Below are 52,260 nucleotides of genomic sequence, written 5' to 3'. Positions count from 1 at the left end.
CAAATTTTGGGACTAGATGAGGTTATCCAAGCAGCTTATAGATAGAGAATTGGGCTATGGGAATCTCCAACATTTCAAAGTTGTGCAGCAGAGGAAGAAGAACCAGCAAGAGATTGAGAAGGAATAACCTGTGAGGTAAGAAAGTGATGTCATAGTAATCAAGGGGAGAAAGTTTTACAATTGAACAAGAGTGGTTAACTATAACAAATGCTTCCCAAAAGTTAAGTAGCGAGGACACAGATGACACAGAAGTGACAATGAATTGGCAACATGGCCATCATTAGTTTCTGGCAAGAATAGTTTCAGAGGTATAGTGAGACAGAAAGACTGAAGTGTATGAAGAGCAAAAGATATACAAGTGGACAAGTCTTAAGGTTTTGTTTCTTTGGTTGGTTGGTTGGTTGGTTTTGTTTTTGTTTTTGGAGGGGAAGATGAAAGAAACAGGATGGTGGCTATAGTTGGTCAAATAGAGCAAGGGAAGTTTTTGGTTGTTATATTGGCTGGTAAGTGTTTATATTTTTTGTGGGAATGGTGTAGTTTAAAAACATTTGATGTTCAAGGAAAAGAAAATACCTACAGGAATCAACAATCAAGTCTAAGATGACTGTTAACATATCTAAGTGATAATGTCATTATAGAGGAGGATGAAGGAATGGCCCCAAACCATAAGGAGAGGGGATGGACCTTTGAAAAGAACCAAGATTCGCATCCTTTTAATAGGAGGGAAAGATAGAAGATTTAATTCAGAAACAACGGTTTGTGTTTGGGTGGGAGAGTAAGATGGCTCTGACCTGATTACGTCAATTTTCTTAGTAAAATGTGAGATGAGGTCTTCATCAAGAAGGGGATATTAGAGGTTAGAAGAGAGAGAAAGTCAGAGGTATCTTCTGAGAGTGAGAAGGTGTACTGTGGAAAGATGATGATACTGCCAGCAGGGTTTTATATTTGTGCAAAAGTTTATTTTATTTTATTTTTATGTTTGTGTCATAAATTTAAAGTGAGTTCAGACAGCATAGTTCAGTTCAGTTCAGTCACTCAGTCGTGTCCGACTCTTTGTGACCCCATGAACCACAGCACTCCAGGCCTCTCTGTCCATCACCAACTCCCAGAGTCCACCCAAACCCATGTCCATTGAGTCAGTGATGCCATCCAACTATATCATCCTCTGTCTTCCCCTTTTGCTGCCCTCAATCTTTCCCAACATCAGGGTCTTTTCAAATGAATCAGCTCTTCACATCAGGTGGCCAAAGTATTGGAGTTTCAGCTTCAACATCAGTCCTTCCAATGAACACCCAGGACTGATCTTCAGGATGGACTGGTTAGATCTCCTTGCAGTCCAAGGGACTCTCAAGAGTCTTCTCCAACACCACAGTTCAAAAGCATCAGTTCTTCGACAGCATTTCTCATGATGTACTTTGCATATAAGTTAAATAATCAGCCTTGACATACTCCTTTTCCTTTTTGGAACCAGTCTGTTGTTCCATGTCCAGTTCTAACTGTTGCTTCATGATCTGCATTCCAGCTTTCTTTATAGTCCAACTCTCACATCCATACATGACTACTGGAAAAACCATAGCCTTGACTAGATGGACCTTTGCTGACAAAGTAACATCTCTGCTTTTTAATATGCTGTCTAGGTTGGTCATAACTTTTTTCCCAAGGAGTAAGTGTCTTTTAATTTCATGGCTGCAATCACCATTTGAAGTGATTTTGGAGCCCCCAAAAATAAAGTCAGTCACTGTTTTCACTGTTTCCCCATCTATTTGCCATGACGTGATGGGACTGGATGCCATGATCTTAGTTTTCTGAATGTTGAGCGTTAAGTCAACTTTTTCACTCTCCTCTTTCACTTTCATCAAGAGGCTCTTTAGTTCCTCTTCACTTTCTCCCATAAGGGTAGTGTCATCTGCATATCTGAGGTTATTGCTATTTCCTCCAGCAATCTTGATTCCAGCTTGTGCTTCCTCCAGCCAAGCATTTCTCATGATGTACTCTGCATATAAGTTAAGTAAGCAGGGTGACAATATACAGCCTTGACATACTCCTTTTCCTATTTGGAACCAGTCTGTTGTTCCATGTCCATTCTAACTGTTGCTTCCTGACCTGCATACAGGCTTCTCAAGAGGCAGGTCAGGTGGTCTGGTATTCCCATCTTTTTCAGAATTTTCCACAGTTTATTGTGATCCACACAGTCAAAGGCTTTGGCATAGTCAATATAGCAGAAATAGATGTTTTTCTGAAACTCTCTTGCTTTTTTCGACAATCCAGCGGATGTTGGCAATTTGATCTCCGGTTCCTTTGCCTTTTCTAAAATCAGCTTAAACATCTGGAAGTCCATGGTTCATGTATTGCTGAAGCCTGGCTTGGGGAATTTGGAGCATTACTTTACTACAGCATAGCATTATGTTTATTTTCTCAAGTAAACTTCAGTCAAGAGAATGCAAATGTGGAAAAGTATAGTTGGATTTAAGTAAGGATGAGTATCACACAGAAAGGAGCAAGGTGTTTATGAGGAAATGATTGTAATGCTGCACAACTAAGTCTTTGGGAGGTGAAAGGGAAAGGTTTTAGGAAGATATCAGATTATGATAAATAGATTGATGGGCCAATCAGTCAATAGATAAATGAGAAGTGCTGGCAACAATGAACTGGAACTCTCTGTAGTGTAAGGGTTGGTATAATGGAGGTATAAGGTTGAGTTAGAAAGACAGAGATAGTATGTGGTGTGTGGAATGGTGAAAACTTGGATTTCAGACATAAGAGCATTCCAGAAGGTAATTAAATTTTCTAGAGGAAAAGTTGTGTTTTGGTGTGAAAAGACCAAATTATCCCCATTCCATACCCATGCTCAGGCTCAGTTATTTTCTCTAATCCAATTTCTCCTCCAATTTCATTATCTCCACCATAATTTGGCCCCAGGGAGGGAACACAGCCCCACCCATAAACAGAAAATTGGTTTGAAAGATTTACTGAGCCCTGCCCATCAGAACAAGATCCAGTTTCACCTCAGTCAGTCTCTCCCATTAGAAAGCACCATAAGCCTCTTATCCAAACAGAATGGATCTTTTGTTGGATAAGATCTTTTGGATCTTATCCAAAATGATCTCTGTTCATTTCCAAGGCAAACCATTCAATATCACAGTAATCCCAAGTCTATGCCCTGAGCAGTAATGCTGAAGAAGCTGAAGTTGAATGGTTCTATGAAGATCTATAAGACCTTTTAGAACTAACACGCAAAGTCCTTTTCGTTATAAAAGACTAAGATGTCCTTTTCATTTATAGGGGACTGGAATGCAAAAGTAGGAAGTCAAGAAACACCTGGAGTAACAGGCAAATTTGGCCTTAGAATACAGAATGAAGCAGGGCAAAGACTAAAAGAGTTTTGCCAAGAAAATGCACTGGTCATAGCAAACACCCTCTTCCAACAACACAAGAGAAGACTCTACACATGGACATCACCAGATGGTCAACACCAAAATCAGATTGATTATATTCTTTGCAGCCAAAGATGGAGAAGCTCTATACAGTCAACAAAAACAAGACCAGGAGCTGACTGTGGCTCAGATCATGAACTCCTTATTACCAAATTCAGACTTAAATTGAAGAAGGTAGGGAAAACCTTCTTCTAGACCATTCAGCACATAGGTGCAAGAAAGAAATGCAGAATCTCAGCCCCACCCCATATCTCCTGAATCAGAACCTACAGTGGACTGTAGGGATCCTGGGTGATTTGTGTAATGTTTGAGGCCTCACAATCACGGGTTTATAGCACAGGTTGTCAACCTTAGCTGCACATTAGAATCACCTAAGAAACCGTTAAAAATCTGGAAGCCCAGACCATTTACCTCAGTATTTCTAGGAGTAGGGTCTAAGCATCAGATTCTTTTAAAACTCCCTATTTGATCAGTGTGCAGCAAGGGTGAATAATCTCATTAGTGGGGTTCAAACTTCTTGGACACCAGGCAATCTGTGGTTAAGTTCCAAATGATTAAAGACAACTAGCATGGGGGAAAACCAGGCGCCCACCACTTAGGTAGATATTTAATATGAGTTGAGTAGAGTCTCTCACTCTGGGAAGAATGAAGAGCCCTGCATAGTTGTACAGTTGATGCAGAATAATTTCCCAGCACAACTTTCAAATAATTCTGTTCATCATATCTCTGTATGGAGGTACCTACTAATGGAAAAAAAGAAAAGGAAAAAAGAAAGAAAGAAATGCTTAGTGTATAAAAATGAAAAGTTATGGGAAGTTTTATCCTCTCCCCACTTGTTTTCTTGTGTACACTATTAAGCTGAGAAGTTGAGGCACTCTCCTAGAAACTCCTCAAAGATAAACATTGTAGGATGCTAATAAAACAGTTACAATTAACCTTCTAACAACACAGGTTTGAACTGTGTTGTTCAAATCCTGATATTAGTTAGCTCAGCTGGTAAAGAATCTGCCTGCAATGTGGGAGACCTGGGTTCGATCCCTGTTTGGGAAGATCCCCTGGAGGAAGGCATGGCAACCCACACCAGTATTCTTGCCTGGATAATTCCCATGGATAGAGGAGCCTGGCGGACTACAGTCCAGGGGGTTGAAAAGAGTCAGATAAGACTGAGTGATTATACATGCACAGTACTATAGGATCTGAAGTTGTCTTTTTTTTTTTAATATAAATTTATTTATTTTTTTAAATTTTATTTTATTTTTAAACTTTACATAATTGTATTAGTTTTGCCAAATATCAAAATGAATCCGCCACAGGTATACATGTGTTGCCCATCCTGAACCCTCCTCCCTCCTCCCTCCCCTGAAGTTGTCTTAATCCTCAGATGTGCTGTGTGCTGTGCTCAGATGTAGAACCATGATTATGTAGGAACTGTGGGTACAGAGGGCCTGCTGTAAAGAATTTTGGATTGCACAAAGGGTCAGCACCCCTAACCCTGTGTTGTTCAAAGGTCGACTGTATATAGCTTTTGAATATAAATAAAAACTGTCTCAGGGTAGTTGTTATGGACTGAATGTTTATGCCTCTCTCCCCTTCACATGTTGATACTGAAACCTAATCCCTCAAATTGGCGATATTAGGAGATGGGGCCTTTGGAAAGTGATTAGGCGATGAGGACAGAGCATCATGAGTGGGATTAGGGCTCTTACATAGAAAACCTCAGAGAGCTGCCTCACCTCTTTTGCCAGTGGGGCACAGAGCAATGGTCATAGATATAGATACTGTAGTTCTTGTCTGTGAACTAGGAAGCGTGTTCTCGCCAGACATTCCATCTGTCTGAATCTTGATCTTGGACTTTCCAAGCCTCCAGAGCTGTGAGAAATCAATGTTGTTTAAGCCACATAATCTATGATTTTTTTTTTATAGCAGCCTGAGTGGACTAAGAAATAGGTAAATGAAATAAGCCTACATGCTATAAAATAAAATCCTAGATATTCATTGTAAAATACACATAGGACAAAACATTTCGAGTTTCATGGGGAAAAAAATGTTTATTTCAAAAATAAAATTATAGGGAATTCCCTGGCAGTTCAGTGGTTAGAGTTTCATGGGGAAAAAAATGTTTATTTCAAAAATAAAATTATAGGGAATTCCCTGGCAGTTCAGTGGTTAGGATTCCACAATTTCACTGCCAAGAGCTAAGGGTCAGTCCCTGATCAGGGAACTAAGATCCTGCAAGCCGCATGATGCAGCCAAAAATAAATAAATAAAATCATAAATTATTTAAAAGTCAAAGAGCTGTTCATGAGTTGACTCTGAAACTGCCATAGAACAGAAAGGAAATTTTGAAACACACAAAGGTCCATGAATGAGCTGAAGTTAATTAGTAATTTGGGAGAGAAAAATAACTGCCTTGCAAAATCGTTATATACAGATTAAATAGGTTAGCCTCACACACATGCATCCATAGCATCTTGTATTCATTCTTGTATCACACTGTGTTATAATTGCTTGCTAATGTCAGTCTTCCTCATTAGACTTGTCTCTGTTATGATATGGACAAGGGTTGTCTTGAACATGCTCTCTCACACTGGGCTGACAGGGTGAGCATGGGCAAGTTACTTAACTTTTCTGGGATTTAGTTGCTTCATTTACACAATGACAATAGTAAGAGTATCTATTAATACTTCACAGAGTTGTTGCTCAGGTCAATGAACTAATAAATGTATTATATAGAACAGTGCCTGGCATAGTGTGTTAGTATTAGCCAGGATGACGACAATGGTGATGAAATTCCCTAGATAGTACTTGACATGTATTAAGTAGGTCAGTAAATATTTGTCAAAGGTTATTGAATTTGTCAAATAAATGAATGAATAGAATGGAATAAGTGCATAGAGGAAGGAGTTATTAATTCTGAATCAGAAAACTTTTTCCAGGGGGAATTGAAGTCCAAGCTGGGTTTTGAAAATTCGATAGAAGTTCCCCAGTGATGGGGGGAAGAAGAGGCATTCTCTTAGACTAAGAGGAGTGTTCAGGAAACTGTAAGTTGTTTGGTATTATTTCAGCACAAATAGAGAAAGATTGGTAGGAGAAAAGCTAAAGAGTAAACAGGAACCTCATCATGAGGTTTCTTGTGTGCTATTCTCAAAATATGGGCAATAGAGAGCTAGTAAAAAAAATGGGCAGGGGTGGGGAGAGAAATAAACGAGTTATATAAGATCACTTAGGAGAGAGTAGAAGATAAACTAAAGGAGGAAAAGGCTATAAGCAATGTGACCTTTTCAGTAAATGTTTAGAGAATGAGTGAGCGAGAGTGAAAACTTGAAATAGGCGATCTAAAATGGTCTTTTTATGGAAAAGTTTCAAAATGAATTTATTCCTACTTGAGGATTTATGCTGCACTCAAGCCCCTTCTATTTTGTTTGTGCTTATTCCTCTTTGAAAGATGTTGAAAGGAGATACACAGCTAGTTTGTTTATAAACTAAAAGTTTACAAGAAAGCAAAAGTAACAGCTCTGCTTTCATCACTGCTGATGTGACCACAAAAATGTTATTTCTAGTGTTGCCAAATGTGGTCTCCTTCACAGGAGAAAAGAGCTGAAGCAGTAATAACTGGGTCAGTGATTTTAGTGTGTGGATATAAGAACAAATTAGCCAGTGAAGAAGGCATCCCTTCTTGTGTAGCCATTTTGGAGGGAAGTGGTTAGTGAGCAGTGGAGCCCTGTAGGGAGAAGGGGTTGGAGAGGGGACAGCCTGAGCCCTGGGCACAGGAGGAAATTCCAAAGTATATTCTTCTTGTCTGGGTGTCCGATTGAAACTTGATCTGTCTTTTTTTTTTTTTTTTTTTTGCTTTTTGCTTTTCCCTGAAGATGAGCATTAGTAGCAGTCAAAGTAACAGTCCAGGAAAGGTCACTTACAAGGGACTTGCCTCCAGACACATCTCTCCTGTGAGAAAACACCTAAAACAAGAGAATATGCTGCTCTGGAGTTCGTGGTGGGAGAATATGAACAAGCAGAGCAGATACTCCCTGTATATAGGTGCTAGATCACAAAAAGGCTGACATGTGGTGGCTTTTTTTTTTTTTTGCTTGCTGTGGCTCAAATAAAAATTTGTTTTGAAAAACCTGGTGGATAGTTGAAAGAAAATTGGGATAAATGGTTCCAACACCCCCTCCCCCGACCTGCCGAACTCAGGGTCCAGCTCTAGTTGAGGTAGGTGGATAATGTTTAAGCTTAGTCTTAAACTGGAATGGTGAGAGAGAGAGAGAAGTTGCTCAGTCGTGTCCGACTCTTTGCGACCCCATGGACTGTAGCTGACTAGGCTCCTGCATCCATGGGATTTTCCAGACAAGAATACTGGAGTGGGTTGCCATTTCCTTCTCCAAGGGAGCTTCCTGATCCAGGGATCGAACCCAGGTCTCCCGCACTGCAGGCAGACTCTTTACCATCTGAGCCACCAGGGAAGCCTGAATGTTAAGAGAAATGGGTATTTATAGGTAAAACAACACAGTAGTGGCATCAAGGGATAAATTCTAGCAACTGAACGTGGGGTCTATCCTTTCATCCAGGCATCCTAAATAGAAATTAAGAAAGTTTAATAGCAATTCAATAAGAGAAAACCTCTAAGAATTCCCTTTCAATCTCATTTGATATATGTTTGAATTATTGGTGTAAGAGAAAGGCTATATTGGATAGGGGCTGTCACTAGGCACTCGATCAGGCCCTGTAGTAAGACCTGTATATGTGCTATCTCATTAATTCTTTAACTCCTGAAACTGTTTTTTTGGCCTAGGAAAATGAGCTTTAGAAAAGACTAAGTAAACTGCTGACAACAACCAGTTAGTAAGTAGCAGAGCTGGAATTTAAATCTAGGACTGTTTGATTACAAAGGTCTTGGTTTATGTTAGACCTCAACTATATTTAAAACAAAAAATTTTATTGTGGTAAAATACACATAACCTTAAGCATTTTAACCATTTTTAAGCATGCAATTTTTGCCTGGGAAATCCCATGGACAGACGAGCCTGGAGGGCTATAGCCTGTGGGGTCACAAAAGAGTTTGACACAGCTTAGCAACTAAAACAACAACAACAAACAAATTCAGTGGCATTAAGTCCATATCATTGTGCAGCATCACCACTGTCCATTTTCAGAACTCTTTTTTATCTTGCAAAATGGAAACTCTATAACCACCAAATAGTAACTTCCCATTCCTTGTTTCTCTTAACCCCTGGAAACCATCATTCTACTTTCTGTCTCTATGAATTTGACTACTCTAGGTACCATATGGAAGAGGAATCATACAGCATCAGTCTTTTTGTACCTGATATTTCACTAAGCCTAATATCCTTAATGTTCATCCATGTTGTAGAATACGTCAGAATTTCCTTCCTTTTGTGGATGAATAATATTCCATTGTAGGCATACCTTACATTTTGATTATCTATTAATTGATCAGTGGACACTGAAAATTTCCCCACATTTTAGCTATTGTAAATAATGCTGCTATAAACTTGGGTGTACAAATATGTTTTCAAGAACTTTTCATTTCCTTGGGATATTTACCCAGAAGAGAAATTGCTGGCTTATATGGCAATTCTATTTTTAATTATTTGAGTTTTTCATACAGTTTGCCACAGAAGCTGACTCAGGTTCAATCCCTCGGTCAGGATGATCCCCTGGAGGAGGGCATGGTAGCCCACACCAGTATTCTTGCCTGGAGAATCCCATGGACCAAAGAGCCTGGCAGGCTACAGTCTATAGGGTTGCAAAGAGTCTGGTATGACTGAAGCAACTGAGCATGCACATACCATTTTACAATCCCATCAATAGTGCTTCAGTTCAGTTCAGTTGCTCAGTTATGTCTGACTCTTTGTGACCCATGGACTGCAGCACACCAGGCCTCCCTGTCCATCACCAACTCCTGGAGTTTGCTCAAACTCATGTCCATTGAGTTGGTGATGCCATCCAAACATCTCATCCTCTGTAATCCCCTTCTCCTCCTGCCTTCAATCTTTCCCAGCATCAGGATCTTTTCCAATGAGTAAACTCTTCGCATCAGGTGGCCACAGTATTGGAGTTTCAGCTTCAGCATCAGTCCATCCAATGAATATTCAGGACTGATTTCCTTTAGAATGGACTAGTTGGATCTCCTTGCAGTCCCAGGGACTCTCAAGAGTCTTCTCCAACACCACAGCTCAAAAACATCAATTCTTCAGCACTCAGCTTTCTTTATGGTCCAACTCTCACATCCATACATGACCACTGGAAAAACCATAGCCTTGACTAGATGGACCTTTGTTGGCAAAGTAATGTCTCTGCTTCTTAATATGCTGTCTAGGTTGGTCATAGCTTTTCTTCCAAAGAGCAAGCATCTTTCAATTTCATGGCTGCAGTCACCATCTGCAGTGATTTTAGAGCCCCCCCAAAATAGTCTGTCACCGTTTCCCCATCTATTTGCCATGAAGTGATGGGACCAAATTTCATGATCTTAGTTTTCTGAATGTTGAATTTTAAGCCAACTTTTTCACTCTCCTCTTTCACTTTCATTAAGAGGCTCTTTAGTTCTTCTTTGCTTTCTGCCATAAGGGTGGTGTCATCTGCATATCTGAAGTTATTGATATTTCTCCCAGGAATCTTGATTCCAGCTGGTGCTTCATCCAGCCCAATGTTTCTCATGATGTACTCTGCATAGAAGTTAAATAAGCAGGGTGACAATATACAGTGTTGACATTCTCCTTTCCCAATTTGGAACCAGTCTGTTGTTCCATGTCCATTCTAACTGTTGCTTCTTGACCAGCATACAGATTTCTCAGGAGGCAGGTAAGGTGGTCTGGTATTCCCATCTCTTTCAGAATTTTCCACAGTTTGCTGTGATCCACAAGTCAAAGGCTTTGGCATAGTCAATAAAGCAGAAGTAGATGTTTTTCTGGAACTCTCTTGCTTTTTCAATGATCCAGCGGTGTTGGCAATTTGATCTCTGGTTCCTCTGCCTTTTCTAAATCCAGCTTGAACATCTGGAAATTCACAGTTCATGTACTGTTGAAGCCTGGCTTGGAGAATTTTACAGTAAGGTAGTAAATTCCTGCCCCTTCCCCAAAGACTAAAATACAATTTAAATGGAAGCATAGGCACAGTTCACTCTGAAACTTTAAGCACAATGATAAACTCTAACTCTCATAAGTTATATTGGAACATCAATGATCTTGGGCCAAATCTAGCTTGCTGCCTGTTTTTTGTACACATAGCAAGCTAAAATGAATTTCACATTTGAAAATTATTAAAAAAAATTTTTTTAAAGAATACTATTTTGTGACATAGGAAAGTTATACAAAAACCAAATTTCAATGCCATAAAGTTCTTTGGGCCATGGCCATGCTCATTTGTTTATGTAATGTCCGTGGCTGTTTTTGCTCTACAATGGCAGGGTTGAATATTTGCCACAAAGATGTGTGGCCCACAAAGTCTAAAATATTTACTATCTGGCTCTTTATGGAAAATGTTTGTCAACTTCTAGAGCATCACAAAAGAAGCTTGCATTTTGGCATGAACTTACAAATTAAACAAATGCCACTAAAGCATGCAGAGGAAATTTTTACCATACAGTAAGTCAACTATTTAATATGGAAAAAGAAAAGACACTCTAGTATTTATTGATTAAAATAGTTAAGAATTGTGATTAGTACTTTCTAATTGTAGTTTCTTTTTGTACTTTCTAATTGTGATTAGTACTTTCTGATTGTAGTTTCTTTTCCTTGATAAGAGTGTCCCTAATCACCCTCTCCATGTTAAAAAAAAAATAGAGAAGGCAGAGTGGAAGAAATATTGCATAAATCCATAGCTGGAAGTCTTTGCTAACAATGTGACTCTGGATGGACAAAAACTTTGGTATTTAATTCTGATATGAGGAGAGAGTAGCTAGCAAATACTCAGCGCCTTTTTGAAGTGAAGGCAAAGATCCACTGAACCTTTCCTTCCTGACTTGTATAGCTAGTGATGGGTTGTGATAAAGCCATAAAATTATTTCAGCGTTCTCAATAGCAATGATTCTAATCTTTCTTAACAGTTTAAGTCACACTTATGCTGTTACTAACGTTCTAATACATTCTTTCTCTCTATCCATGTGAAAAAGAGAGAGTAGCATGTGTCTTAAAATTTGGAGCAAATTACAAGTTATGCTCAGCTTCCCAGGTGGCACTAGTGGTAAAGAACCTGCCTGCCAGTGTAAGAGATAAGGGTTCGAACCCTGGGTTGGGAAGATCCCCTGGGTGAGGGCATGGCAACCCACTCCCGTATTCCTGCCTGGAGAATCCCATGGACAGAGGAGCCTGGTGGGCTACAGTCCATAGGGTTGCAAAGAGTCAGACATGACAAACGATTTAGCAGCAGCAGCGTAAGTTACACCATAAATTTTTTTGGAGAATTTTTATAGCACCTCTTTAGAAACCTGAAACTTTCTCAAAAAAGGGTAACTCTAATCTCAGAATATGTTGGAGGGATCTAAAGAGGATCCCTTACCTAGTTCTTACCTACATCCACTTGGATGGAGTGAGCTATCAACTTTAAGAAGGTATAGCCACCATCTCCTCAAGCCATCAAGTAGCTAAGAAAGTGGCTGAGAGTGGCAACCAAAATATAATGGAGAAAGGAAAAAGAGACCCAGAAATGAAAATGCTCAGTGCCTCCTTTCATGTGACACACACATAAAGCATAATAGCAGTCTTACCAAAAATGATAACATTTTAAAAATTCTGTTTTTAGATTCTATAAGATAGACAATTGATTATATAAACACTCATCATAAGAAATCACATCTCCTTAATCTGTGCTCAGCTCTGGGATCTCAATAATTCTGGTCAGATGAAGCACATCTGGAACTTGTCAAAGCAAGTTAACTTTACAGGATAGTTCCTTGTAGCAAGACCCCTGGCCAATGCATTCTTTCCACCACATTTCCACTGCAGTTTACCCATGGATAGTCATCATGAATATTAAAAATGAAGGATAGGTTCCTGTAACTTTACACTTTGCTTGAACAAAGTGAACACTTTATTATAAAATTGGTTTAACAGCCAGCACCTCAAATTTTCCTGTCTTTTTTCTTATTTTTTTAAGTTAATCTTGAGTAGGCAGTTGTAGAAACTAATGCATTCATGGAATATGCCTACTTCTCTCTTCCATGCTTTTCTGTGGTCATCAGTTTACATTTTCTCTTTTTAAACATTTTCTCTTCCTAAACAATTAGGAAGTCCTATGACAAAATTAAGAAAAGAACTAACCGCTCCTCTTAAGGCACTTGAAAAGCACTGGATTCCGTTAGCACCCAGGATTTTTGCATTAAGCAGCTTAGTCCCAGCACTGATAATAATAACTCTTCAAATACTCCAGACGTTAATTTATGGAAAATAACAATCGCTAAAACCTAGACATATAAGACGGTGTCTTTGTGTGGGTTCCCCTTAAGGCCAGTAACATTTATTAAACTGTGTGATTCCAGGAAACAGGCAGAAAAGATAGGAAGGAGGAGAAGCCAAGACAAGGATGTGTTAAGGGTCTGGCCACCCCTGTGGATGATCTTGCAGAATTCTTTGAGTGGGCTTGTGAAATGTGCTGTGGAAATTTTCACCCAGATTTAAGAGAAGCCACAAGTATTTATCCACTGTTTTCTGTTCCCCATTGTTTTCTGTTCTCCCTCTTCCATTGCAGGTTGCACATGCCAGAGTGGTCACAAGCAATCTGCTCAAACTTTTCTCTGGTGAAAGACATGATCTTTATTTTACTGGTCAACAAATAAATCTGCCCTCTTCTCCAGAGAGAAATACTATTTCAGTCCTCCAAAGCTTTGCTTTGTGAAGTGAAAGTGTTAGTTGCTCAGTCATGTCTGATTCTTGGTGACCTCACGGACTGTAGTCCACCAGGCTCCTCTGTCCATGGGATTCTCCAGGCAAGAATACTGGAGTGGGTAGCCATTCTCTTCTCCAGGGGATCTTCCCTACCCAGGGATCGAACTCGGGTATCCTGCATTGTAGGTGAATTATTGACCATCTGCCACCAGGGATAGATATCCTTAAAAACTCTACAGTTTTAACTATCAGTGATTCTATCAAAGGATGTGCAAAAAAATGAATAGAAATAGAAAATTATCTTCTGACACGTGTGAGAGGTGTTCAATACAAATGCAGTTTAACAGGTTTAAGTAACAGAAATGTTGAGAGTCTTCTGAGACTGGTCACCTAGTGACCAGTGATCTCTTAAATGAGATCATCTCTGATAAACCTCTTGTTCCTGGGTTGGGAAAATTCACATAGTGAGTTGAGCTAAACTATGAAAAAACTTAGAAGTTGTATGGGTCTCCTTTGACCCTTACCCATTCCCACCTGTTATTGTCATGACCAGTAACTACATGTACTCATGTCATATTGACAACTTGTTCCATGCATACTGTATAAAACTGAGCTTATGTAAATTTATCTTTCACATCGAGGTGGCAAATCTTCATTGTTTCAGTTCAGTTCAGTTCAGTCGTGTCCAACTCTATGCGACCCCATGAATCGCAGCACGACAGGCCTCCCTGTCCATCACCAACTCCCAGAGTTCACTCAGACTCACGTCCATTGAGTCAGTGATGCCATCCAGCCATCTCATCCTCTGTTGTCCCCTTCTCCTCCTGCCCCCAATCCCTCCCAGCATCAGAGTCTTCTCCAATGAGTCAACTCTTCGCATTTGGTGGCCAAAGTACTGGAGTTTCAGCTTTAGCATCATTCCTTCCAAAGAAATCCCAGGGCTGATCTCCTTCAGAATGGACTGGTTGGATCTCCTTGCAGTCCAAGGGACTCTCAAAAGTCTTCTCCAACACCACAGTTCAAAGCATCAATTCTTCATTGTTTAAGTAGCAGTAAAGAGCCTAAGGTATGAAAATTTTAGTAGCATTACATTATTGATGGTTAAAGTATTTGAATAATCTATTTTATACAACTTATAAGCTGTAATTTTCCTTTTAGAGTAACTTAGACAGGAATTATATTTATTTTTAAATCACTATCACTTAGCACAATATCTGGCACATATGAATTATTAAATGAATAAATGAAAAACTAAGGTCACCTAAAAGAAAAGATGGAAGATTGGAAAGAAACATAAGAACCAATATTGAAGTACAGCACCGCTTGACATACTTAAGAGAGTATTTCATTTTATCTCTACTTTAACATTTTTGCCTGTTCAATTATCAAGAAGGTGGAAAATATTTATGAACACTTTTATGGTGAGACTACTTCATACGTTTATGGTTTAAAAAAAAAACAAAAAACACCTTTTGTTTTTTTTTTCTTTTTTTTTCAGTGTAACTGTCTCTTTTGATAACCATAATGTATTTGACAGGTAGCATGGGCTTCCCAGGTGGCGCTAGTGGTAAAGACCCCACCTGCCAATGCAGGAGACATAAGAGATGTGGGTTCAATCCCTGGGTTAGGAAGGTCCCCTGGAGGAGGGCATGGCAACCTACTCCAGTATTCTTGCCTAGAGAATCCCATGAACAGAGGAGCCTGGCAGGCTACAGTCTGTGGGGTTTCAAAGAGTTGGACATGACTGAAGAGAGTTAGTGTTTAGCATGGTACGATGGATAGTGTATGAGCTTCATGATCAGATGAAGTTAGATTTAATCTCACCTCATTATTCACTCGGAGAAGGCAATGGCACCCCACTCCAGTACTCTTGCCTGGAAAATCCCATGGACGGAGGAGCCTGGTAGGCTGCAGTCCATGGGGTCGCTAAGAGTAAGACACGACTAAGCATTATTCACTAGCTCTGTAACTGTGGATAAGTTACTTCATCTAAAAATAAGCATTGACTGTAATACTACCTGAGTGTGTTCTTCTGAGGACTAAACAGCACAATGTGTTGGAAGCTCCTATAGGAGTGCTAGCATTCAGTAGTTGCTAGTTCTTGTATCAGTTCCTTTGGCTGCTGTAATTAACAGAAATTATTCTCTTGCAGTTTTGGAGGCCAGACATCTGAAATCAAGGTGTCAGCAGAGCTGCCTTCTCTCTGAAGGCTCTAGACAGGGTCTTTCTTGCCTGGTGCAACTTCTGGGGGCTCAGGTATTCCTTGGTTTGTGGCAGCATAATTCCAATCTCTCCAGGCACCTTTACATGGCCTTGTTTTCTCTCCCTGTTTTTCCTTATATGTCTCATATAAAGCCACTTGTAAATGGATTAAAGCCCTACCCAGATTATCCAGAATGATCTCATCTTGAGATCCTTGGCTTAATTACATCTACAAAGACCCTTTTACTCCCCAGTAAGGTCACATTCACAGATGGGAGACATTTGGAGTTGGACAAATCTTTTGGGGGCACTATTCAACCCATTATAGTTACTTTCCCATTTTCCCTTCCTTCCTTAAATGTACACAGCATTTATCATAACTTAAATCAGAGTATGTCAAAAAGGATATTAGCAAATTATACCTGATTGAGTGGGAGCTGAAGTCTCAACAACAGAAAATGAACAAAGCAGTCAAGTAATTAAAAACAACCTATGACTGATGAAAAGAGGTTTTATGTGGATAGTGACATTGAGAGGGGCAGCAGGTAGTATGAAAAAGAAGAAAACTAACCGTGCCTATTTAAAAAAAATTATATATCTCTTTGTCTGTGCCGTGTTTTAGTTATGGCACATGGACTCTCCAACTGTGGAGTCCAGGTTCAGTACTTGCAGTATGAAAATTTAGTCACTTTGCAGCATGTGGGATCCTAGCTCCCAAATCAGAAATGGAAACCAAGTTCCCTGCATTGCAAGACAGACTTGTAATCCATAGATCACTAGGGAAGTCCCCCAACTTTGCTTATTATGAACCAGGCACTGTGCTGTTGGGTTTTTTTTTTTTTTTTTTCACATTAAATTTTTTAGTGCAATATTTCAATAATCCTGTTGGGCAGGTAGTAAACCAGGTTTTTATTTTTTTTTCAAACAGTGTGATGGTTAATCTTATATGTCAACTTGATTGGGCTAAGGGATGACCAGAGAGCTGGTAAAACATTTTTTTGGGGTGGGGTGGTGTGTCTGAGAAGGTGTTTCCAGATTAGCATTTGAGTCAGTAGAGTGAGTAAAGATTACCCTTACCAGTTCTGGAGGGTATGATCCAATCCATTGAACAAAAAGAGAGTAGGACAAGGACTTTCTCTTGTCCTTACACATGGGTTTTCCTAATCTCAGGTTTTCTGACTCAGATCAGGACTTCCACCATCACCCCTCCTCCCCTACCTCCCACCCCCAGATTCTCAAGCCTTCAGACTTGGAATGAATTTCACCACCTGTTTTCCCAGCTTGTAGACGGCAGACTGTGGGACTTTTGGCTTCCATAACTACATGAGCCAATTCCTGTAATAAATCCCCCCTCTCTTTCATTCTTTGTCTCCTATCAGTTCTGTTTCTCTGGAGAACCCTGGCTAAAACACACAAATTTACAAAAGTTCAGTTCAGAGAGGTTATGTGTCTTGCCAAGTTCATATAGCTTTCAAGAACAGTGCCAGAACTAAAAAAAAAAAAAAAATTGTACTCCATTAGCACAGATTTTAATTAAGTATAATTTTTGGTTTGTGGACATGCTGCTATCACTGGGCCTTGCATCATCTATTATTTATTTATTTATTTTTAATAGTATAATGAATACCTACAAACCTAAGAACTAAAACATTAACAAATTTATATCTGCCTATGTGTTCCCACTCTAGTTCACTCCCCCAAATTCCAAGAGTTTGCTCTTTTCATTACATGATAATATCTGACATATTGAAGGAAGTGCGAAAAGCCTTGGTTTGGAATTAGAAAACCCATGTTCACATCTCAAGTCAACCATGCAGGAGGGGTGGCTACATGTCAACACTTATCTGTGTCTGTTCCTTTCAACCTGCTTCAAGAATTAAAGACAAATTATCTGCAGGCTCAGACTCCTTCCCCATCAGTCAACTGAGAGCCCATCTCGGTAGCATATTTAACAATCACAGCACTGTTTATAATAGCCAGGACATGGAAACAACCTAGATGTCCGTCAGCAGATGAATGGATAAGACAGCTGTGGTACATATACACAATGGAATATTACTTAGCCATTAAAAAGAATACATTTGAATCAGTTCTAATGAGATGGATGAAGCTAGAGCCTATTATACAGAGTGAAGTAAGCCAAAAAGAAAAACACCAATACAGTATGCTCTGCTAAGTCACTTCAGTCGTGTCCGACTCTGTGCGACCCCACAGACGGCAGCCCACCAGGCTCCCCTGTCCCTGGGATTCTCCAGGCAAGAACACTGGAGTGGGTTGCCATTTCCTTCTCCAATGCATGAAAGTGAAAAAGTGAAAGTGAAGTCGCTTAGTTGTGTCCGACTCTTAGTGACCCCACGGACTGCAGCCTACCAGGCTCCTCCATCCATGGGATTTTCCAGGCAAGAGTAGTGGAGTGGGGTGCCATTGCCTTCTCCACCAATACAGTATACTAACGCATATATATGGAATTTAGAAAGATGGTAAGGATAACCCTGTATGCAAGACAGCAAAAGAGACACAGATGTATAGAACAGTCTTTTGGATTCTGTGGGAGAGGGCGAGGGTGGGATGCTTTGGGAAAATGGCATTGAAACATGTATATTATCATATGTGAAATGGATCGCCAGTCCATGTTCTATGCATGATACAGGGTGCTTGGGGCTGGTGCACTGGGATGACCCAGAGGGATGGGATGAGGAGGGAGGTGGGAGGGGGCTTCAGGATGGGGAACACATGTACACCCATGGCAGATTCATGTCAATGTATGGCAAAACCAATACAATATTGTAAAGTAATTAACCTCCAAAAAAAAAAAAAAATAAATACGTTTAAAAAAAAAAGAATTCAGTTCATTGCCAATTAAGCATGTCAGAAAGACATCAACTGTGTGAAACACAGAACTCAAGACTCCTGAAGCAATGCACAGAAAAGTATGCCTAATTCAGAGGTATTATCAAAGTTTCTGAAATAGGATTCCACCAATGTTATGTTCAATCACTAAAGTTTTAGTGAATTTCATTTTCAAGGAATTTAAATAAACATTATGTTGGACACGAAAAAAATAAAAAGAATATCCTACCTGATATCAGACCATTCCAGGTGGGCTGTTGTGATTTAATATAAACTGCTTAAAATATTTTCCTAATTTTGTTTAAAAATAAGTAATTATATAACCCTAGTGGCAGAAAGAATACTTTACATCTATATAGCTTCTTTTTTGAAAACAAACACAAACCCCTTTTGAATGCTAACATATTGGTTAGAGTTCTATGTCAGCCTGTAGAAACAAAATAATTAATCTTAAAGAGTAGGGCATAGAAAATAAAGGAACGCTATGATGCTCATGGATCAATGTTCTAGAATTCATTTTTGTAGTAACATACATCTATTGAATATAGTCTTGGAATGAAGAGTAAAAAAGATAGATGGGCCCTTCATTCTTTCTTTATCCTAAGTATAAGATTTTACATAGGAAAATTCAATATAGGCTTTTGTTTTTCTTGAGAAAGAATATTTAAGCATAAGTTATATATGTGTTAGTAATTTAAATTCAAGCTTCATTAATGCTCAGATTTTTACCACAAAAATGTGGTAATAATTTTACCACAAAAAAGTGGTAACCATATGCCTTAAAGTATATGGTCATTTTGTTACAGCTAAGATGACTATATACTTGATCCAAAACTGTTTGAGCTAGGATAATTTTGAGAGTGAAGAGGGGGAATCGTTAATAATTATGATGGGACAACAGACATAAACTGGCATTGTTCCTGGAAAACTGGAACAGATGATCACTCTAGTTATAGCTTGCTTAAACCACTGCTTCCTGGTGGCTTAGACGGTAAAGCGCCTGTCTACAATGCGGGAGACTTGGGTTTGACCCCTGGGTCGGGAAGATCCCCTGGAGAAGGAAATGGCAATCCACTCCGGTACTATTGCCTGGAAAATCCCATGGACAGAGGAGCCTGGTAGGCTACAGTCCATGGGGCTGCAAAGAGTCGGACACGACTGAGCACTTTCACTTTCAGTATTCTCAAAGTACATAATTTTAACATGTTTCACTGGTCCCCCAAAACTCTTTAAAACTATGAATAACTTTGTTTCCATTTTTATAATCTTCAATTAACCTCTAACATATGTATACAGCATCAATACTTGAGAAAAAAATTTGTTCATTCATTAAGTTCCATTAACTAAAGCAGTTAATACATAGCTTTGTGGCTGGTCAACACCAAATCAGATCCTCTACTAAAGTACTTGAAGTGCAGGGAGATTGGAAAAAAAAAAAAAGAAGTGCAGGGAGATTGGTAAATAAATATATTCTCTGGGATGAGTTTTTATGAAATGAATTATCATATTAATTATAATACATTTTAGAATAAATTTTAAGACATAGTAAATAATATTTATGTTTTATTGAAATCAGTCCTATGGACTAAGAATATGTGTGTGAATTGAGAGTTTTAAACTACAAGATGTATGTAGTATACTCTAATCCTATGCTATCCAAAATAGTAGCCACAAATAGCTATTGAGTACTCAAAATGTGGCTCAGCTGGTAAAGAATCCACCCACAATGCAGGAGACCTGGGTTCAGTTCCTGGGTTGGGAAGATCCCCTGGAAAGGGAAAGATTACCCACTCCAGTATTCTGGCCTGGAGAATTCCATGAACTGTATAGGGTCGCAAAGTGTCAGACACAACTGAGAAACTTTCACTCTCTCAAAATATGGCTAGTTTGAACTGAAGGTGTTCCATAAGGATAAACTACATACTTATTTTTAAAACTTGGTATAAAAAATGCAAAAAACCTCATTTTTTATATTGGTACATGTTTAACATTTTTGTATACTTGATTAAAATAGATTATTAAAATAAAATTCACTTATTTACTTTTTAAATGTGGCTGCTAGAACATTTAAAATTGTATGTGTGGCTCATGTTACATCTGCATCAGATTGTTCTGGTCTAATCTGTTTCAAAACATGGAACTGAAGATGGAACATAAAACAATATGGACACAAGTGACCACATAAGACAAATGAACCAGTTCTTAGTGATCTTAACGTACCATGTGTTTGGCTAATTCTTGTTCAGTCTACCTATGTAGGTTCCTAGAGCCTGGGAAATCCCATTCTACGCTATCCTGATATTTCTGGGTGTACTCAGGGATTCTCCTAAGATTCTCTTATGAATCTTAATTTGTAAGAATTATCAATCTTAATTACCATGTAATTCTTTTCCCCCTTCTGCTTCAGCCCCCCTCCCTTTAAGCATCACCGTGCTTGGTACCATGGGGCTATTTCCGTTGATCTTGCCACTCTGTGACTTCAGAGGAACCCTCGAGGTGCCAAAATATCACCTCATCGTAAATTAGGGAGAATACTGCTCTGAGCCTCTTGTGTTTCAGAGAGAAAGCAGAGATGTACTACTTGGGCTCAACTATCTTTTAGAAAGTTTTAAGTGCAACAGCTTGCTTCATTATTAGTTAATGTGCATGTTCCCTGAAACATTGAGGCAAGAGTCCATGGAGGGCTAAACTGAGAGAAAATTCTGAGCAAGTAAACATTAACCCTCTAGTTTATTATTCAGGTTCTGCTACTAGGCCAAGGTTGCCTGACATCCTTTTCCTCTGTGCAGCAGTTGAAAACTGGTAGGGGTGGAATTCAACCACAGTTTTTGTTTTTTTTTTTTTTAGGGAAAGCACAAGGTTGCTGCTTGAATGCTTGAAGGCAAGGCATGCATGCTCTAGTTCACCACAGTTCCCACTAGTTTCCAACATGACAAGTTTTATCCTCCTGCATCACACATCTGCTATCAGGATGGACCCTGAATTTGCACTCTCTTATAGCCTTGCTATTCAATACGTGCTCCAAAGACCAACAGCATCATCTGGGAACTGCTTAGAGAGTCAGGTTCTTGGCATCACCCCAGGTCTACTCAAATAGAATCCGTAGTTTTAAAAGATTTTACGTGATTTCCATGCACACTGAAGTTTGCAAAACCCTGCCTTACAGCATTTGGCTGTCTACCTGAAGCATAGCCCTCATTGGATAGGTTTTGGCCCAAGTGATTTGCCGATCAAGGTGGTCTTCAGAGGGACTCACTGTTTAGACTGTGCCCACTGCTGCTCCAAGAAAACATCATTTTAAAATAGATATCAAACCTTGGAAAGTAAAGGCATGAACCTGTTTTACAGTGGAAAGCAGTTGCTATCTTTCCTCGGTTGCTCTCCTATTTCCTAATATGATTTGTTTTCAGGTGGAATGTCCCATCTTTTTCTTTTAGTGGCACCTACCATGTGTTTACATTTTTTAAAGACAAATAGAGAGGACTGCTGTTTTATATTTGTATCCAGTTAGGAAACAAGAGAATGGGAAAGTCTGGATAGCTCTTCAAGAAAATTAGAGATACCAAGGGAACATTTTATGCATAGATGGGCACAATACAGGACAGAAATGGTATGAATCTAGCAGAAGCAGAAGATATCAAGAAGAAGTGGGAAGAATACACAGAAGAACTATACAAAAATGATCGTCACAACCCAGATAATCACAACGGTATGATCACTCACCTAGAGGCAGACATCCTGGAATGTGAAGTCAAGAGGGCCTTCGGAAGCATCACTACGAACAAAGCTAGTGGAGGTGATGGAATTCCAGTTGAGCTCTTCCAAATCCTAAAAGATGATGCTGTGAAAGTGCTGCACTCAATATGCCAGCAAATTTGGAAAACTCAGCAGTGGCCACAGGACTGGAAAAGGTCAGTTTTCATTCCAATTCCAAAGGCAATGCCAAAGAATGCTCAAACTACTGCTCATTGCACTCATCTCACTTGCTAGCAAAGAAATGCTCAAAATTCTCCAAGCCAGGCTTCAACAGTATGTGAATCGTGAACTTCCAAATGTTCAAGCTGGATTTAGAAAAGGCAGAGGAACCAGAGGTCAAATTGCCAGCATCCGTTGGATCATTGAAAGAGCAAGAGAGTTCCAGAAAAACATCTACTTCTGCTTTACTGACTATGCCAAAGCCTTTGACTATGTGGATCACAACAAACTGGAAAATTCTTCAAGAGATGGGAATGCCAGACCACCTTACCTGCCTCCTGAGAAATCTGTATGCAGGTCAGGAAGCAACAGTTAGAACTCAACATGGAACAACAGACTGGTTCCAAATCTGGTTCCAAATTGGGAAAGGAGTATGTCAAAGCTGTATATTGTCACCCTGCTTATTTAACTGCTATGTAGAGTACATCATGAGAAATGCTGGACCTAATGAAGCACAAGCTGGAATCAAGATTTCCAGGAGAAATATCAACAACCTCAGATATGCAGATGACACCACCCTTATGGCAGAAAGCAAAGAAGAACTAAAGAGCCTCTTTATGAAAGTGAAAGAGGAGAGTGAAAAAGTTGGCTTAAACCTCAACATTCAGAAAACTAAGATCATGGTATCCGGTCCCATCACTTCATGGCAAATAGTTGGGGAAACAATGGAAACAGTGAGAGACTATTTTTCTGGGCTCCAAAATCACTGTAGATGGTGACTGCAGCCGTGAAATTAAAAGATGCTTGCTCCTTGGAAGAAAAGCTATGACCAACCTAGACAGCATATTAAAAAGCAGAGACGTTACTTTGCCAACAATGGTCTGTCTAGTCAAAGCTATGGTTTTTGCAGTAGTCATGTATGGATGTGAGAGCTGGACTATAAAGAAAGCTGAGTGCCGAAGCATTGATGCTTTTGAACTGTGGTTTTGGAGAAGACTCTTGAGAATCCCTTGGACTGCAAGGAGGTCCAACCAGTCCATCCTAAAGGAAATCAGTCTTGAATAGTCATTGGAAGGACTGATGCTGAAGCTGAAACTCCAATACTTCGGCCGCTTGATACGAAGAACTGTCTCATGTGAAAAGACCCTGATGTTGGGAAAGATTGAAGGCAGGAGGAGAGGGGATGACAGAGGATGAGATGGTTGGATGGCATCACCGACTCAATCAATATGAGTTTGAGTAAACTCCTGGAGTTGGTGATGGACAGGGAAGCCTGGCGTGCTGCAATTCATGGGGTCGCAAAGAGTCAGACATGACTGAGCGACTGACCTGAACTGAGAACTATTCTGCTTATGAATTTGGGGAGAGGGTAGAAAACTAGAGAAAGTAATCATCTGAACTTTCTTTTGACTTAAGCCTTTGAAGCTAGCAAGACACTCCTTTAAAAAGCCCTTTCCCATTTGTGACACCAGATGCCTAGCTGCCCTGCCTTTCAGAGAACTTTAGTTTTTCTAAGACAACACCAAACGTGTTTGGCAAATGGTGTGGTGATAGGGATAAGACATAAGGCTGTTTCTTAGCAGGTCACAGAAGTCCCTCAGTAAGCATCTGGCAGCGGTATTTTAAGAAAGGAAAACACAAAATTTTATATTGTATTTTTATTTTTTGACTGCACTGCATACAGGACTTAGTTCCTTGATCAGAGATTGAACCTGTGCCCCACTGCAATGGAAGCATGAAGTCTTAACCATTAAACTTCCAGGGAAGTCCCAGGAAAGAAAAATACAGTTTTCTACGAAAGTATTTCTTTATATTTTCAGAACTGGATTAGAAATTTCAAGCCTCATTCAAAAACTTTTTAAAAAAATCACTAAGGTAATAAACTTTCTAGACTTTTAGCAGTAATACTAGATGCTAAGATACATGGAACTATATCAAAGTTTTGAATGAATATAAATTAGCATTCAAGTGCTAATTAGCATAAATTAGCAATTCAAATAAATTAGCATTCTATTCATATTAAGTCAAACAAGTGGAATCAAAATGTCATAAATTTGGAAAATACAATATTATAAATGGTAGTTCTTTGGAAAGCAATCGAGCAAAAAGTATTGTGTTAGACATTCTCTTTGTTCAATATCCACTTTACTCTGCACCCTGAGAGGCTAATCCCTACTGACTCAACCACATCACCCAGGATCTCTTACCCTCTAGACTCTGGATGAGGTTGGCTAACCACCGGGGAAGGATGAAGAGGAAAGAGAAGTTAGGGTTTTGTTTTCCCAGCTCTTTCCCTGCTGAGTTCCAAATTGACTAACCATGTTCCCTACCTTGGGCCACAGTAACCCATAACTCCTCTCCCTCAGTTTTCACTCTCACCAGGTCCCAAGAACAGCTCCTCCATTCACCTTAGGTCAGGAAAACGGTGCAGGTTCCCTGTCCCATCGCCCCATCCTTCCTGCTGCTGTTGGTCCCCCCAGCAGTTTCATTAGCTCTTTAATTTTCTTCCCATCTTTATAAATAGTCCTTCACTAAACTCCCCTCAATTACCCCTTTACACTGTGCTTTTCTTTTCCTTTCTTTTCCAGGACATTAGCCCTTTAAAACTTTTTTCCCCAAAGTAATTCTCCTTCTAAGATTCTCACAAATATTCAGAGCTGCAAATATACATGACCCCACCTCCAGTGGTGAACCCAGTTCCCCAAGTTTTTTTCCCTGGCTGTAGTTAATGGAGAGTAGCCACATGACCTAAGCATATTCAGTCAGGGTGAATTTCAGGTCTCAGTCAACTAGCTTGGAAATTCCCTGTCAAATGGGGGATGTCTTGCAGAACAGGAGGCACAGTGGGGAAAGGGAAAGAAACTGAATCTGTGATGACAGTCACAGGTTCCTTTAAAGCCCATGCTACCCCTCCCCTCCCACTTTTTAAGATTTTTGTTGATGTGGATCATTTTTAAGGTCTTTATTGGATTTGTTATAGTATTGTTTCTATTTCACATTTTGGTGTTTTGGCCACAAGGCATATGGGATCTTAGCTCCTTGACCAGAAATTGAACTTGCACCCCCTGCGTTAGAAGGTCTTAACCACTGGACCACCAGGAAGTCCCTACCCTCCCCAACTTTAAAAAAGTTTTATTGAGGTATAATGATATAAAATAAGCCGCACCTATTTAAATTGCATAATTTAATGAGTGTATGTGTATCCTGTATAACCATCATTAGAAACAAGACAGTGAACTTCTCCCTTCAGAAGTTTTCTCTTGTGTCTTTGTAATCACTCACTCCCACCTGCCTCATTCCCCAGGCAACATCTGATACACTTTCTTTCACTATAGACTAGCTGTGTTTTCTGAGTTTTATATAGATAGAATGCACTTTTTATATAAATAAGTGCACTTTTTTTATCTGGCTTCTTTCATTTGGCATAGTTATTTTAAAAATTTGTTCATGTGGTATATATCAAAATTTCATTCCATTTTATTGCTGAGTAGTGTGCTATTGTATGGATATACCACAATTGTTGATCCATGCACCTGTTGATGAACATTTGGGTTGTTTCTAGTTTGGGGCTATGATGAGTAAAATTGCTATGATCACTTCTATGGACATATATTTCCTTTTCTTAAGATAAATACCTAGAAGTAGAAAGGCTTGTATAATGCAGTGAGTATATGTTGAACTTTAAGAAACTGCCAAACCATTTTCCTAAGTGATTGTACCATTTTACATGCCGCCAATAGTTCACAAGAATTCCAGTTCCTCTACATCCTTGCCAGGACTTGGTATGATCAGTCTTTTTCATTTTTGTCATTCTAATCAGTGTATAGTAGTATCTCATTGTCCATTTTCCTGATGACTTATGATGCAGAGCATATTTTCATATGTTTATATTTGTATGCCAAACATATAACTTTTTCGTAATGTATTCAAACCTTTCATTCATTAAAAACAATTAGGTTGTTTTTTTATTGAGTTTTGAGAGTTCGTCATGTATTTTAGACACATAAGGCTTTTATCAGGTATTTGATTTGCAAATATTTTCTCCCAGTCTGTGGCTAGGCTTTTCATTTACTTGATGTATGAGTTATAGGAGCCAATACATCTTCTTTATTATTTAAGGCAGTTTGAGGCCTAAATTTACAAGTTTATTTATAATACTGAAAATCTGGAAACAACCTATATGTTCAACAGAAAGGCATGGTTAAATAAAGAATGAAACATCAAATGGGTGATTGTACAAACAATGTAAAAAATGAGGAAGAAAGAAGCAGCCTCTAACATACAAGAGCTAGCCTTGTACTGTTGGCGAGGCCATTCTGTTCTCCTGTTCAACATAAGCAATTTCACAAAACAGCAACATCTGAAAGGCCAGTCTGTGACCAGGATGCATCAAGACAAACACAAATTCACTCTATTCTTATGTCTGGACAAAACATGAATCTTGTCAATATCACAGAAACATTCCCTGGTCCTGGTTAGACTCGTGAATGACAGCTTGACAGAATGACAGCTTCATTCCTGTCCCTCCCCTGCTCTCCCCTTCATCTCACCTCACTTTACCTCATCTCTGCCTCCACCATCACATTTCCTTCTCTGACTCTGAGTCTTCCGCCTCCCTGTTATAAGGACCCTGTGACGACATTGGATCTACCAGGATCAGTTCAGTTCAGTTCAGTTGCTCAGTCATGTCCGACCCTTTGAGACCCCATGAACCGCAGCATGCCAGGCCTCCCTGTCCATAAGCAACTCCCGGAGCCTACCCAAACCCATGTCCATTGAGTCAGTGATGCCATCCAAACATATCATCCTCTGACATCCCCTTCTTCTCCTGCCCTCAATCTTTCCCAGAATCAGGGTCTCTTCAAATGAGTCAGCTCTTTGCATCAGATGGCCAAAGTATTGGAGTTTCTGCTTCAAGATCAGTCCTTCCAATGAACACCCAGGACTGATCTCCTTTAGGATGGATTGGTTAGATCTCCTTGCAGTCCAAGGGACTCTCAAGAGTCTTCTCCAACACCACAGTTCAAAATTCTTTGGCGCTCAGCTTTCTATATAGTCCAACTCTCACATCCATACATGACTACTGGAAAAACCATAGCCTTGACTAGACGGACCTTTGTTAACAAAGTAATGTCTCTGCTTTTTGCTGTCTAGGTTGGTCATAACTTTCCTTCCAAAGAGTAAGAGTCTTTTAATTTCAAGGCTGCAGTCACCATCTGAAATGATTTTGGAGCCCTGAAAAATAAAGTCAGCCACTGTTTCCCCATCTATTTGCCATGAAGTGATGATAGACCAGATGCCATGATCTTAGTTTTCTGAATGTTGAGCTTTAAGCCAACTTTTTCACTCTCTTCTTTCACTTTCCTCAAGAGGCTCTTTAGTTCTTTACTTTCTCCCATAAGGGTGGTGTCATCTGCATATCTGAGGTTATTGATATTTCTCCTGGCAATCTTGATTCCAGCTTGTGCTTCCTCCAGCCCAGCATTTCTCATGATGTACTCTGCATAGAAGTTAAATAAGCAGGGTGACGATATACAGCCTTTTCCTATTTGGAACCATTCTGTTGTTCCATGTCCAGTTCTGTTTCTTTCTGACTTGCATACAGGTTTCTCAAAAGGCAGGTAAGGTAGTCTGGTATTCCCATCTCTTTCAAAATTTTCCACAGTTTATTGTGACCCACACAGTCAAAGGCTTTGGCATAGTCAATAAAGCAGAAATAGATGTTTTTCTGGAATTCTCTTGCTTTTCGATGATCCAGCAGATGTTGGCAATTTGATCTCTGGTTCCTCTGCCTTTTCTAAAACCAGCTTGAACATCTGCAAGTTCACGGTTCATGTATTGCTGAAGCCTGGCTTGGAGAATTTTGAGCATTACTTTACTAGTGTGTGAGATGAGTGCAATTGTGGGTAGTTTGCATATTCTTTGGCATTGCCTTTCTTTGGGATTGGAATGAAAACTGACCTTTTCCAGTCCTGTTGCCACTGCTGAGTTTCCCAAATTTGCTGGCATATTGAGTACAGCACAGTCGCCCAGCATCATCTTTTAGGATTTGAAATAGCTCAACTGGAATTCCATTACCTCCACTAGCTTTGTTCGTAGTGATGCTTCCTAAGGCCCACCTGACTTCACATTCCAGGATGTCTTGCTCTAGGTGAGTGTGAGTGATCACACCATCGTGATTATCTGGGTTTTGAAGATCTTTTTTGTACAGTTCTGTGTATTCTTGCCACCTCTACTTAGTATCTTCTGCTTCTGTTAGGTCCCTACCATTTCTGTCCTTTATTGAGCCCATCTTTGCATAAAATGTTCCCTTGGTATCTCTAATTTTCTTGAAGAGATCTCTAGTCTTTCCCATTCTTTTGTTTTCCTCTATTCTTTGCATTGATCACTGAGGAAGGCTTTCTTATCTCTCCTTGCTATTCTTTGGAACTCTGCATTCAAATGGGTATATCTTTCCTTTTCTCCTTGCTTTTCACTTCTTTTCACAGCTGTTTGTAAGGCCTCCTCAGACACCATTTTGCTTGTTTTTCATTTCTTTTCTTGGGGATGGTCTTGATCCCTCTCTCCTGTACAATGTTATGAACATCTGTCCATAATTCATCAGGTACTCTGTCTATCAGATCTAGTCCCTTAAATCTATTTTCACTTCCACTGTATAGTCATAAGGGATTTGACTTAGGTCATATCTGAATGGTCTAGTGGTTTTCCCCACTTTCTTCAATTTAAGTCTGTTTGGCAATAAGGAGTTCATGATTTGAGCCACAGTCAGCTCCTGGTCTTGTTTTTGCTGACTGTATACAGCTTCTCCATCTTTGGCTGCAAAGAATATAATCAATCTGATTTCAGTGTTGACCATCTGGTGATGTCCATGTGTAGAGTCTTCTCTTGTGTTATTGGAAGAGGGTGTGTGCTATGACCTGTGAGTTCTCTTGGCAGAACTCTTATTAGCCTTTGCCCTGTTTCATTCTGTACTCCAAGGCCAAATTTGCCTGATACTCCAAGTATTTCTAGACTTCCTACTTCTGCATTCCAGTCCCCTATAATGAAAAGGACATCTTTTTTGGGTGTTAGTTCTAAAAGGTCTTGTAGATTTTCATAGAACTGTTCAACTTCAGCTTCTTCAGCATTACTGGTCAGGGCATAGACTTGGATTACTGTGATGTTGAATGGTTTGCCTTGGAAACGAACAGAGATCATTCTGTCGTTTTTGAGATTGCATCCAAATACTGCATTTGGGACTCTTTTCTTGACTATGATGGCTACTCCATTTCTTCTAAGGGTTTCTTGCCCACAGTAGTAGATATAATGGTCATCTGAGTTAAATTCACCCATTCCAGTCCATCTTAGTTTGCTGATTCCTAGAATGTCGACGTTCACTCTTGCCATTTCCTGTTTGATCACTTCCAGTTTGCCTTGATTCAGGGACCTAACATTCCAGGTTTTTATGCACTATCTACCAGGATAATCCAGGCTTATTTCCCTATCTCAATATCCTAACATTCCCCGCCCCTCACTGCCCCTGCTGTTTACTAGAATTTTATTTTCTAAAATTTTCTAGACAAAACAGAACAGCAACTTTCAACAAGATGTTCTTTGCTTCTGCAGTTCATTATTTTTTCACATTCAGGAGACTAACTAGTTGAGTGTCATTTCTTTGTGCCAAAGTTTAAGACCTTTAGAGTCAGATGATGAGCTCCTTGAGGGCAGGAACCACATCTTATTTATCGAGATCCTTAACCACATCCACAAAGTTTCACCATGTGAGGCAACATATTCACAGGTTTCTGGGCTTAGGGCGTGGATATCTTTGAGGGAGCCACAGAAGTCTACCACAGCATATACTTATGGAGATTAAAGAAGAGAATATATATAAAATGTTTAGTCTGATAAAATAATATTAAGCTTATGAATTTGAAGTGCATAAAATAAGAATTTTTATCTATGGCTTGCCATCATCTTTTCTTTGACACGCTCCTTGTATTCTATCTGCCACCTATGTAGAGAGAAGGGTTGTGAGGTAGGAGGAAACATGGAGTAAGAAAATGTTGGTAAATTGCTAAGATTCATCTGTGCAACACCTGCAAACAGTTTCACTGTGGCCCAAATACAACTCATCAGTGTAACTTGTCGGCTTCACTGTTCACTTCCACTCTAATAGATCTTCAAATTGAGATCCTATTTTCTGAGTGAGTGTGAGGTCTCATCTGGGACCCCCTTTTGTTTTCTTTGTACTCTTCCTCTCTTCCTTTCTTTTTTCCTTAAAATTCCTGGGGAGAAGGCCCAGAAGTGCCAGGAGGGGGAGCATGCCTTCAGGTTAGGAGCATAGTTGGGACTGGCATCCTAAAATTAGAGACTGCTTATTTGGGTTGGGCAGCACCAACCCAATCCCACCCGGCAATGGGAAGCAAATATTTTGTGTTACCCCATGAGCGTTTCCAAGGGCTGGAGAGTGAAACTGAAGGTTGAGGGAGTCTAGCTTGGTTCATCTGAGCAGAGCCAGCTGGTCCCCTCACAGTCCTCCATAGCTGTGCATAGGCAAGGCTGTAACTCATCAACTCTTAAAATGACAAGAAGCGGACAGCGTTCAGTGTCTTAAAGTCAGGAAGGAAATTCTTTTAAAATGCTGGGAAAAATGTAAGAATGTATTCTGCAAAGGAGGATCAGGAGGTCCCCAGAGGAGAGCTGTGTCTCATTTTGTGAAATGATTTCTGGAAGTTAGAAATGTGGACCTTGTGGGAACCAGGGACTAGCATCAAAGGATCAGAATGAGCACTAAAGAAAGGAAGTCACTTTCTTAGAAGAAAAGGGAGCCATTCATTTTAAATTATGAGCAGATGTGGTATATCTGGACCAGTCCTGACATATAGTTGGGAAACGTTAATCAGTCCTGGCACTTACCATGGATCAATAATTGTAAGGATCACCAGTTATTGAGTTACTGCTATGTTTAGTACTTGTACTATTTAGGTTATCTTTAATTCTCAAAAAATCCTGCAGAATAATACATTTTATTCTTCTTTTGCTCTATACGCACGTCTCAGTTTCAGTTATCTTTATCTTTAAAACTGAAATGCTAATGGCTGTCTTATAATCTTGCTGGAAGAATTGAATTTAAAAGTATTTCAAAGTCCCTGACATTTATATTTGTAACATTATTGTTGAATTGAGCAGAACGGATGAGGATGTGAAAAATATTTTGATCAGTTGTTTCATTTGGCAATTATATTGAGTGCCTGCCACATTCTGGTCCAATACAAACAGAATTAAATATAGCCTGACTTTAGGATGCTCATGGTAATGAAGGGAATATAGACCAAAAATTCACTAATCAGACAAGAAAGTTATTGATTAGAACTTAACATTATATATATTTAGGTTAAAGTGCTAAACATGTTCTTTGAAAACCAAGAAGCAGAGAAGTGAACCCATAAAAGGAGCAAGCGGAAATTGGGGTGTCTGTGTGTAAGACATCCAGTCTATTCATTTGGGTCAGGGAATAACTGCCAGTACTATATGTTAGAAAAAGTCTATGCTGCCAGGAATGGGACTGGACAGGCAGGAGCTGAGTCATATCAGCTTTCTAAGAAGTTTAAATTTCATGGTAAACGTAATGGGGAGCAATTAAGGGGTTTTATAAAAGATGTACTCACTTTAGATTTATGGTTTAGAAAGATTACATCAGTAATAATGTGGAAGAGGGAAGTACACTATTAGATGCAGGCAGAGTTGGGAAACTAAGAGGAAGAAGGATAGAGCAGTCATTTGAAATAGCTCTGGAGACAAACGCCTAGGTCTGGATTTTCCGACTTTCTCGTTTTCTAGCCATATGGCCATGGACAATTTACTTAGCCTTTTTGTGCCTCAGTCTTCTCATCTGTGAAATGGGGATAAATCTAGTAACTACCTCATAGGATTGATGTGACAATGAAAAGAGTTAATATAGAGATACTGCAAACAGCACAATGCCTGCCACTTAAGGAGGCCCCAATAAACATTAGCTTGTTTTGCTATTATTTTTATTATTATTAATATACCACATTACTGCAAAAGAGAAACAGTGAGTGCTTGGGCTAAAGCAGTGGTATTGGAGATAGAAAGAAGGGGATTGCATCAAGGAAATAACATTGAAAAGACTTATTAAAAGAGTGGGTGAAAGTGCCTTTAAAAGAATGGAGGGGCAGAGGACCTATCCAAACTCGCTGTGTAAGTAGAGGAAGTCTGTATTCAATGTTGTTCTGGCTATTCTTCCTCCTTCTTCTTTTGGAGTAGGTCACAGTATGGCTCATTGTCTTGCATGTCCTTATCTATATCTACTGGGCTCAAGTTGTCATCCACAAAAACAAATGAACAAGAAATATAACTGTCTTTCTCTTTTTCACTCAACCTAGGTTATGTTTTGAGACTTTCCTTGGATGGCTGAAACATAGCTTCATTTAAATTGGGATTTCTCTTCCCTTTTTCCATGGTGGTACTGATGTTCAGAGAGTACCAGGGTGGGAGTTTGGGGTTGGATATTAGTTCATCTGGCCCAGCTGACATCCTCTGGGGCCACTATAACCTCACTGGGTCCTCAGTCCATGCTCCTTGCAGCCTGTCATTGAGTTGGCTCTCAGACTCATTCCTAAAGACCCTTGGGTTTTGGCCCCTCCTCTTGGGCCACAGCACTCACTCTGCTGCTCGATCAGGTACTCTCATGACGGGCTGGGCAGTGAAGACTCTGTAAGATGTCAGGGCATCACCATCTTGGGCATACAGAAGGCATTCCATGGTTTCTGCACCACCTTGGGAGATGAGTGAGGCTGTCTAAGGTGCCAGCTCTTCTCCAGGGTCTCGCCACCTACAAGACTTCCCTCTGTTCTTGGCTCTCCTAAACCTATTCTGAGTTTCTGTAGGCTCTTGCAGGTCTCAATTCAACCTGACAGATGGAGTGAGGAAGTGCAGATGCTCTTTTCTCAAGGACCAAGCTTCTAAGATTTTATTTCTTCCCTTTGACTCTCCTCCTTCCACCCTCCAGGCCTGAAGCCAGGTTCTTTTTTTTGTTTGTTTGTTTCCTTTCTTCTTTTTCTGTTTTTCTAAAAAGTGCCCCAAGTCTGTTCAGGTCCCCTCAGGGCCCAGGTTCTGAAACTTAAAAGCAAGAAAGAGGCTCTTTTAAAATCTACTTTCTTCTATAATACCCCTTCCCTGAGGCAACAAAGGAGGGAGAGTGTTAAAAGATGAGAAAGTGTCAAAGAAAAATAATCTATTAATACTTCATAGATATTATTCCACTACATTTTAAACAGAGTCATCAGGTGATAACCTACAGTCTCTTTTGTCTTTAGTCTTTGAAAATCTTTTATCTTTTATCTAGTTGATGGATATGTTGTACGTAATTTTGATAATCATTTGATTTATTGATGCTGGACATATAGGCAAGTGCTGAATGTTGCTGATGAAGAAATCTCTCAAAGGGAAAATGAAGCCTCTTTGAATTAATGGAGAAATTAGGTTAGGGATGAAAGATGGACTTCTCCCTCCACACTACCATAGTGCCATGGGGGTGGGACAAGGCTGAAACTGGAAATGTTTATTGAAAGTTGAAACAGGAGAAGGGATTCATCTTCAGCTAGACTAGAAGGAACATGCACACCCATGTGCCAGTCCTAATTTATGCCTGCTTTCTTCATGAGCAATCTGGTTAGTGTCCCCTTTCTTTCCCCAAACTGTCACGACTTGAACAATAAATTATGCGATCATCCAATTTCTAGTTTATACACAGGTGTGCATGCTTAGTTGCTCAGTCGTGTCCGACTCTTTGTGACCCTTTGGACTGTAGCCCACCAGACTCCTCGGTCCATGGAATTCTCCAGGCAAGAATACTGGAGCGCATTGCCATTTCCTTCTCTAGGGGATCTTCCAGGCCCAGGAATTGAAGCTGCATCTCCTGTGTCTCTTGCATTGCAGGCAGATTCTTTTTCCTGCTGAGCCATTGGGGAAGCTCTCTAGTTAATATAAGCCTATTAAAATGTTCGAATTTGGAGGTAAGCTAGATATACCCAAAGCCTTAATTACCAAGATTTTTCCTGATGTAATGAAGTCAATGCAATCATTCAAGAGTCTGAGATCAAGAAGGGTTTTTCAAATCTAGATGATGTAAGTCAACAGCTGCTGCTGCTGCTGCTAAGTCGCTTCGGTTGTGTCTGACTCTGTGCGACCCCATAGACGGCAGCCCACTAGGCTCCTCTGTCCCTGGGATTCTCCAAGCAAGAATACTGGAGTGGGTTGCCATTTCCTTCTCCAATGCGTTAAAGTGAAGTCGCTCAGTCGTGCCCGACTCTTAGCTACTTTGATATAAAAATCATACTTTCAATATGTATATAAATAAGTGTATACTATTTAGTCATTTCTCCTTTGTTTCATCATCCACATCTATTGCTGTGGTTTTATAAACCTTCTTTGCCTTTTCAACCTCCAGTAGCAAAAAGAATTTCAAATCATCTGCAATTCTGCATTACATACCAATGTATTCAGAGTTCTTAAATATTTATGAGTAAATAAAAATATATGCTGCCTAGATAAAACACTCCTTTTGAACCACTGTATGATATTTCACTAAGACAGTTCCTAGTAAAATTACCAAATGTGTATATGTTATCTATAGATAGCATATATATGTTTATTTAATATCCTATGAAGCTGATTAGATTCTGAAAATGAAAATAAATGACCTGAAGCCATGATGGTTTCAGTAAACACAGACTCTCTGCTCTAGTCCACTACCTTGATCTTCCGAAGTGTCTCTTGCTTTTTTAGGTGTTATCGAGATCAGGCTGTCAAGAATGGTCAGAAAGTCAGAAAATCAACGAATGGTCCTAGAACCTAATGAACTAACTCTAGAGTTTAGAACAATTCACTGCCTTCTTCAATTTCTTCTTGTTGCTAGAGAATTTTGTTGGTTGTCCTCATTGGAAACATTCAGTTTTGTGTAGGAAAGGCTGTTTTTCAGCTTTATTGTTAGAAAATACAATTCTTTCATTTTTCATTAATAAAGAAACTGTGTGTGTGTGTGTGTGTGTGTACATGGCACTACAGTTACTCTATCTTTCTAGTATATTTAAAGGTCAGTTTGATGAAAAAAAAATATTGACTCTATGTCTGCAAATTTATGTATGTCTATTGTTCAAACAATTTTAAAGGATCATATAAATATTATGAAGTAATTTCTTTTTTATAATTTGCAATATTTCAAAAATAAACTTTAATTATCCTTTGCTTTGAGGAACCTTTAGAACATGACAAAGTTGAAAAGTATTTTTTAATTGTACTTTAATGTAACTTACATTAAAACTGGACAATGTAATTTGTAATCAAATTATGATCAAGACGAGCATGTAAAATTATATGAGTGGCATTTTTTTTTAAAAGATGAAGCACACTCCTGCAACTTGTGATCTTTCAGTTATTGAGTAAGTTATCAGTCGAGACTATTAGAACATGAAGGAGCTCTTTTATTCCTTCAGGTCATACATGGAAAAGATAAACCACTCGTTCCTAGTGAAGAGACAGGAAAACTGAATATCCTACTGGGCCCTCCTTAAATGTATATTGCTAGTGTTTCAAAAATATGAGGGAAATGCTCAGGAGATAGCAGGTTCTGCCTGAAGGGAAGGGAGTGAGAAGTTAGAATAAATGGCGTATTTTCCATTGCAGATAAGACAGAAGGTATGTTGTACAGGCTAAGTGAAGTGAAATCTTTCAAATTGGATTTCTTTGATGCTTTGCAACATTGGGACCCAAGGTGGAGGATGGAATAAAGTAGGAAACGTGGGCAAGTATGCACAAAAAGACTGGTCTTGTGGTTGAATTTAGAAAGAGATAATCATAGGTAAAGAAAAGGTAAAACATAGTACCTAAAAAAGCAAGTGAAGGCAGTTAATGTGACGAGGTCTTTGTGATGAATGGCTCTTCTCATCATGATAATAGCAATACATATCATCTTTTGTGAGTACCTATAAAGTGCCTGCAAAGTGCCAGGTTCTCTACTATGCATTATCTTGAATCTTAACAGCTGTCCATGGTAGTATAACCCAAATTTTGCCAGCTTTTGCTCTTACCTATTGCTGCTGCTGCTGCTAAGTTGCTTCAGTCGTGTCCAACTCTGTGCGACCCCAGAGACGGCAGCCCACCAGGCTCCCCCATCCCTGGGACTCTCCAGGCAAGAACACTGGAGTGGGTTGCCATTTCCTTCTCCAATGCATGAAAGTGAAAAGTGAAAGTGAAGTCGCTCAGTCATGTCTGACTCCTAGCGACCCTATGGACTGCAGCCCACCAGGCTCCCCCGTCCATGGGACTTTCCAGGCAAGAGTACTGGAGTGGGGTGCCATTACCTACTAATGCTTCTCAAAACTCCCTCCTTTCACTAAAATATTTCTGAGAGTCCTCAGATGGAGCCTCATGTGTTCACAGACAAGTTCAGCCAGTGACCATCTTTCTTGGGTACCACTGTGTCCGGCATGCACACGTTGCTGCAGATTTCCAGGCATTAGTGCTGTTTTCTCTGGGCTTTGTTGGGCATCTGTATGGTCCTCCATTGCTGCTCTTTATTGGTACTATTATTTCTGCTGGGCATCACTATCAACCCCATTGGTTACCACTGTCAATGGCCTAAAGTCCTGAGGCCTTGTTGTTCTATGAAAAAATGCAAAAGAATGGATCTGCCACACACTGATAGAAGGGTACCAATGTATGATAGCACTTTTTTTTAATACATGTAATAAAATTTTATTTACATGAAATTTCTTTTTTCTCCTTTTTTGTTTTTTAATTTTTACAATGTTGTGTTGGTTTCTTCCATCTGTTCAGTTCAGTTCAGTTCAGTCGCTCAGTCATGTCTGACTCTTTGTGACCCCATGAACTGCAGCACGCCAGGCCTCCCTGTCCATCACCAACTCCTGGAGTTTACCCAAACTCATGTCCATTGAGCATCATCTTTTGGGATTTGAAATAGCTCAACTGGAATTCCATCACCTCCAGTAGCTTTGTTCGTAGTGATGCTTCCTAAGGCCCACTTGGCTTCACATTTCTGGCGTGGTTTCTTCCATACAGCAATGCAAATCAGCCATAATTATACATATATTCCCTCCTTTTTGAGCTTCTCTCCTCTCCCCCCCATCCCTCTAGGTCATCACAGAGTGCTAGAGTGGGGTCCCTGTGTTATACAGCAACTTCTCACCAGCTATCCATTTTACACATGATAGTGTATATATGTTGATGCTATGATACTACTTTCTCCACTCATCCCACTCTCTCCCTCCCTCAGTGTGTCTGAAAGTTCATTCTCTACATTTGTGTCTCTCTTCCCTGCAAATACATTCATCAATACCATCTTTCTAGATTTCCATATTAATGCATTAATACATGATATTTGTTTTTCTCTTTCTGATTTACTTTACTCTGTATAACAGGCTCTAGCTTCATCCACCTCATTAGAACTGACTCAATACATTCTTTTTTATGGCTGAGTAATATTTCATTGTAAATATGTACCACATTTTCTTTATCCATTCATCTGTCAACAGACATCTAGGTTGCTTTCATGTTCTGGCTATTGTAAATAGTGCTTCAATGAACATTCGGGGTACATGTGTCTTTAATTGCAAATGAAACAACTGACAAAGGATTAATCTCTAGAATATGTAAGCAGCTCATACAGCTCAATACCAGGAAAACAAAAAGTCCAATCAAACAATGGGCAGAAGATTTAAACAGACAATTCTCCAAAGGAGACATATGATGGCATTTTTAATGAAAATAGTTCTCTTAGTTTTTGGCTTTTTATTTCTACTCATTCCCTTGATACAGTAGCTTTTACTTGACAAATTAAGAAACTGAGTTTCAAAAGACCTAAGTAATGAATTAAGTAACTTGCTAGACTCATATTGGTAATAAATGATGAACTAAGGTTTAGACTTCAGTTTGTGTAAAGCCTCGGCTTTCTCAATCCTCTGCCATCCTTGGTATTTCTAGGGCATTTGATGACTCTGAGTCTCCTTTCTTTGGAACTTGAAACTCTCTTCCTTTTGCCCTGTGACAGTATAGACAAATTCCCCTTAAAGCGGTCCTTTCTTTCCTTTCACTTTTCTCACCCATTAGCTGTTGTTCAGTCCTCTCCCTCTTCACATATTTTTTTACGTCCTCTTTCGTACTGTGTGGTTTTGCCTATTACTTCTAAGTTAATTTTTTCAGCAGCAGTCACTTAATATTTATTCAGCTCTTACAAGATGCCAGCACTGTGCTAAATAAACAACATGCAAATCTCTCAAGAAGGTTACAGTCTAATGTAGAAAATATACTAATTATTAACTATAGCAGGTATGATAGTTACTATGAAAGAGCAGATATAGGTGTGATGGGGGCAATAAAAGTGAGGTTGTAAGAGTTGAAAATTGCAAAGAAGAGGCAAAGAAAGGAGCCTGGGAATCAGGGGAAAGTTAGAGTTGTTTTGAAGGAAAATTGAGGTTAGATAGATAAAGGGTAAAGGCAGAATGTTCTAAATAGAGGAAGCAACATTTACAAAGTCACACAGTCTGTAACCTACATGACATTGCAATACTGCCACTTCCTATTAATATAAATAATTCAGTAAAATAAGGGTGTGTGGGAAGAGGTAATAGAGGATGATGTAAGGGTATCCATAGGCCATAAACAAAAATGCTTCCATAAGCTAAGCAGATATGCTGAATGAGTGAAATAGACTAGGTGAAATACAATATGGAGAGAGGAGATGGTAACAAACCAGAGAACACATGCTTTGTCCAAATGGACAACTATTCCTCACTCCAGCCTGATGTCGTCACTATGAATGAAGGCCCCAATATAGCCAGATATCTTTTTGGTTATCTGTCAAGAGATCTAACATACAGATTTTTTATGTGAATTTTCCCAAACTTATTAAAATATTGTGTGGCCAAACAAAATACATCTGTTTGCAACATTTGGGCCAAGTCAAGATAACCCTTAAATGTTAGAATAAAGACATTGAACTTCCTTCTAAGTGTGTTTAGCAGGAAATCACTAATATTTTAAAGTGGACTTGACATAATCAGATTTGTGTTTTACAAAGATTATAGTTCATTGAAAGAAGAATGGAGGCTAGATTGGAAAGGGGCAAGACTGGAAGATGGGTAATGTGCTAGGTTTCTATAGTAGGAATCCAAATGCAGCAATGAGAACAGAGGCAGCAAAGATGGATGACAGGGGTAAATAACAAGGAAAGATTAGGATCTGCATGGCTTGATGACAGATTAAATGCCAGGGACAAAGAGAGGGAGAGCCAAAGTGATTTTCTTTCCCCGTGGGCCAACAATTTTCTAAAAGCCTAGAAAACTTTCTCCTTTTGCAAAAAGTTCTGCAGCTCAGATAAGGAAGAGCAAAATGTTCCAGAATTTTGAGTCAAGGTTTGTGTGATGAATGAAACACCTCATAAGCAAGGTGGGTGCTTATGAGCATTTTATGGACCCCATTGAATGATTCATGGTGCTAGCATCCACCTCCCCCAACCCACCCCCTGCCCAACACTATCACTTCTGCATGATGGCTGGTTATAACTGTGAATTGGATTACTTTCTACTGCACCATTTTCCTTTCAGAAATGACTGTCTTTTTTATAGCAGCAAGTTTAGTTCACATTTTTAGACCCTGATTACTACAATTGTCATCTGATTAGTCTTCCTGATTCTTGGTCTCCACGTTGTCCTCAAGATGTTGTCTTTTCCCAGTCAGTCAAGGTTAAACTCCTTTTCCTGACTTTCAAGGTCTTCCACAATCTGGCACCAACTTTCCATTTGAACGGTTTTCCTAACTACAGGCTGATTTGTACCCTCTGCTTTCTGCAAACTGACCTTCTTAAAGCTCATCTTTGACTTCCCAAGACTTCTCTGTCTGAAATGCCCTGTCTTCTCCCTGCTGTACTCAGGAGTTGCTGTTTCCTCCTTGAAGTTCGCTGTCCTTTTTAACCTCATTGTTGCTCATTGTTCCAAGTTCCTCAAGTCGTTTGTGGTTTCTGCTGGATGGGCCACAGAAGAAGTTCTTGAAGCCCTACAATGCCTGCCACACATAGAGAATGGCCAGGTGTTTCCCATGGCTACCGTGACCCCAGCAGAATGCTTTCAGGGAATGCAATTCAGTATCTCAGTTATGGTGGACGGGACTGAACAGGCACTGTGTGTGCCAGAGTCAGCTATTTGGGCTGAGCCATCTCTGAGGACAAGGTGGCTGGAGGGCATCACTGACTCAGTGGTCATGAGTTTAGCGAGCTCCAGGAGTTGGTGACGGGCAGGGAAGCCTGGCGTGATGCAGTCCATGGGGTCACATGTTGAACATGACTGAACAACTGAACAACAACAACAAATCTCTGAGGACCGTAGCCCACCAGGCTCCTCTGTTCATGGGATTCTCCAGGCATGAATACTGGAGTAGGTTGCCATGCCCTTCTCCAGTGGATCTTCCTGACCCAGAGACTGAACCTGCGTCTCTTATGTCTCATGCAATGGCAGGCGGGTTCTTTACCACTAATGCCACCTGGGAAGCCCTAATTGTCACAAAATGGACCTCAAAGGCATATTTCATATGGTTGTCAGTCCTCTTTAGGGAGAAAGAAAATGTTAGATGAACAAAGGCATTTATATTCAGGTTGCTATTATGAGAAATACCACATTGTTAATTCTTTGTATAGCCACTCTATTTACCAGTGTAGGAGGAATACCAGATCCAGGCACTCTGAATGGCTGGTGAAGCAACTCCCTCCGCAGATTGCAGATTCCAGCATATTTTTGCAAATAATCCCCATCAACATAGGAAGTCTGTGCATGTCTTCAACTAAATCAGACATTTCTGGTTTTTTTTTTTTTTTTCAACAAATGTTTCAAGGACTTTAGGCATCTTCCCAAGAAGACCTCAGAGACATTTCAAATGGAAAGCACATGGGTATCTCTAGGCAAGATCAATTGGCCTCCTTTCAAGAGGCCCTACAGGATGGATTATCTTGGTGAATTCACCACAGCCTATGATCTGGCTCTCAGCCCTGTAGATTGAGAAACTGGATTTTATCAACACTTACAACATCGATCTATTTGTCAGTAGTGGCTCATATTAATCAGCCCACAAAGACTGATGGAAAAAGCCAGAACATCTATATATTAGAAAGGAGGGAGGAGGGTTCAGGATGGGAAACACGTGTATACCTGTGGCGGATTCATGTTGATATATGGCAAAACCAATACAATATTGTAAAGTTAAAAAAAAAAAAATAGAAGTTAGATCAGGAAAAAAAAAAAAGAAACTGTCCAAAAGACTGGAATACTTGCTCAGAAAATGAAATCTGGGTACAGATCACAGTAAGCAGAGTTCCATGCTTCATACATTTGTGATAGAGAAATGGATGGAGTTGGTGTTAGTGCCAGGAACTGCATATAACCTGCAGTTGATGTTACTGCTGGGGCATCTGGCAGTGAACTACCATCACGGGGAAGAGTTTGTCACAGATGTGACAGTCTTCCTTTAGTTCCATGTTTGGTAGTAGATAAACCATTAATGGGATATACCCATTCTCAGGGACTAGGATGCTTGCATCTGTGGCCAAAGCCACTCTGTGTTGAATGATAACAATGTAAATTATATCTAAGAACTTAATTGGCTGGACGGGAGGGATGAAGGGGAAGTGGGAGTCAAGCATGAGGCTCGGGTTTATGACTTTATAGCTGGATGAATAATGGAGCCACAAACTAAGGTAAGAAAGACTCATCAATGTGTTCAGTCTCGGAATTACTGAATGACTTGAAGATGTCTTTGAGACATCCATGCCATAATGACTTGCATGTTCCATATTCAGTCAGTTACTCAGAAGTGTGACCTGTGCCAGAGATTTGGGATTTGTTAGTGTATAGACAACTGAAGTTCATGGGAATTGATATTTTCTCAGGGCAAAATATAGACAGCAAAGAGTGGAGGGCCTAGGACAGGATTTTCAGGAACACTGACATTTAATTATTGGGTGCCAGATGTGAAGCTGACATCAGAGACCAAGAAAGAATACCAAAAAATAGAAAGAAAATGAGGGGTGTGCTAACATGGAAACTAAAACCAGAGACCATTTAAAGAAAAGCGCGTAGGTGCTTCCTGGATGGTGATGCAAGTTCCAAGTATGAAATGGCTTGGCACTGCACAGAATTAAGTGTCTTGGATTTAGCAAGATTCCACCTGGTGCAGATATAGTCACTGGCAGAAATATGTCCTGTGGGGACTTTGAGGAGTCTTGGAAAACTCCACTGCATCTAGCCATGGTGGAGGGTGGGAGGCACTTCATTTGGACAAAATTTATGTATGTTTTGCTATATTAAACTGGGGATAAGGAACTTAACTGGATTAGCAACAACAAAAGAACTAAAAGGAGATCTTGGAATGTAGCTATATAAAGTTTTCTGGTGACCTTAACAAAGCAGTTTTAGCATAGTGATGAGACTGGAATGAGAATGGGATGTGAAACCGAAGGCCTACTCCTAGAAGAGTGTGTGTGTGTAAGACACATATATGTTACTTAACATGAGGGGAAGAACTGGATAGGAGTTTTTGCAAAATACCGTTTAAGCAATTGTATACTCAGCCTTAGAAATTTCACTTTAGCATGCTAGCTGGGTCTTTCTTTTCAAGAGCCATCACTGTCGATTTTAAGAAATTAAGTCTGGAAATGCTCAACTTTTTCTGGGAATATTTGATGCTCAAGGAGTATGACTTTAAGTACTGACGCAAGAGGAATGCTGGTGTCCCTGTTTAAAAGCAAGTAGCTGCATATGCCTGCCCAGATTAAATTAAGGTCAAAGTTCAAAACTGAGAAAAACACACACTTAAAATGACATCTAAAAACTTCAGTCTGCAGGATGGAACTCTGATAAAATGAAGGGGCACATGCTGCACTCAGCCACATTCTCAACTCCCACTGCTGTCTAGAAGCATCATTCTTGGCTTAAATCAGCAAACAGGGATCTAAAAGCATGCCATTCCTTTGCACTCCCTCTGGGAACAAATTAACTTTGAAAAATTCCCAGAGATGTCTGATTCCTGCAGTCCCAGGTAAAGAGGAAAATCCAGATGCAGCCATGAGCAGGAGCTGTGAGTATTTTCTCCTTTTGAGGTAGAGAGGGTCAGAGAGAGGGTCTCTTTTTTTCTCCTTCTACAGTCAACCCCACATCCTCATGCTCACACAATTCAAAATAGCTCTCCAAACTTCCCATGCTCTTTCATCTAAACCTCATAAATAAGTATAATTGTTTTTAACCCACTTTCCAAATGACAAGAGTCTGGTAATCCATGATGTAGCAGCTATTGCAGTGCTCTAACCCTGGAAATGCAGTGGGTTCTGACTCTTTGTCCTGTTGTACAATTTCCACTTACCTCTGGCAAGCAGGCAAATACTAATCTGTACTGAAGGCCTGGAAGATATGCCGAAGCAATCAGCCTCCTTCAAGGCTTTGCCTTTCTGAAATGACCTTCCTCAGGACTATGTTACTAGGGGACCTTGCCCAAATGTTGCAGAGTTGGAAACTGTAGGCTTTGGCATCAGAAATAATTGGTTTTTTAAATCCTGGTCCTGCCATTTGCCAGCTGTATGAGCTTGAGCACACTGCTTTGCTTTTCAATTCCTGATTTCTTATTTGTATAATGGGCACAAATAGGGTTATTGTGAGTCTGTGTGTGCTGTCTGTGCTCAATAGTGTCCAACTCTGTGACCCAATGGACTGTAGCCCGCCAGGCGCCTCTGTCCATGGAATTCTCCATGCAAGAATACTGGAGTGGGTTGCTATTTCCTTGTCCATATTGTGAGTCTAAAGTAAGATAATTCATGTAAAAGCTCCAGCATGGTATCTGACATGGAGTAAGGACTCTGAACAGATGTTAACTATTGTTAGTATTATTAGATATATTTTAAAACCTTGAAAATCCTGTTACACATTTAATGTAATTGGCAATAAGTGAAAAGTTATTGGAATCATAGTTTCATGAGTGAGCCTCATATATAATAAAAATCTTTTTCTAAAATTTAAAGAAAACTTTGAAAGATTTTGATCATGATTTTTTTAAAAGGCAAGGATTGAAAGATCCTTTAATAAGACAGCCCTTTACCTCTGCAAAAGTAGCCCTTGAAAGCTTCATCTAAATATTGTCACAGCATCAATTTTAGGAATTCAGACTGAGACATCATGCCTCCCCTCAACCCCATCTTGCATACATGACAGTTAAAATGTTGAATAAAGTAATCTAAAGGTCACTATGCCAAGATAAAATACATTTTAAAATTCAGTACAGAAGCAGTAATAAGTATACATTAATGTAAACACTGAAAAATCTTAATACCAAATTTTTTTAAATACAATTTTCCTTTTAGAGAAGAAAGGGGGAGAAAGTTATGGAATGAATAAAATAGAATACATTTAATTAACTCTACTAGATATTTTATTTTCTTTAATTACTTTTAAAATTAATTGACCTATACATAACTCCATTTAATGTAGCTGTCATTAACTAGAAATGCGTAATTCTGTCTTTCCATATCATTCATTCATTTAACAAGTATTTATTGATACCTACACTAAAGCTTGGTTTATGTGGTGAGCTAAAACAGGCATAGTCTGTTTAATAGTAAAACATCGCTTTGACAAGAGTATCTTCATACATCTGCAAAAAATGTTTAGGGTTAAATCATTTCTTAGTATTTTGATTCATCGTGACCTTCCAAAAAGGCAGATTTTAGAGACTGAGGGTCAAAGTATTTTGTATCTGTGGCACAAAATAATGTGAGAATGGACTCAAAAGAATTTGACTTGAAGTGATTGCTCTTATACAAAACAGGCTTTGTCTCATTTTACTTGGCTAAGCGTGATAAAAAGGATAAGCAACAGTATTGTCCAGAGGCCAAAAGATCCTAGAGGCAAAAAATTACAGATGGCTTCACAGTACAGTCCAAGTTACTGGCATCTAGTAAAGGATGAATTTAGGAATACAGTAAACTTTTGTTTATCTTGGAATTCAAACAACCAGCATACGCAAATAGCTAAGATATTTTCCTGTCATATTCTGCACTCTATTTTTATGAAGAAAGACAAGTAGGAAATATGCTGCTGTCAGAATTTTGATTTCAAAACCATAACCTGCACATGCCATGGGGTCAGTATAGGTTTGGCGTACTTTTTCACATTTTCCATCTAGCTATATTGGGAAAACTGTTTAGAGTCGAATAAATCCAATTATACCAGACCAACATTTACTGTGCATTTATTCATATAGGAAACAAGTATATATTGCTCCCCAGGTGCCAGGTATACAATAGACCTGCAATACAATTCTGTGCAAAGCATTCAGGGAACGTGTGTGGGTTAGAAACTTCATGAAGAAAATAGGGAAAAGGTTGGGAAAATAGCTTGTAGCCTGACTCTGAAAGATCTTTGAATATCAGGCTGAAGAATCAGAAGAATTTTTGAGACAAAGAATGACATGATCAAAGATATGTTTTAGGAATACTGTGCTCATCTTTAAGCTATTTGCAGACTCATGCTTTCTCTCCTCCCTCTCATGGGACCACTGCTGAAATGGACAGAGAAGCTGGGAGTGGGGTTCTAAGAGGTTAGGACTATAACAAGACCCTTCATCTTTGATGGCCAGAAGATTTGATAGACTAAGAGAAGTAAGCTGAGTCACAAATTATAAGGGAAAGTTGAAGTTTAATGTGCCAAGTGAGTGGTCAAGGGGTGCAAAATCACAGAGACCAAGAGAAGAAATAAAAGCTGGGGTATGAGCCAAGAGTTTAAAACTAAAGAGGTGAAAATGATTCTCAGCATCACTAATCATCAGAGAAATCAAGTCAAAGCCACAATGAGATACCACCTTACACCTGTAAGAATGGATATTCTTAAAAGACAAGAAATAGCAATGCTCACGAGAATGTGGAAAAAATGGAGCCCTTGTGTACTGTGAAAATATAATTGGTGCAGCTACTGTAGAAAGAGTATGGAGACTTCTCAAAAAACTAAAAATAGAGCTACCATATGATACAGCAATTCCACTTCTGGGAATTTATCTAAAGAAAATGGAAAAAAAAAAAACACTAATTCAGAAAGACATATGCACCCCAAGTTCATTGCAGCATTAGTTACAATAGCCAAGACATGGAAACAACCTAAGTGTCCGTTGATGGATAAGTGGATAAAGAAAATGTGGTATATATATGTATACACACACACACATATACATATACACACAATGGAATACTACTTAGCCATAAAAAAGAATGGAATCTTGCCATTTGTGACTAAATGATGGACTTTGAGGACATTATGCTAAGTGAAATAAATCACAAAGAGAAAGACAAATACTGTATGTTTTCACTTATATGTGGAATCTAAAAAACGAGCAAAAGAAAACAACCAGTCTCATAGATAAAAAGAACAGATTGGTAGTTGCCAGAGGGGAGGTGGGTAAAAGGAGTGCAGGGCGTCAAAAGGTGCAAATTTCCAGTTATAGATAAGTTATGGGGTTGTAAGGTATAGCATGGTGACTATAGTAAATAATAAGGTATTGCATATTTGAAAGTTCCTAAGAGAGTAAATTGTGAAAATTCTCATCACAAGAAGAAAAAGATTTTGTGACTGTGTATAGTGACAAATGGTAACTAGACTTATTGTGGAGACCATTTTGCAGTTTATACAAATATCAAATCATCATATTGGAACCTGAAGCTAATATAATGTTATATGTCAATTATATATCAATTAAAAAAAAAGTTAAACAACAATGACAAAAATAGGTGAAAGTAAATGAAAAAAGTCAGAGGTGGAAGAGAAAGGAGGAAGGAAGCTTTGGGGTATGTGAATAAGAAGGCCTCCCTTCCCATTGAAGGGCCAGGAATGGTGGCACTGGGAATGGGAAAGAGGGAAAGAATGAGAGACACCATGTAGGTGATACCATTCAGGTCTGAATATCTCTTCTCTGAAAACATGAAAATGGATCCTTGGTTGCCATATTGATATTACCTGAATCTGCCCTTTGTCCATAGCTGACTGGACCAAAGTGGATTACATCTGACCTAAATAGAGCCAATCATATCCTTTCTTGAGAATTTGAAATTCGGATTGAGTCATCTAGTAAGTTTGAAATCTTCCCAAAAGCAAAGATGGTATAAATTTGGAAGCTGTGTTGGCCACATGAAAATAAAAACTGAGGACAGATTTGAAACAAAAATGACATAGATGGGGGTGGGGGTGGGAAGGAGGGTGGTGAGGCTGAGTTTCTTGATGACTTTCTGGCCCCTGGTTCTATTTCTTCCTTGAGGCTCTGTTTCAGTTCTTGCCCTTTGAATCTGTAAAACAATCACAATTTCTAATTGTGATATTGTGATTTATAGCAAGATGTATGTATTTGGTCTTTATCCTCATTTGTGGCACAGAGCTCCTAAAATTCTTGGAATTTGCCAAGTGATGTGAGCTATAAAGTTTTGTTATGTTAATGAGGTAATTTTGGACTCCACCTGAGGATAAGGGCTGGTTGCCAGAGAACTAACCTTGTGATTAGATGGTTGGAACTTTTATTCCTCACCCCCATCCCCCACTTTTGAGGGACTGAATTAATCTCCCATGGCCAATGATTTAATCAATCATGCCTCCTATGTAATGATGACTCCATAAAAGTCCCTAAGGATGGATTTTGGAGAACTTCCAGGTTGGTGAACACGTGGAGTTTTGGGGAATGTGACATACTTGGAGAGGGCACAGAAGCTCCATGCCATTGTACCTTGCCCTGTATATCTCTTCCACCTGGCTGTTCTTTTTTTTTTTTTTTTTTCACCTGGCTGTTCTTGAGTTATATCCCTTTATAGTCAAGCAGTAATCTAGTAAGTAAAATGTTTCTCTGAGTTCTTTGAGCTACTCTAGCAAATTAATTGAGTCCAAGAAAGGGATTATGGGAACCTCTGATGTATTAGCAGTTCAGTCAGAAGCATGAGTGATTACCTGGACTTTTAACTGGTATCTGAAGGCAGGGGTGGGCAGTGCTGTGGGATTGAGCTCCTAACCAATGGGATCTGATACTATGCCCAGGTAGATGGTCTTAGAATTGAATTGAATTGTAGGCTGAATTGTGCAGTCAGCTGGTGTAGGAGAATTGCTGGATGGTGCGGGGAGCTACACCCACAAACACATATGCATTGGAATTGGAGTCAGAATCATTACCTATAAATTCCTTTAACTGAAGCTAATTTAAAACATGTTTGTTACTTGTATCAGAATCGCTAGAGTCTGGTGCCTAAACTTTCTCTACCGTAAGACAAGGTTCTAGCGAGGGTGAAGGTGGTGTGTTGGGAACTTCTTACCTTTGATGAGATTACAGAAATTGTGACTTGAGGGAAGGCCAAGATTATATCTAGGGCAAATGACTAAAATCAGGGTTACTAATCCATAGGGGTGGCAGAAGAGGTGGAAATCAAGATATGAAAGGAAAATTTAGAGCACAATAACCTTGAGATACCTCTATGTTCTGAGGTACCTACTGAATTATCTAAAATGATATAAATTTGTTAAAAGTACTATAAATAATTCCCCTGGAGCAGAAAATGGCAACCCACTAAAATATTCTTGCCTGGGAAATCTCATGGACAGACGAGCCTGGTGGGCTACAGTCTATGGGGCTGCAAGAGTCAGACACGGCTTAGCGACTAAACCACCACCACCACTATAAATAATTAAGATGACTGTCATTGCTGAATATATTTTATTATAGTTCAATTTCATGACAGTGATAATCATTTACTGAGCATCTATTAACATGCAAGGCATTGTGTTACATACATTATCCATGTTTGTAGCCCTCTAATAATATTATCTAAGAATATTAATGCCCTCTAATAATTCTGCAAGGCAATTGCTATTATATTCACCTCATATATTTGTGATTGATAGATTAACTGGGAATATTTCAGTAAGTCTGAAGTTTTGTGAATGCTGCCAGAGTAGCCTTAACTTTCCAGGCACTTTTTGTGAAATAATGAAAGCATAAGAATACACAATAAAACAGAGTCTTTACAGAAACACGTGCTACCTGTGTGCTACTTTTCTGGGCTCACAAAATGGAACAATCATGGAAAGCACCAAAGGTCATGCTCAAAAATATGAATGGAGGGAAATTCCAAGAACCTAGGCAAGAGATCTTATATTTCTGCTTTTTAAAAGCAGGATTTGCCCCAGTGTTGCTATGCCTGTGGGACCTGGTACATAGAGTTGTGCCAGACATGGCTCATCTTTAATTCTTTTCCATCTTCTTCCTTTCTAAATAAAGGACATGAGGTATTGCAGCATCAGTCATTTATATTCCAGGAGTGCATTTAGAAAAGAACAGAGCTTTTGTTTTCTGTGTCCATCCTGTGCTCAAGGTGCTAATGAGCAGGGAAATAACCCAAAGGCAAGCTGCACTTAAGAGAGGACTAGGGATTTGAGGTCTCTAAATTAGCTTACAGAATTAATGCTCAAGCCTCAAATAATTGCAAGTTCTATGAATGTAAAGGGAGAAAAAATTATATCTCAGGTATTTATTAAAGAATTTTAATACTTTATGAATACCAAACGATTTTATGAAAGGCATGTGATCTTTTTTTAAAGGAAGCCTTCTCATTTTTATTCTTTAATGAAATGCTTTACAGATGAGTTTCTTTCCAATGATGAAACTATAAGTATGTGGTTTGAAAAGATGTGTGATAATAGGAATTAGTTTATTCCTAATCATTTCCAGAGCAGTATATTCTGAGAATTTTAAAAGGCAAATAGCATATACCATGTGGGAAATGATAAAATATAATAGTAGAAGTGGGAATAATCTTTCAAAAAAATCAGGAAGAGTTAATTAAAGCTCATTCATTACATCAAAAATATTTCAGTCCAGTACCCTTGCTTGAACCTAGTTCTCATTATTTATAGACAATTAATACCAGTGTCCAATATTAGACTGCTCTTATTCTTTTCTGAGAGGATCAGGCCATCTAGTGGTGTGTGCTGTGTGCTAATTCTTCATTTGTGTCTGACTTTTTGCAACCCCATGGACTGTAGCCCACCAGGCTCCTCTGTCCATGGGATTCTCCAGGCAAGAATACTGGAGTGCATTGCCATTTCCTTCTCCAGAGGCTCTTTCCGACCCAGGGATTGAACCTGCATCTTTTACATCTCCTGAATTGGCAGGCAGGTTTATTACCACTAGCTCCACCTGAACCCATTTAGTGGTAAGGAGACTTATCTATCACATGTATGCTAAGTCACTTCAGTTGTGTCTGACTCTTTGTGATTCTATAGTCTGTAGCCTGCCAGGCTCCTGTGTCCATGGGATTCTCCAGGTAAGAATACTGGAGTGGGTTGCCATTTCCTCCACCAGGGGATCTTCTGGACCCAGAGATCGAATCTGCATCTCTTAAGTCTCCTGCATTGGCAGATGACCACTATCACCACCTGGGAAGCCCATCACATGGGGCAGTGTAAATTTCAATATGGTTTCAGTTCAGTTCAGTTCAGTCACTCAGTCGTGTCCAACTCTCTGCAACCCCATGAATTGCAGCACGCCAGGCCTCCCTGTCCATCACCAACTCCCGGAGTTCACCCAAATTCATGTCCATCGAGTCGGTGATGCCAACCAGCCATCTCATCCTCTGTCGTCCCCTTCTCCTCCTGCCCCCAATCCCTCCCAGCATCAGAGTCCTTTCCGATGGGTCAACTCTTTGCATGAGGTGGCCAAAGTATTGGAGTTTCAGTTTTAGCATCAGGCTTTCAACACCCAGGACTGATCTCTTTTAGAATGGACTGGTTGGATCTCCTTGCAGTCCAAGGGACTCTCAAGAGTCTTCTCCAACACCGCAGTTCAAAAGCATCAATTCTTCGGCACTCAGCTTTCTTCACAGTCCAACTCTTACGTCCATACATGACCACTGGAAAAACCATAGCCTTGACTAGACGGACCTTTGTTGGCAAAGTAATGTCTCTGCTTTTGAATATGCTATCTAGGTTGGTCATAACTTTCCTTCCAAAAAGTAAGTGTCTTTTAATTTCATGGCCGCAATCACCATCTGCAGGGATTTTGGAGCCCAGAAAAATAAAGTCTGACACTGTCTCCACTGTTTCCCCATCTATTTCCCATGAAGTGATGGGACCAGATGCCATGATCTTCGTTTTCTGAATGTTGAGCTTTAAGCCAACTTTTTCACTCTCCTCTTTCACTTTTATCAAGAGGCTTTTGAGTTCCTCTTCACTTTCTGCCATAAGGGTGGTGTCATCTGCATATCTGAGGTTATTGATATTTATCCTGGCAATCTTGATTCCAGCCTGTGCTTCTTCCAGTCCAGTGTTTCTCATGATGTACTCTGCATAGAAGTTAAATAAGCGGGGAGACAATATACAGTCTTGACGTACTCCTTTTCCTATTTGGAACCAGTCTGTTGTTCCATGTCCAGTTCTAACTCTTGCTTCCTGACCTGCATACAGATTTCTCAAGAGGCAGTTCAGGTGGTCTGGTATTCCCATCTCTTTCAGAATTTTCCACAGTTTATTGTGATCCACACGGTCAAAGGTTTTGGCATAGTCAATAAAGCAGACATAGATGTTTTTCTGGAACTCTCTTGCTTTTTTGATGATCCAACGGATGTTGGCAATTTGATCTCTGGTTCCTCTGTCTTTTCTAAAACCAGCTTGAACATCTGGAAGTTCACAGTTCACCTATTGCTGGAGCCTGGCTTGGAGAATTTTGAGCATTACTTTACTAGCTTGTGAGATGAGTGCAATTGTGTGGTAGTTTGAGCATTCTTTTGCATTGCCTTTCTTTGGGATTGGAATGAAAACTGACCTTTTCCAGTCCTATGGCCACTGCTGAGTTTTCCAAATTTGCTGGCATATTGAGTGCAGCACTTTCACAGCATCATCTTCCAGGATTTGAAATAGCTCAACTGGAATTCCATCACCTCCACT

The 52,260-nt window shown here is 39.5% G+C and overlaps 1 long non-coding RNA gene across 1 annotated transcript; it reads right to left on the bottom strand.

Moving 5' to 3' along the window:
• Positions 1-12,464: 12,464 nt before the first annotated feature.
• Positions 12,465-15,600, bottom strand: LOC147375789 (uncharacterized). Its single transcript, XR_015161593.1, has 2 exons — positions 15,295-15,600; positions 12,465-14,337 (listed from the first exon to the last, which is right to left on the bottom strand). It is a non-coding gene; the product is annotated as an uncharacterized LOC147375789 (long non-coding RNA).
• Positions 15,601-52,260: the final 36,660 nt, after the last annotated feature.

This window comes from Bos grunniens, chromosome 3, assembly GCF_055505025.1.
Source record: "Bos grunniens cultivar Pamir isolate PY7600 chromosome 3, Bosgru_T2T1.0, whole genome shotgun sequence".
NCBI classification, from domain to species: Eukaryota; Metazoa; Chordata; class Mammalia; order Artiodactyla; family Bovidae; genus Bos; species Bos grunniens.
The sequence above is the reverse complement of the archived record's forward strand: the minus strand, read 5'-3'. Positions and strand labels throughout refer to the sequence as shown.